General features: G+C 41.3%; 1 protein-coding gene across 9 annotated transcripts; it reads left to right on the forward strand.

The window, feature by feature from the left end:
- The first annotated feature begins 6,770 nt into the window (after positions 1-6,770).
- On the forward strand, positions 6,771-59,651 carry myt1b (myelin transcription factor 1b). Of its 9 annotated transcripts, none has more exons than XM_050064569.1 (23): positions 6,771-6,929; positions 16,883-16,989; positions 24,177-24,231; positions 26,246-26,276; positions 27,374-27,436; positions 29,010-29,434; positions 30,969-32,210; positions 35,411-35,545; positions 37,563-37,653; positions 37,904-38,020; positions 40,814-41,028; positions 42,695-42,882; positions 46,346-46,603; positions 47,249-47,403; positions 48,773-48,835; positions 49,257-49,325; positions 49,810-49,872; positions 50,223-50,303; positions 50,916-51,137; positions 52,289-52,380; positions 52,820-52,923; positions 54,100-54,243; positions 54,408-59,651. In XM_050064569.1, the coding sequence occupies exons 1-23, from the start codon at positions 6,905-6,907 to the stop codon at positions 54,549-54,551; spliced, it is 4,089 nt and encodes a 1,362-aa protein (XP_049920526.1). In that variant the 5' UTR covers positions 6,771-6,904; the 3' UTR covers positions 54,552-59,651. The 9 variants fall into 9 exon arrangements, with proteins under 9 accessions (XP_049920526.1, XP_049920527.1, XP_049920530.1 ...); XM_050064570.1 differs by having other exon boundaries at positions 54,411-59,651; XM_050064574.1 differs by lacking the exon at positions 6,771-6,929 and adding an exon at positions 10,577-10,906.
- Positions 59,652-64,337: the final 4,686 nt, after the last annotated feature.

Genomic DNA, 64,337 nt, shown 5'->3' on the forward strand with positions numbered 1-64,337 from the left:
TCGAGGCGTCACCGTGCACATTTAGAGATTCACGCTTGACGATAACTTAGAGGCAGCATGGGAAAAAAACTCCCACAGTAAGTCTGGATTAAGTGACAGGCAAAGTGACAGAAAGGTACAGTGGACAGACAGAGGAGCAGACGACACAGAGGAGTGGAACGATGTGATGCCTTTTGGCAGAGCTGACCCCATTCCACGTGTTAACCCCCCCGCCTCCCCTTGGGGAGACCCAAGCTGTGGATCAGGGTTGGGTAGAGGGAGGCTGGGGGTCTCTAGAGATGACGGTCATCCAAAGTGGCATCCAGACCAAACTTTGTCTGTCTCTTGGCCTTATCCTTTCACTTAGAGAGTTTGTGTGTGTGTGTGTGTGTGTGTGTACGCCTGTTAAAAATTCATAACTCCCACAAAAGAGAGAGCAAGGAGAAGTGCAATAAGTGAGTAATGAAGAGCCAGAGGCGGTCTGTGTCATGTTAAAAGGCAGCAGTATATTTTTATACACCACCAAAGTTGATTATGTTTAAGGGTAAGTTCAAGTGCCCAAACAGGCTATGTGAAACAATTTTGCTTGCTGCAGCCCGCCTCCTGTTCATGCCATGGATGTGTGAAGAGAACTGGATACAGTGTCGGAGGCGAGGCTCCGTTGAGTCCTATGAAAGTTGCTCAGTGGAGCCAGTGAAGCCAAAAGAGCTTGACTAAAATTACCTGGATCGTCCACATCATGGGGCCCATAAAGCGAGAGCACCAGCGACTTTGCTGGCCAAGCCAGCTACTTATGGTTTAGTCCTTCACTAACTGGAATGGGGATTGATTTACCCATGCAGCTCTTCTATACTGTTATTGGACCGAATGGATCAAACCCCAATAGTAAAACAAGTTATTTCACAGGGGTTGTGACACTTCAACAAATTATCCACTCATTTATAAATGTCTCTGTCACAATTTAAGTCCATGGGAAAAATGTTTTTTGAGCCCAGTGGTCTCATGTGATGGCCCCCGAAGTTGCAGTGACATAGTTTGGCCACAATGTCAAATTGTCCTCAAAGTCTGGCGCACTTCCTGGGGGCCTGATTCATACTGGCCATTAAGGGAGTCCTTCCTGGTGCACTTCCAATGAAAGTAATGGGGGAAAAGTCCTAGTTCAGTGCAAAAATACATTCAAGAGTTTACCCAGAGCTATTATGAGGCCTCACTAGTCTAACCTTGCCAGATTAGGTGGGCATCATCCAAAGATACATTCTTATTCTTCTTTGTGTTGCTATCCTTCCACTGCAAGGAAAATAATCAGAAATAGTCAGGGGAAACAGAAATAGGGGATTTTGGATTAAAAAAATCTAACTTTGTAAGTAGAGCTGAAATGATTTGTCACTTTATCGATCTGTCAAATATTCATTAATCATTTTCCTTAAATGCTTATCCTGTTAGGGGCTGTGAGGGGCTGGAGCCCCTCCAAGCTGACATTGGGCGAGAGGTGGAGTACACCCTGGACAGGTCACCAGAGTTATCACAGGGCTAACATATAGAGACAGACAACCTACCTATTCACACTTGACTGTGGGAGGAAGCCTGAGTATGCAGAGAAAACCCACACTGACACAGGGAATATATGCAAACTCTGCACAGAAGGGCTCCCCCACAATGTGGTTTGAACCCCCCACATGGAGTTTGCTCAAAATACCTGGTTTGGGGGCAAAAACAACCAGTTTTGTTGTTTGTTGGTCTTGAATAGTGGTCTGCAGCTTGATGGCGTCTTGCTTAAGGCTAGTTCACATTACACGATTTTCACCCCACAAAATGCGTCGTGGAAACTATTGTAATCTTTTCAGTGTTCATACCTGGCAACGTGTGTTTCTGTCATCGGGAGTCTTGCCAACTGCGTTACGACCTGTGTGTGCACACCACAAGATTTCTCCACCGAGCCCTCGCCGACAGAGCCCCAGATAACGCGATGACGTCACCAAACTATGTTTTTTAACTTGGAGATGACACATCGTAAAGGCATGGATATTCTTCCCAGTATTGAATCAGATATGCCTCCAGGGCCTGAGTCCAAACACAACGCGCTCCCTGTGATCCTGTAGACGCCGCCATTGTTGTTGCTTGCCGACTTGTCAGTGTTGCCAGATCTTGGGAGAGAAACAAGCAACCAGGGCTATGGAAACAAGCCCAAAAGAAGCGACAGATATATATATGTAGAGAAAGGCGACGTTTAGAGAGCAAGCCCAAATAAGCAACTCCACTTTAGAAACAAGCCCAAAAAAACGCAACTTACGACTGCCAATATTTGTAAGCAACTTTACAAAAAACAAGCCCAAAGTCGCAGCTAATAAGCGGACCTGGCAACCCTGCTGCTTGTCCTCCTCACATTTCTTCCATCCTCCTGCATGCTGATGTGGGCCGTATCCCACCTCTCATAAGCTGATGCTCTTTGTCAGTCGTGTCAGACATCTCCAGTTTTCTAGCATGCCAGATATCCAGTCCCAGTCGCAGACAAGGGGGCGACTTGCTCATAGGCTTGTTCACACATGAGGACTTGTCGTGGCAGACTATCTGCCGACTCACCTCCGACTCAAGGTGGCTCTCAAGATCCTCTGCGATGTCAAAATCGTGGTGAAAATCGTGTAATGTGAACTAGGCTTTAGGTGACATGCTGTCCATCATCTCCTCCACCTAACCATCACTTTAGAAACGTTGCCATGATACAAACATATTTGTGGTTTGCAGAATCGTGCAATGCCAACATTTTTTTCTGGCGACTGGGCTGGTATGTGAGTATTATTTTAAGACGGACTTCAAAGAATATGAACCTTTTCTTTAACAAACATGGTTGGATGGATGTTTAAATGAACTACAGAGATAAGTGTTTAAAAAATACCTTCCCTAAATACTTGTAAGTGTAGTGCTTAGCTGTGTCTAATGGGAGTTGACAGATATGGGTATGATCATGCTGCATGGATGTTAGAGAGAAAGAAAGAGAGATTGGGGGTGTGAAAGTGAGAGTGAGGGAGAGGGAGAGGGAGGGAGGCCAATAAAGCCATCGTGTTATGAACCTGATTGTTATCATGAGACCGGGAGCAGGACTCTGATGTCAAATGCCCATCTGTGCATGAGCCCCGGATGTGTGAGTGTTTGTGTAATACCAAGCTAAGTTACAAAAAAAGGAGAAAAGTTCTTCTGTTTTACACCGCACACATCCCCAGATCAAGAGTGTCTCCCCAAATTATACACAACCTCCACTTTTTTGGTTACTTCAAACACAAATCTGCACATTTATTAAAGGGAAAAACTTTTCCCTTCCAGCGAAGCGGTGACCCTTTTGTCTCTCCACCAGCTCAGACGAAAGTTGTTACTATTTGAGATGCTGAATAATGATAATGAAAGCGTAGGAGTGAACATTTAAGAGGACTTTTGAATAATGATGATGATGAAGACGGAGTGAAATTTCCATTAATTAGCTCACGCGGGTCATTTTCTCAACAAGGTCCTGTTTCCTGCTCTTCAGTGTGTGTATGTGTGTGTATTTGTTTAAACTTTATTGTCACCACCGTCTCCAGGACAGCTGGAGGCTATGTCAGAGTTCAGCTGCTTGTTATACACAGCAAAGAATAAGAGGAGAGGGGGGTTGGGTGTGTGTGTGTGTGTGTGTGCGCACACATTCATTTCTGTGCGCTTTGCGTATGCCTGTGAACGTTCAGTATGTATATGTGTGTGGGTGTTTGGTCCTATCTGAGTAGGGGAACAGAAGGGTGGGGGTGAATAGAGAAGTTAATAGGCTAATGAGAGCACCGTGCTCAGGAAGAATACAAGAGGCTGTCTGGCACCCTCAGATAAAAAACTTGCTGTGGCATTAGTGGAGACCCAGCAGTCCTACTTAACAGCGACACCTTTTTTGTCCATGCACATCGAAAGCCAATTTAATAAGCAGGGAAATTATTATATATGTGTTTCTCTTTCACTGTTTTTGTGCCATGGAAGCAGAGACGAGAGTGGAGATAGGGCGCGAAGGGATGTAGAGAAGATCTGTAGAAACATATTCCGATTTTTAAGAGCACCACAGTCACAGCTTATTGTTTAGATAAGGTCAGCATATTCACTAGTTGATAAGAGTAAATGTGTAAAACTGTCAGGTTTAAATAGTTGGAATACTGTGTTGCAAATTAAAAGATGTGTCATCTGGATTTAGTTAAACTTGGTTTAGTAGCTGATTCAGTTTAGTGTGATTAGATGCATACAAGTCTGCTGGTTTAATTTAGTTTACAAGCAACAATTTAAACTTATGATGGTTAATCAGTTTTATTGGTTTGGTTTGGTTTGGTTTAGTTTAATTCAGCTCAATTTAGTTTAGTTTAGTTTAGTTTAGCTTAGTTAAGTTTAGTTTAGTTTAGCTTAGTTAAGTTTAGTTTAGTTTGGTTTAGTTTACTTTACTTTAATGTACTTTACTTTTGTTTACTTTAGTTTAGTTTACTTTAGTATGGAAGTTACAATTTATTCTTAGAACAGTGGGTCAGGTTTTTATTTTTTTATTTTTAGTCCGGTTTAGTTTAATTCAGCTTGATTTAATTTAGGTTAGTTCAGTCGTAACAATTCAGGCTTTAATAAGTGAATTTTCTTTTCCTTTCCATTTAGTTTAGTTTAGTCAGATTTAGTGACAATTATTTGGGCTTATGATAACTGAGTTCAGTCTGGTTTAATTGTATTTAATTTAGATTAGTTTATTTGTGCACAGTTATTCTGCTATTGGAGCTTATATTAAAGGATCAAGGACGTTGTATCGAGACAACTCAGGTTGAATAAAGTGAATTTAGTTTAGTTCTGACAGTTCAGGCTTTATTAAGTGGGTTAAGTGAATTTAATTTAGATGTCTTTCAGTTTAGTTAATTTCAGTGAAAACAATTTGGACCTGCAATTTTGGGTCAGTCATTTTTTTTCGGTTCAATTTAGTTTAGTTCAGTTAGCAAGTTATGAAAATTTGGGCTTATAAAAGTAATTTGTTTTGTTTTTTCATTTTTTGTTTGTTTGTTTGTCTTTTTTCGTTTTTTTTTTTTGCTTAGCTCGGTAAAAACTATCATTCAGTCTTTTAATGAGAAATAAAGTGAGTTTAGTTAGACACAATTATTCCACCTTTCATTGAAGGGTCACGGAAGTTGAGTTGAGTTGAGTTGTTTAGCAACAGCTCATAATATGAGGTTACTTTAATTCAGTTTAGGTTAGTTAAAGTGTGACAGTTCAGGCTTGATTACGTGGGTTAAGTGAATTTTGTTTTGTTTAATTTAGTTTTGTTTCTTTTACTATAGATTTATTTATTTACTTTACTTTATTAGCACACGATTATTCATTTATCCAAGCTTATCATAAAGGATAGGGAAGTTGCGTTTAGTGAAGTTTCATTCAGTTCAGTTTAGTTTAATAACTCAGTTGTTCAAGCTTGTGAGGAGATTTAGTTTGAGCTAGTTGCACAGATTTATCCAGTCTGAAGACTTATGATAAAGGATCTGTGAAGTTAAGGTGCTTTTAGTTAACAGTGTGTAATATGTCAGTGGGTCAATTTAGTTTAGTTTGGTTTTACAGAAGTGGGTAAAGTGAATGTTGTTTTGTTTCTTTTAGTTTAATTCAGTAACATGTTTAGCCTTTTGGTGAGGGTTAGGTGATTGTAGTTTAGATTTGTATACTTTGGTTTCAGTTAGTTTAGTTTATGGTAATTTAGTTTAGTTCAATAGCGCACAATTAATCTGTTATAATCTTATCCTAAACAGCAGGGGGTTGAATTGATTTAAGTTGAGTTGGTTTTAGTTTAACACCACGCATTTGTAAATATACAAATTATGAATGTGCCTTTGTGTGGTAATATGCAACTCTTTTGAACAGACAGTAGAAAAACAATCATATCATTAATGCACGTGAAAATAAAATAAAATGTAGAGGAAAAGCAGTTGAATGTGTCGAGGTTGCTTTACCCCCCATTACATCTTGGAGAGATGGGGATGGGGGTAATGGGAGCAAGCAATGGGAGAGCTCATTATCTGGCAGACCATCTGCTATTGGGAGGGAGGAACTGTCTGTCTGTCCCAGACACAGACACTCTGAATAGGCCTGGAGTTAGAGTGAAAATGTTCCTCTAACTTACCTAAATTAGCTGTACATCTGGTGTATTTGGTCAGTGGTGATTAAGGAGGGTGCTCGAAAGCTACAGTGTTGACACCATTCAGTCATATGAGGAAATGTTGTTAACATAAGCAGAAATTTTAACTTGTATATAATAGTGTCGGGGCATGGGTAGGTTAGGTAAGACTGGAAGAATAAAACACCCAATAACGAAAAATATTGAAGAAGAGGTATAACTGCTCAGCTCTGTGTCATTATAATATTCTATGTTGGCTTATTTTAAAGGTTTTGTTTTGTTTTCCTCTCTGCACCTCTTGTTGTTCTGTGGTATTTGTGTAGTATCATGCATTATAGGCCTATGGAGTTTGCTGTAGTAGATTTTATCATGCTCAGTTTAATATAAATAGACCAGATCAAAAAATAGTTCACATATGAAATAGCTGGACAGAGTAGGTTGTTTGTATAGTTTAAATGAGATTGCTTGGGGAGCTTAGTGTGAGAAGTTGCTGGGCGCAGCAGATGCTCTTTGTTGCTGCTCGGGCTATTGTTGTTGAAAGCTGACACTGGGAGGCTGGGATTGGCTCCAGCCCCCGGCAGCAGGAGGCAACGGCCGCTTCCTATTGGCTCTTTGCAGTGTCAGTCAGTTGCTCGTCCCGCCCAGCAGCCCTCCTCACCCCTCCCCTCCTCGGCCGGCCGGGGAAGTTGAACTAAAGTTTGAGCAACTTTGTCCGGCAGAAGTAAAGTTGCCAGCAGCTCTTGGCGGTCACTGCGGGACTGAAGAGAGACAGAGAGGAGGACCGCAGACATGAAGCTGTGTCGCACTTTTCTAGGTTCGTATCGCTAACTTGTCTTTGACTTTACAGCTGCAACTTACAGAATTAGCTTTGTGTTTCGGCATCTGCGTCACTGTTTAAACTTAAATACAGTCTGACTGAGCGCGTATCCGTCTTACCCTGCCTCTAATAAATATAGGCTAATTACATTCGTGTAATTTGGATCTATAGCATGTTGTAAAAAGTGCTGCTCGCAGCTCTGTTTGTATTTAAAAAAAGAAAAAGAAAAATGAAAACATTAAAAGTCATTGTAGTCGCAGTTGTGAAGGACTAAAAGAGGCTTTGTCTCAACACACCAGCTGTAACTTTAAAACTTCATCGCGATGGACTCAAGCTGCAGGCTCACTTCATCAAACACAAACATATCGAAATAAACTTGTGAACTTCTCCCCAGCTTCTAACTACAACTAAACTTCGACCCCCGTGGTAAAAACTGGCCAGACAAAGGACAGTTGGTCCCCTAGGGGACCGTGTGGCCCCGGTACCGTGGGGACAATGCCAAGCTGCGGGCTTATTAAAAACTTTTTTGTTGTGTTAGTCTGTCGGCTTGTTCCATCTGTCGAGGGACTATAGGGGCCTCCCCCGGTCCCAACCTCAGCGCTCAGTCAGCTGCTGCCCCATGTAATATTTATACTGACTGCCTGCACGGCCAGGCCCCGCACAATATAGCCACCATACAACTGTTATAGTCCGCAATGACGTGAGCATTTAAAGTGCTGGAGGCCTCTGTGCCATCTGCATCTGCAGACACACTTTGAAACAACAGAGGGAAAAGTTTGGACAGGCTTCTGCGTTTGAGATTTATCCTTCAAAACAGAAATAAAAAATATATTCTGATAATTTGTTTCAGTTACGTTTTATTTAGTTAACTTAGTGAAAACTGGCTTACAGACGTTTTTCTGTTTCTTTCAGCTGAGTTTAGTAATAAATATTTAGTCAAGCTTATAATAATGTTTAGTTTAGATTATTTTAGTTTGGTTTTACTTTGTTAAGTTAAGTCAAGTTGGTAGTAACTGTTTTAGTTTAATAGCACCCACTTAGTTATTAAAACTTAAAACAAAGAGTCAGGGGAGCAGAGTTGGTTTGCTTTGACTTAAGTTTTGCACCTCACAATACACACTTTGTAACAACAAAAGAAAGAAAAAAATCCCAGCTGATGTACCAGCTGCTAGCTTCCTGTAGATTTTTAGTTTATTCCTTCAAAATAAAAGGTAAAAATGCTAAATGAAATTTGGAAATATTCAGTTTAAGTCAGTTCAACTTTATTTAGTTTAGTTGTGACAACCCAGGCTTATAAAAGTGAATTTTGTTTTGCTTATAAAAGTGAAGTTTAGTTGCAAATATTCACCCAAGCTCATAATGAGATTTAGTTTAGATTATTTTACTTTGGTTTTAACTAGTTTAGTTAAGTTGGTGGTAATTGTGTTTGGTTTAAAGGCACCCACTTACTCAGTTATAAAAACTTAGAACAAAGAGAGAGCCGGGTTGATCTGACTTCAGTTTAGCTTTGGTTTACTGCCTCACAGCACAAACTTTGTAACAACAGAAGAAACGAAAATCCCAGCTGATGTACCAGCTGCTGGTGACTACAGTCTGGGTCGTATCCTTCAAAATAAAAAGTTAAAAAGTCAAAATGACCTGAAATTATTAAGAATTCAGTTTAAGTCGTTTAAGTCACTTTAACCTAATTTAGTTTAGTTGTGACAACTCAGGTGTATAAAAGTGCCTGTTGTTTTGTTTATTTCAGTTTAGTTTCATGACAAACAATTATTCAAGCTTACAATGAGGGTAAAGTGGGTTTATTTAAAATGATATGTCCTATCTTTTAAAGTGAATGACACGAAATAAAGTGATAACGTACTCAGATATGTGCAGAATATAGATATATACATAACCTTAATAACTTTCAAAAAGTTCAGACAAGCCTTTGTTACTTCAACAATGTGATGTATTGTGCAGGCCTGAGAGCCCCAGCGGGTTGGAGCTGTCCACAGTCCTGAACACACACACACACACACACACACACACACACACACACACATATATATATACACACACACATACACACGGCCCTTTGGAGCTGTCCGTAGTCCTGAAATCTCACCACAGGAAAAATAACAGCAATTTTACTGAATATTACGGTTTTGTGTCCAAACAATTACTTCCTATCTTCTCTATAATCTTCAGAAATATGTTCCACTCAGGCCTCCGTGTTCCTCTGTGGGGCTCTCAGCTCACACCCCGCACCGACCTGCAGGCCCAACTTTCCACACGGTCCCCTCTGCTGGATCAGGGAACGGGATTTTTCATATTTTCTCTCTTTTGTTTATTCGATTGTTGATGCTGTTGTTGAGTGAATCCTCTCTCCCCGCGCCCACAGTCTGAAATCATACTGATGCGGCGTGCACGGCCGGTGATTGATTTCAGCTCCAATGCATAACAATGGGATTGCACAAAAAGAGCCTGCTGCAAAGAGATAAGAATTTAATAGAATTTCTGAAAGCTGAAGGTTGGGCTTTTTGAATATTCCCTGCGTACGCGGCGTGGAGACAGCAGATAAAGGATGGCATTTGTGGGGACTATTCTCAAATGGCTTGTAATGAATGGTTGTCATTTCCACTAATGGTTTCAAAACAGCAAAGCAAAAAGCACGGTGTGAGCAACATTTGGGAGTGACTCCAAGTTGCACTATTAAGACTGACTGTTTGTTGTTCGCAGCCGCACTGACAGTTGGCATTACTCTCAATGAGCCTAAAAAAACTATCAACAAATCTGTAACTGACAGTGATCACTCTTCTTAAAACTCCGGCACGCGTCAAAACAATTTCTCTGGAGCACATTATTTTTTTCCGTGATAATCCAAATTGATATCCATCCCCTCACCTCCCCAGAGCCTGAATATGTTTTTAGTTAATCTTCCTTGGAGACTTGCCTTCTGCCTATATGTCATTAAAACCCGGAGGAATTATCAGATGCTGTCAGTGCAGCGCACATATACTAACTCCGCATACAACTACTACATCAATTCTCTGTCCCAGAAAAAAAATATCCCTTGAATGAATTATTGGACGGTACCATTTTCCAGCATGTGTGGGGGGTGACGAATTACAGTAGCTATAACCTCCATAATGCATTTGTGAAACATCAAGAACTTGAAGAACGGGCGAAATGTATAAAACATGAGCTCATTCTGGTGCGTAATTGTGTTGGCTGCGTCCCGTAGAGCTCAGAGGCGCAGAGATGCTCTCTGTGCAGACTGTTCGTAGTGTTAGAAATATTTAGGAAGTGAAGCAGCATGAAGAACTTATTTTCAGATTTGGAAAAGCATGTGTGCAATGCATGCAGATACGATGTCAAATTCTAGTTTGAAGTTGTCAGTCTTAGTGGTTCAGAGGATGTATGCGTTTGGGAAAGAGAGAGGGAGAGAGGGAGAAAGTCAGAGAAAAGAGGGAGTGTGTGTGTGTGTGTGTGTGTATACATATGCCCATTGAGTTAGTGTGTAGTAAGGGGGACCTCAAGCCCTGCCCATCTGATGCTGGAGGTTTTACTACAGCTTCCGTGATGTCATGGCAAAGGGCGGAGGGAGGAGATGGGGGGGGGGTGTGGAGAGGGGATGGAGGGGGGTACAATGGCTCATGAGGGAAAGGTAAGTCAATATTACGTTTTTTCTCGCTGACAAAGGCAAATGAAGCCATGTTTTTGCTTACAAACAAGTAACATCTTAACGCCTTGATCCGGAGCCGTGCGCCGGTGCGCTGTGTAGGAGAGGCCGCCCGGGGAAGGAAAAAAAACCCTTCGCTCGCTCTTAATATTTATCACATCTGGACATTTGTAACGGGATAGATGATCGTTTTTTAAGACCTTTACTCGGGATATCTTTTTTTTTTAAAGCAAACTACTTGACAGCGACCTACAACTCTCAAAACAGAGCAAGGACGCAGCGCCAAACCCCAAAGGAAATATTGTTAAATAAGGTAATCAGAAATCATCTTTATGTTTTGATCACAAGCTAGATATATAATTATAAATCTTAATATCTGAGGCCTTATTTTGCACAACTTTGATATTCCTCCTCATCCTTGTTGTGTTTTATAACAGCACCGGCAGCGTGCTTTTGTAGCGCATTGGTGTTGTTTTCACATTTTCATTTTTTATCATTCCTCGAATGTGGTTTAAAACTTACTCACAGCTGCGATCTCCCAACGGATGATTTATTTTTCTTTAAAGTGTATATTTGTTGATTCGATTTATTTATTTATCAAAACGCATCGTTGATGATATAGTGCCGTTAGAAATAGAGAAGATGCTGTTTTTTGCCATCAAATGTTACACTGATGCCTCATAATAAGTGGGAATAAACCAACTATGGCGCTTTGGCGAAGCTCAGTGCTGCGTGTTTACCCACTTCTCTGTCACTCTGGCTCTGTTGGATAGTTCATCAGTGTGTGAGGTTGAGAGAAAAACTCTCTGTTTAAACGTGGATTATATTATTTTCCTCTGAATGCTCTCTCGGCGAACTGAGTCATACCTGAAGTGTATTCTCCACTCTGTCCTCTAGTTTCACCTTCTATATCTCCAGGAATAAATTAGCCCGTTTACTGTACTCGTCACACCGCTGACTACACTACATTACACCGCACATTATTCTGTTCCTGGGTTGTTACAGTAAAGTGTGATATCTATCTTGAGTTCAGCACCAAATTGTGTTATTACGATATTATAGTGGGCGTTGAGCAGGACTCCCGCGTGTGTGTGTGTTTCTGTGTGTTGATGCACGGACAGATGGATGGGTGGAAGGATGGAGTGAGTGTGTGTTTGAGAGAGAGAGAGAGAGAGAGAGAAGGAGGGAGGGGTTTGCCATTTGATCCTCTGCAGCAAAAAAACAGAGATGCTCTCTTCAAATGTCAGCCGCCTTTAGTGGTGCGCAGATAAAAAAAAGTCCTCAGAAGCGCGTTAGAAATAAAACACCGGGCGGCGAGGGAAGGCGGGCTCGAGCTGCACATTTCGCCGGATTTTTCCAAGTCGGATTCGCCCCCGAGACTGTGCTGCGGTGCAGAATGTGAGCCTGTGCGTTGTGTTTTTTCATTACTACCCCCACCCCCAACCCCCCTCTTCTTGCTTTGCTTAGATGGCCACGTAATGTGCTGTGTGTGCGCCTCACGGTCTGTCAAAGCACCTGCGTCCTAAGATGGAGGAAAGAGATGAGGGATGATGATACACAGAGTGTTATGTCACCCGCTCTTTAAGTTGCTCTCCATCCTCTGTTGTAGCAGCCGGTAAGACTGCTCAGTGTCGCTTGATCGCCGTGCAGCGCCGCTCTGATGAGAAACTTCAGCTGTTAGTTTAGATGTTGGAAAATCTTTCAGGGCTTGGAGCAGAGAGGATGTTAAAGCAAAACCATCTCATCTTACTTTACTTCCCTGTGTTACTATATGAAAAGCTCCCATCTGTAGAAACTATATCAAATCATGTAACTTTGTCTTTTGAAGTGATAATTAAATGTGTTTCTGGGCTTTTGTTAATGATAGAATTAGGCCTGGGCGATATGATATGATATGATATACCCTGATATCAAAATTGCTACTATATTGTAGTGTTAACTGTTGGTGCTTTCACAAGATATTTACAAAATTAGATTTTTGATAAATAATCAAAAGTTATGTGGATACAATGACAAAGTGAGCAGCTAGAGCAGCCTGGTAAGTTCAGAAAATTATAGCACTTAATTGTAATGCAGCCTTTACAACCAGAAGACACTTAAGATATTAAGATATCCAAAATCTGAGATGATATCTAGTCTCACATCACAATATTAATATCGTATCATTGTATTGCCCAGCCCTAGGTAAAATATATGATGCTGTTTCACTGACTTTACTTGCTTTTGAAACATGAAGAATCAACCTCTGTGAGGCTGTGGAGCTTCAACATTGAGTTTTTTAGTTTGCAGTTGTAGTTGTGATTAAAGCTTAAAGGTTAACTAGTTCATGAAGCTGGTGAAAAAGCACAGAAGGAGCCTTTCCTCAGAGCAAAGCTGCAAGTCTATTGTCAGGATTAATGTAGAATGAACACTGAGCTCAAGATTGAATGCATCACAGGCAGAAATGATAAAACACCTATTGTTTTTCTTCTGTTTACTTTTCCTGTGAAATGTAGCCTAGTTTCAGGGGATTACAGAATTAGGTTATTGGAGCCTTATACTGTCAGTGGAGGCTATAACAGCAGAGTATGGAGCTGCATGTAGCGCAGGCCCTGATATGAAGTTGCTTTTTGTAGTTACCATGATAGGAGGAAACCTCTCTATTTATGAAGGCTTGAATAGCCCATGGTGAGGACAGCAGGTGCCGGAGGAGGGAGCGCAATAAACATGTTGGAGGAGCAGCTGGGGCCAAATTGCACCCTCGTCATTCAAAGCCTATCAGAAATCTAAGCAATACAAGCAAAGGTCAGGGTTGGCCAGGCTTTCAATGGAGACGAGGCATTTAAAATGAAAGCCTGGAAATAATGAATTTCATGCCCTGCGTTAAAAGAGAAATAAATAAATTAAAAAAGTAAATTAATTAAAAAAGTAAGCCAAATGTGCATAAATTCTCAGATGGGAAGAGAGAAAAGCATGACATGCAAAAACTGTTTAGAACATCACAAACTGCTGCCTTAGACGAAGAGGCGGACTTTCAGGTGCACAGATCCCTACAGTTAGCGTTATATTTTATAAGCCGCAGTGATACGTTTGTGTTGTTTCTCAGATGCTGAGGTCAGGGTGGCCCTCAGGGGAGTGCCTCCAAAGGCTGGTTACCATGGCGCTGCCTTTCCCTCCACACCCCTGCCCCTAAACTCTCATCCCCTAACTGATAACGCCTCACAGACATCCTGTTTCTGACAAAATCCTGGCCTTTTGTAGTTAACTCTGCTCTGTTTATTTCACCTCCAGGCTGGGACCTGACAATTCAAACAAGGGTTTTGACAGAATGACTTATCTGAATTGTATTTTTCTGGTTATTTACACATCACAAAAAACTGTTTTCACATCTGCCAGATAATCTGGTTACTCAGTTATTTTTTTGACATAAAGAAAACAGCTAGTAGTATGAGACGGTCCCGCTCAACAACTTTTGATTTCTCTGTCTCCTCTGCACGGCTCACTGTAATCACACTAAGTTGTCTCTAAATCCTGCTTAACAGGACCAGGGGTGTACAGCTGGCCCCGGCCCTGTATGTACACTAATACTGTTACAGACAGTTCACCCTGGTATTTAATCTAACTATGGATTTAGGCCTCTTTGCTCTATTGTCCCAGTACAGTAAGCTGCCTGCCTATAATGGTATTACTCAAGCCTAAACTTTGTTTTCTGGTAAAGGTTTTTTTTTTAATATCAGTTTATAGACTACACATAGATTTATTGAGATTTTTTATTTTCTAAACTTTGCTTTGCAGAAATGCTAGGTTTGATAAAATACACAAAATCCTGGCAGTAAAATGCGATATTTTAATCAATTGATTTTTTTTCATCTATCTCCCTCTGCCCCCCCCCCCCCCCCACTTCTGATTAACCAAACCTCCCTGGTGAATGGATAATTGTCTCGTACTCCTCCAATTTTCTCTGCAAAATAACGAGCTGCGAGCCTTTTAGGTGGGAATGAGCAGAGTCTGATCAAAGAATAAGAGAGTACATATCCTGAGCAGGCGAGGCTCAAATTAGTTTTTATGTTTTTTCATCTGCGAAGGATCCAGATGTTCAAGTCTTCACATGAAACAACAGATGAAGGTATAGAAAGGTATTTTATAGCCACCTTTTCTGTGATTAATTATCAGCTTTTATAAACCTCAGCGATCAGATGTCTCACGCAGGTTCAAAATGTCCAGATGTATTTTATCTGTCTAGAGGAGGAACAGTGGCTCAGGACTGAGCAAAGTGAGCAGGGGATGCTGACACATGGCCTGAGGCAATGTGTCCTAATACAGCCCTGTTATATATTTGGCATTTAGGAAGGGCTCTCAGCTCCTTGGCTCTAAACTAACAATACAGGACGGATGCTCACTTCACTTCACTTTAAAAGAGGGGGGAAAAAACGAGAGGAAATAAAAAGCGAGTTTTTGTGTGCGTTGAGACAGAGAGAGCTGAGACAGAGAGACGGAGATAGAGATGCAGACAAACAGTATTGCTGTTGTAATCACTTTTTTTCCTGAGGGCGGAGTGAAAGTTGATAAACAAGCATTTTGCAAAGAGTGCTGGCTGGGCTTTGCCGAGGTTTGCACGTAATGGGCAAAGTAGGGATGGGCTTGGAGGGGGGGTAGTGGGGAGTTTGATGGAGGCTGTGGGGTAGTGGTGGTGATGGGGGGGTCTAAGGGGTCTCCGTTGGGTCCCCTTAGATACGGACATGCAGCCTTTTGTTGTCTCACCGACTGTTGCTTTTAGTGTGCACTTTGCACACACCATGGGTTCACGTACAGGACAGTATGTGCAGAGAAATAACTGCCACTGTATCTTTGAAAGCAACAAGACAGATGAAAAGGAAGGGATAATAGATAGGAGAAAATCAGATGGGCAGTTCCTCTTTTTGCACTCTACAAAGGCCAGGGATTAGGGAGACCCAAGTTCACGTATAGAGGTTTATGTTTTGCTGCCTCTCAAGACCCCTGCATGTGATTTGAAAGAGCTATATCACAGCAATCATTTTAAATTTGAAACTTTCATTCAGTTTTAAAATTCTAATTAGAATATTTTGCCTTGAATTTTCACTGCATAAACCGTGATTTGTGAATGATTACTCTCCCACAATATTGCCGCTTTAATTTACATTTTCAATAGAGTGGATTCAGAGTGCGCTGACCCAAACCTTGGTCTGCTTGAGTGTAATTTCCTCCGAGATGTTAAGGACAGACACATACAGTAGTTGGTACATACAGAAAAGGAGTCACTATAAACTCAAGGGCACTCTTTCACAGCATTCTGCTGCCTGCTGCAAAGAAGCGCAATCCATATAAAGGTAAAAGCTAAAGGGTATTGATATTATATATATATATATATATATATATATATAGATAGATAGATAGATAGATAGATACATACATTAGAAAAAGAATCACATTTCACTGTACCAGCTCAGCGGTGCATAAAAAGAGAGCGGAGCGAGGGAGCGACATCCGCTTGTTTTGGAGTCTTGCAGCTGAAGTGTCTTACAGCTACGCTAGTTGAAAAGTTCAGCCTTGGGCATTCATAGAAAAATACTCTGCACTCTCCCTGAACTTCGGGGGGGGGGGTACGACCACCTCGACTGTTAGGAAAAGTCTCTTGTTTTGCGTTTAACACCCTCCAACATCCGCATCTCTTCTCTGAGAGAAGGAAGAATGGGAAAGGGATTTGTGATAGATTTAGTGTGTTTCTCCTGGCCGATCAGGAAGATGAAGTGAAGAGCTATTACCTTGATGAAAAAAAGGGGAGAGAGGGGGAGAAAAAACAGGCTTGATTTATGTATGATTCATTATTTACTGACCATTCTTCACCCCCTCTCCTCTCACAATGCCCATCCCCCATTCGCTTATATATGCACCCTGAAAAGCTCGATAAAAATGCGCAAATTTGATTGATTCTAATAGCAGACTGACAGGGACCCCAGCTGGGGCACTTAACCATGCCTCTGTGTGTGTGTGTGTGTGTGTGTGTGTGTGTGTGTGTACATAAAGCATACACACTGTTCCTTTAGTTAATAAAGGAGTGTCTGCAGCATGCTCAAGTGCCCCGACCTTCCCTCAAAGTAGCACCCCCACCATCCCCCTCCTTTCTTTATCCAAACTGCTGCCCCATCCATTGGTGCTGATGCTGTTGATTTCATATGACAACCCCCCCCCCCCTTTCCTTCTTTTTCCTCCCAAAATCTTACACCCCCCATCCTCCTCCTCGCTCTTCCCTTCCCCTTTGGTCCCACCTCCCTGTTTGTTCTCTTTCTAGAAAATGAGTTTCGGGGCGAGCTGGTGAACCAGCGGTGGACACGAGGCGAGAGGACCAGCAGCCGCTGCCAGGCCTCCCAGAGACTGCAGAGCCGTCGACCAATCATGGTGAGTGACAAGGCCCCTGTGGCCCCTCCCCCCCAACCCCTCACCATCCCTCTTCACCACACCCGCCTTCCAACCTGATTCTGCTTCCTGGGCATTTCCCCAATCCCTAACTCAGCGGGGAAAGTTAAAAAAGGGTGGAAGCAGAGGGAGGGGAGGGGAGGATGGAGAAAGAGGCAGGCTGTGTGTGTGTGTGTGTGTGTGTGTGTTGGGGGGAGGGTGGTTGATGGCCACGCTGGACAGAAAAACATGAATCAAACAGCACATCAAATCTCCCGCTTGGCCCTGCCCATCCTCTGCCTCTGCCCCGCTCAGCTTAGTTCAGTTTAGTAAAGCTCAGCATGGCACAGCTCAGCGTTTTCCCGCTGCTGAGTTCACTTCACAGGATTTTTTTTGTATTGAAACACAATCAAAAAAAGAAACTCAAAAGGATGTCCTTGAGCTGCTCATACTTTTTTGTCCATGATATTCCGCCTTATCAGCAGAGTAGGAAAAACACTCTCTTCTACCACCTCTTTTCCTTTCTTTAACCCTCTCCGCCATCCTAAACCTCTCTTTCTTCAGTCTAAAACTTCTGACCCAAATTGCCACCATTTCAAGGTTAATTCTCCATTCTGAAAACATCTGGTCCTTTTTTCCCTGTGCATCACAACTCAGAGTGTGACACTCAACAAAGAGATGGAGGGATTGAGGAGAGATTGAAAGAGAGAGGAGTGGGGGTGGTGAGGTGGGGGTGGGGTGGGGTTGTTTTCCCCTGGGCCCAGTAAAAGTAGTTTTGCTTCCCTGTGATGGCTCAGGTTCATCTGAAGAGATGACTTTTATTGATTTGGTTTGATTTCTGCTGCTGAGGGAGCCGAAGAGAGGGAGGCGTTGGTTTCAAACACTACATCATGTGAAGCGGCCCCCCGTCTGTTTGGCCTGGCACTTCTGATATCTGTCACACAAGCTTCTTATTATCTTTTTAGACTTGTAGCAAACTGAGATGAATGGAACCAACTTAGGATTAGAGATGAAAAGATGTTTAGTCTTGAACACTGAAATCACATCGGGATGACTCATGCTGTAAATGGCAAACCTCTGTCAGCACACATACTCACATCTGACCCATTATGCAGTCACACATGCTCAGTCTTTTCGCATATGAAGTGAGAAACACGCTGTCTCCCCTCCTCCCGCCTCACTACTCCGCCCTGCCTTGTGTGAATTATTAAAGTGAAACTGTGGAAGGGCTCGGCGTGCGGTGATCCAACATGGAGGCTGCGCAGCGTGGTCTGCCTGTCGAGGGGGGAACTGTGTAGCGCGCCTCTAATTGGCAGCTGCTGTCCGCAGGTAATTTTTGGAGATGTCAGTCTTCGTCGCCAGTTTGCTCCTCTCCAACTCCCCTCTCCGCACCTCCACCCCACCTTAACCCCCTCCTTCCCTCATCTACTCTTGTAAACCTGAAAATGAATAAAAGAGTCATTTATGTGCACCAGGGGACGAAGGGTGACCTTCTCTCTGAAGTCATTGCCCCCAGCCAGCCATTTACATAGAGCTGTCAGAATGCGAGCAGAGCTGGAGCCCTCCTGCACCGACCGTTGCACACAAAGAAGGACATAATTGATAATGTACAACACAGCCTGTAGGGATGAGCCACGTCTTCCTCCTCCTCCTCCTCCTCTTCCTCCTCCCCCTTCTTTTTCTTCTTCCTCCGCTGCTGCTCCACACCACATTTCACACTAGTTAAACCCCAAGACGCACACACATATGCACATGCTACCATGCACGCATATACTGTACAGTGCTTGCATACGCACACTACCTCCTCTCATTTTCTCTTTTTCCTTCCGTCTTCCTCTGTTCTGCATAAGACACTGCTGGTACTGTGCAGGCCCACCTACATACACTGTTCAAGGAGTCTTGTTAACAGACAACAAGGTAAAGGACAAGTTTTGAACATACATTAAAAAAGAACCCTTTGAAAGAGATTATGAAAATCAAGTGAATGCCTGCCTGGCTGCATCTAGATTCACTCGCTGTGACTTTGTGTTCATACAAATTTAATGAGCTGGAATTGAGAAAAGGGACAGGAAAAAGAGGAGAACTCAGATGTGCTTACCTATTTAAATGTGTGTAACTATGGTTACGCAAACATGAAAGCAATAGGGGCCCTTTTCAGTCCAGGTTTTGATTCATCCGATGACTATCAATATAAGGAGGAGGCAAAGGAAGGAGGATGAAAAAGTACAGGCATAACAGTATAGTGTGTAATCTCTTCATGAAGGAGGAATGTGTGCTTTAGTCCCATTCACACACACACAAACACACATAATTCTGTCACACACACACACTTATACTCATAACTCTCTCCCTTTCTCTCCTTCCCTGTCAAGTTACATTCAGTCATGCAAAGTGGTTCACCAGCATATTTTGTATATCTAAAATCCACCTATGTTAGCATTTGATTCATCATCTTTTAGTCTTCACTACCTCTCCAAATCACATTCACAGGTCAGTGTTGAATTCATCAGCATTCAGTGTTGCGACCGAATGCTGAATTTTTGTTTGAAACCCCTGTGGCTTGTGCTTTTACAGAAGGAGGGCTGCAGATGAAAAGACAACAGCAAAACCCCTTTTCTAGTTATATCATAGCCACTTAATTGCCCCTTATTTTTCTCTAGGGGTGTAAGAAAATATCGATACACAAGAGTAACGTGATATTATGTTTTGTGGTACTGTATTGATTATCAAAAACACTATTGATTCGTAATTTGCAGTTTACATTCGAAGATTCATGGCAGTGTGTGTTTAAACCCCCGACCACTAGATAGCAGTGTTGTAATCTATCTTAAGCCATTTTACACCAACATATCACTAGCATAAAGACAAAGTGCATGGATGTTTGGGACATGCAGAGTTGTGAGGGGTGCACCTCTAGTTCCTAAAATTAGATTAGAAAAAAATCGCAATGTATTGCCTTGCTAACAGCATTACAATATATTGAATCGTAACCCCGTATCATGATACCTATTTTATCGCTGGATTCTTGCCCATACACAGCCCTTCTCCACACATTGCTCATCCACACTCCCTACTAGTGGTAAAGGAAGCAACCCGCCAGAAAAAAACATCGCTAGAAAGATGTTGGCATTGTACGTGTCTGGAAACCACAGTTATGGCATATTTGCGTGTAATTATGTTGTGGATACATTGAAACTGTATGTTTAACTATGCTGTGTGGTGGTTGGGTGTAGACACAAAAACACTTGGTTATGATTATGAAAAGATCACATTTTGGCTACAAATACAACATTTTGTAGGCACAATCACGGCTGGAGAAGCAGTGATGTTTGTGTAAAAAACAACTGCTTTTTGTGGCACTATCCCTGCTGGAAAAACAGCGACAGGTTGCTAAAACCACCCATCCTTGGTGACTCGAGCCGCTATAATCACAGCTATGACTTGCTAAATCACATTTTCACTTTAAGAGTTGTCCCTCAGCTTGGAAGATGTCTCACCTAGATATCACGGCACGCACCATCCCCTCCACCTCCTGATGACAAAATCATATACATATAGTTCATATACTACGTCACTTTAGAAATATTGACACGATATGTGTGAAACATGCAAATGTAATGTATTTGTGGTTTGCATTAATGTATCATGCCAATACTTTCTTTTAGCAACTGAGCTGGGAGAAGTAAATTGGTATCTGACTAAAGTAAAAGTGTCGGAGTTAAAATAATAAATCGATTAATCACTTTGAAAATTAACAGAACATTGATCTGCAACTTTTTTTATAATCCATTCATCAGTTACAATCATTTCCTGAAACCAGCTTCTCACAACAGAGTATTTGCTTTGCTTTGTCATATATGATAGTAAACTGGGTTTGGACCTGTTGGTCAGAAGAAAAGAAGCTATTTGAATATGCCAGCTCTGGTCCCCAGCCTTTTTTGTCAGGTGTACCCCCACAGCCCTGTTCATGCTTGGTGATCAGTTTTCATGCATTCTCAATATATGGTATTCAGATGTAATACATGAATATGTGGATTTAAAAGAAAATCTAACCATATTTTCTGCTTTATTTTTTTCAAAGTATATGAGCTACCCCCAATCTTTCCATATATCCCCAAGCAACTGCAGAAGTAGACCCTAAGGTACTCGAGTACTTGTTATGCAGAAACGCTGCCCTTTTGACTGCTGTGTTATCATATATCATATTATTTGATTATTACTGTGCTTACCATAATGCCTGAGCTGCATTTTAATGGAGGCAAGGCAGTTTCTTTACTACTTCACATGTTGGGCAGTATAATCGTCAAATGTGGGGAAAATTAGAATCTGTAATGTAACTAGAAATATAGCTATCAAATAAATGTAGTAAAAACTGATTCCCTCTGAAATGTAGAGGACTGGAAAATGCACACAATTTAGGTACAGGCACCTCAAAATTGAACTTAGGCCTACATATATTTTTGAAAATGGATATTTTCCTCTATGTTTTGGCCTCTCATCCACATGCAAAAACTTCAGTTCAGAACTTCAGTAACTGTTTATCTGTGTGGATGTGTGAAATAGAGCATTTGGGAAACGATGATGTCATCTCCCAATTCACATAAGCCCATTGTTGCTTTGTGTTATGAGCAAATGGCAGAAACATAAAAACAACAATGGATGATTACTGGGTTACATTTTGTTAATACTACTTGGTAAAATGACTACACCCAAAATTTGTGTTGATGTACCACTTTATGGACAAACTGAGCCTTCTGCTGCACCTAATGTTTTTGCTCCACATCAGCATCCATTGTTTTAATTGTGAGCGAAATCCACAGTTTTTGGATCAGGACCGTTTGAGCCATTAGATGGTGGGACACTTTCTAGAGTGAACTTGTTGTTGATGAGGAATGGAAGGAAAACTTAAGCATGTCCAGAGCTTCACTTGTGTCTTTGAGTGAGGTTCTCCATCCTTATATTAAATGTGAATCAACGGTGATGAGTTCTCTAGTCGATGTTTTAGAAAAGACAACATTAGCCTGTACACTTTAATACCTTTGTGACGAGGGGAGACGGCTGATGACAGCTAATGCCAGCGAGCATTAGTGGAATCCTTTTTTTAAACAAAGGGGAAAAATATCTGTTTTCAAAAATATCTGTATACATGTACACAGGTCCTTAATCACAGTGCTTATATTGCACCACTGCTTCTCTTGGACAAGGGCTGGGTAAAAGGGAGAAAATCAAATATCATTATATTTTTGACCAGATATCTCAGTATGGATATTGCAACGATATTTTAGGGTTGGTAATGACTAAGTGGGTAAAGGCAAATAATAGAACAGTGGATCAATCTGGTAAGTTCAGAAATTACATCACTTTACTGTAATGCAACCTTTAAAACCAGGGAAAAAACAACACTTAAAATATCCCAAAAAATACGACAATATCTAGTCTTATATCACAATACCAATGTAATATTGATTTATTGCCCAGCGCTATTTTGGACAGGCATAGTAACAAGTACAGACAGTTAAGTGAAAGGAAATGGACTTTGAACGACACACAGGCAGCTATTCACTTGTGTAAAGCAGAGCACGCACACACACAAACAACATACACACACATACAGAAAACAATTCACTGCACATTCATCTGCTCCTCTTCCCACATCGTACTGTGAGTGGAGCACAGAAGGAGTCAACTACTCCCTTCAGGCAGGGCACAACGCCGCTGCTTGTTGCACGACTTCTACATTAACAGCGCTGGATCAAAAGAGCGGCGAGAGAGAGAGACAGACAGACAGACAGATAGAGAGAGAGAGAGAAACTGAGAGAGAGAGAGAGAGGAGCAGGCCAAGGAAGGGAGGGGCTTGCGTCTGCACCTGTACCTCCGGCCAAACACTAGACGCTAATGAATGAAGCGCAGCCCTTAACAACAACAACAACAGCGTGCTTCATCTTCCTCTCATCCCTCTTTCCCTCCTTCTTTTCACAAGTAGTCTATTAGCAGGAAAGGGGCATTGCCAAATAGAGAGAGGGAGAGGGAAAAAGAAGAAGAAGAGAAACAAGGCCCCCGTGTTTGAATCCCACTGTGGCGGTGCCAACTTTATAGAGAAGCAACAAAGCAGCTAAGTGCCTGGGCAAGGAGAGGGGAGGTGTAGGCAACTGGGGGGATAAAGGGGTTGGTTTGGAGGGGAGGTGGGGATGTACAGGAGGGAGGAAGTGTGAGATAGAAAGAGAGAAAGACGGGAGACCTGCGATATACAAAAAAAAAAAAAAAAAACAGTCCAGTAATCAAAGCTAATGGTTCCATTGTGTTTAAAAAGCATCTGATAGCTTTAGAGTGCACTGAGAGCAGCGCTGAGCGTGGAGAGGTAGTGCTCAGGAGGTGTGGCCGAGGGTCAATACGTGTATGTGTGTGTGTGTGTGTGTGTGTGTGTACGAGGCAGCAGGGTTAACACCTGCTCCTTTGTGGCTTAAAAGCAGAGCCAGGAGTAAGCAGCGGGCACGACACACACACACATGCACACACACACACACACACACACATACACACACACACACTATTCTCATCTTAAAAGGGTTATTACGGTGGCTTTTTAGCAGCCTGTGTGTTTTTGCTTTATTTTTACATTCAGCATAGTTAGGATTGTCAGGGCCGTGGCCCTGTAAACAGAGGGACTGCCTGTTGCCTCTGCACAGTGTACAATCATGTGTGCCATTCAGGTGCAGGAAATTACAGGGAGAGTGAGGGGAGGTGTGTGTGGGGAGGGGATTTAAAAAGTAGCTTGAACAACAGGGTTTGTTTTCCTTTCCATACCGCGTGGCTTTTATTTCTGCCTCTTGTTTGATGAAGCGAGCAGGATGGAAGCCTCAGTATGTTTTTATTTTTTGGTGGGGAGAGATAACGACGGGTGAGGAGGGGATGAGGGAGCGATGTTTTGCGAGAATTAAAGATACGATCGTCTCTTTGTGTCAGTGTTACCTTTGGTGTGTTTCAATGGGAACATTCTGAGTGAGGGTTATTATAGCAGGTCTTTTGAAGCAGAGGAAGGACGATTACCTGTGGATGTGTGGTGGAATATAGTGAGAGCATTGAGAAATTACCACTGGTGGTCTCCTTTGTCTTTTCGGTTTCCTCCTCTACACACTCTCTTCTCCTCTCTCACTTTCTCTTTTTTTTTTGTCCTCTTCTCTCCATCCTAGATGAGTGTAGAGGGTGACGACAAGCGAACTCGTACTCGGTCCAAGGGAATCAGAGGTGAGTGTCATTTCTCTCTGTCATGTCAAGCCCAGTCAACTAAAGGTGCTTCCTTTGCGCGCACACACACACACACACACACACACACACACACACAAAGTCTAATACTCATTCATTCCCCATATGAATAGCAGTTTTTCTCGTTACAGGGTTGATACATTTCGCCATAAACGTCACACCACTAAAACATTGTCAATATACTGACATTCTTAAGTTCATCCGGGATAGTGTTTAATCTGTTTTCATCGGATTCTTTGGTCAGTGCAAGATGAAGCCGCAGCTGTACCAGACACTCGTTTCACCCAAGCATTCAGCTAAACACTAGTAATAATGTTCTCTCAACTGTATTTACATCTGGACCTTCTGCAGTATTATGCAATATGATACAAAGAGTTATAATTACATTATAACTCTTTGTATCAACTTTATTCTCATCTGGGCCTTCTTGCATTACACACACAACCTCCTTAAAGAAAAAACTGTGCAACATGAACCAATGAGCTGCTCTGACTTTTTTTGCATTAACTTTAATTTGTGACTTTTATTATCCCGTTCTGTTTCTACCTCAGAGTTTGTCTTTTTTTTTATTTAGACTTAGTACAAGCCAAGCTTCATTATTTGATGGTTTTATGTACATGGTTTAAGTATGTTGCTTTGCATATTTTGTAAGCAGCTAAACTTATACATATACACACATAATGAGAAAAGTGGTATCAGAAAGACATAGAACACAGACAAGGGAGCACTTTAGATGATTTCTAACTATTTCAGAAACCACCCACTTGTTGTATAATCCATATACAGCTATTTTTGTGACATAAACATAGTGTGCCAGTTTGTGTCTGTGCGTGTTTTTGTCTCTGTACATATGGACATGTGTGTACAGTAAACACAATGTCTATCAGTGTGTGTTTATGTGATTTTTAGTGTGTTGTCCTCATATTTGTGTGTATGTACTGTACATATTGATATGTGTGTGTGTTTCTTCATGTGTTTGTGTGTGTGTGTACAAGTGTGTGTGTGTGTGTTTGGTGTTTAGAAGCGAGACAGCAGAGAAACAGTTCACAGGGCGTTCAGAGCGCAGGAAGGCGTCCAGTCATTCCAACAGCATGATGAAAGACTGAGAAACCGAGATGTTGCACACACACTCGTCAACATTGTGTGTGTGTTAGTGTGTGTATTTTTCTACGCTCTTAGTGTATCTTGATACCCGCGGTCTTTCTGACATGTGATTAATGCATGTGATACCGGAGCTCAAACTGAATTCTCCAGGATGGTATTGTTTTCTCGTTTACTCCAAATGAAAATAGGATATTTCTCCAAACTCATTCTATCGCTCAACTCCCAATCGATGCCTATAGCCAGCTGAGAGCAATGTGTGTGTGTGTGTGTGTGTTGTTTGTGAGCAGAGCTTGATTTATGTTTTGAAGGCAATTACTATAAGTTGTCCCTGAAAGAAGTGCTGTTTTCTACTGATGGAGGCAGTTTTCCTTTTAATTTCATTTTGCCAATTATGATAACTAAAGTGCAACAATTAATCATGTTTTATTGCTGAAGTCTGCATATAATTGTCACTTTTTTCCTGAACAGCACGATGCAATTTGGCTGATTTAGGTTTTCTCCTCTGTGTGAATGCTTTCGCGTTGGCCTTTGTATGTGTGTGTTATTCATACAGCATGTTTGCGCAGGCCAGCGCTTACACTCCTGTTTGTTTTCCGCTCACCTTTGTGAACATGTGTTTGTATGTGTGTATGTTTGCATGTAGATGTGTGTGTGTTTGTATGTGAGCTCATGAGTGTGTAGGTGGTGTTTTTTTTTCTTTCTCTCCTGATCATGCAGTCAGCAGTGTGTAAGCCTCTATGAGGAAGCCTCGTGGGATTCGTATGCATTTGTGATTTATTGATCTGAGTTTCTTTTTAGCAGCAGCGCAGCTTTCTGAGCAGTCGTTCACCTTTGTTCTCCCTCTCTGTGTCTTTCTTCTCCTCCCCCCTTTTTCACTCCCCCTTTCCCTCAGTTCCTATTGAGCTCGTAGGACAAGAGCTGAGGTAAGGAAACACCTTCATCTTTGTGCAAATCCCTTTCATAAAGTTCTTTTATGTGCACCGTAGAGCACCCGCCGGCACTCGTAGACTCACTATCAGTGCCTCTTTAGATGATACAGTATATATATATTTTTTTATTTCTTATCATCAGCACTTCTCAGCTCATGGTCAGTGCCTCCAACAGGCTGCTATTGATTTCTCACAGCCTTTTGCTATTTCCTGCTATGAACACATACAGTAGATGCAATGAAAGGGGCATATGATCTTTTTGCAATCCAATCGAAGGATACAGCATGAGGAGAGGGGATGGTGAGGGGCGGTGTTTTTGTTTTTCTGTTGCTCTACCTTCCTCTTCTCTTCCCCTTTACAACCAAGGCAGCAGCTCTCAGGGCCTCACTTGTCATGAAGCCCATTGTCCTCTCCCCCTTCTAAATTATTTTTTTCATCCTCTCTCATTTTGTCACACTTCACCTCCGAGCATCGATCTGAGCGCAACACTCCAAAAAAAAAAGCCTTTTGGTTTCTGGATTAAGGGGGAAAAAACAGTAGGGAGGGCAGAGTGTGCCTCATTTAAAATGCAAATGCAGCATTTTTTAATAAGTGAAATTAATAATAAGGATAATTGGAGTAATAAAGGGCAATTGCTGGGGGAAGTTAATGAGAATTGAAATGAGCCGTCCTGAGGGGTCATAGCAACCTGAATCAGAGGAGAGGGGGAGAGAGAGCAAGGCCTGATGATGATGACTGGTGAGGAGAGCAGAGCAGGGGAAATTACAGCAGGTCTCGGCTGATCCTTATCGCTCATAGTAACAGGATATAGGCCAGGGTTGATGTACGACATACAATATTATGTTCTCCCCGGCTTGATGCCACCTGCATTCATGCATTATGTGTGTCTGTTGGACGGATGGGGTGGGAGGGATACATATCTTTGTGCATGTGCATTTGTGTGACATGTGTGCTCAGTTTGCATGTCTTTGCTTTGCTTTGTTTATCTTAATTTACTCTGTTTATGGCCCGTGGTTATCATTGCTTCTGCATAGGGACTAAAATGCACCGTGTCTTAAACATAATCTCTAACCTCCATCCATCCCATCCAGCTGCCCCACCCCTGGATGCAATGGCTCTGGCCATATCAGTGGGAGATACTCACGACACAGAAGGTAGGGCAGATTATAAACCCACCCTCTGTCTGTCCTTCTTCTCTGTCTGTCTGTCCTCCTCGTCCTCTCTGCCTCACAGCATCTGCTTTTGTGGCAAATACCACGTGAGAGCTTGATATTTTTAAAGGAATATTTCAACATTATGGGATATACACTTGATTTGCTTTTGTGCCGAGCGTTAGATGATAAGATCAATACCATTCTCAAGTCTGTTTGCTAATTATAAAGGTACACCCAGCAGCCAGTTAGCATAGTTTACTGTAAAAACTGACTCTCTAGCTCTGTCCAGAGGTAACAAAATCCTCCATCTCACATGTTACAGCTCATTTAATCCACACAAAAACCAAAGTGTAAAAATGTGTTTTTATGGGGACTTCTGTACTGGACTATTTCTTGGTCCCTCATCATGTCATGCACAGTTAGGACAAGGCTTCAGGAAGTCACCGCCAGGCTTGCTGTTTCCAGTCTTGATGCTAAGATAAGTTAACCTGCTGCTGGCAATAGCTTCATATTTACCATAACATGAGAATGGCACTGCTTATATCTTTCCCTCAGTGCTGTGCAGTCCAGATTTTTTAGCTTGATTAAAAATGAAATATCACTGCAGTCATGTAAAAAAAAAAAATTTAACGTCAAGGTTGTAGTAAAGAGTAAAGTCAATTCAAGTCAAAAACTTAGACTAAAATAAAGCAGTTAAGAAAAAAAACAGTTTAGATTTTTTGCGGAGCTGCTGCGATTAGATTTGCCTCTTCGCAAAAATAAGTATGGACAGCAGATGTTAAAAACAAGCAGTTCATTCATGTTATATATATATATATATATATATATATGTAGAGAGAGAGAGAGATAATAAAACACCCATAATGTTAAAATGTAAATGTTTAGAGCTTGAGATTAAATAATCAGAGAATAGCTGTTTTTCAGATCGCCCAAAAACCTCGAAATCTAAACCAAAGTAATAAAGTGTTCAATGGACAGCAGTGAAATGTGATTTCTTCAGGTTTTATTCAAGCTTAATTCTCCCTCCCTCCTCGTCCGCGTCACTTGCCCTCAGAGACCTTGTGAGACTCGGGGCAGCTCACTGGCTTGTGACTCCTCTTTATTGAGGGGCAGATATTAGCTATCTGTTTACATGTGTATTCGTTCGGAAGGCAATTTCAGATGCACTTTGTTTATAGATCGTCCCTCAATCTCCCTCGGCATCTCCCAGGTGAGAGTAAGAGGGAGTTTATTGGATTTCACCCTCCACTGCCTCGCCTGCCCGCCTCCCCGTACAAGTTGTTCATTAAACGTTCCAGTCAATTGGCTGAGATTGGTTGTGATTTCTGAGTGAGCCGGCATGGCGCCCCCCTAGGCCATGTGTTGACTTACGCTCTTTGCTGAAAGAACCACTCCATCCTTCTTCATGTCAAAACGCACAAACACCCTCCATCATGCTGCTTAAAGTCACTCATGGACATGATGAGGTGCATGAGGTTTTATTAGGTAAGTGTGTTTGTGACTTGTGATTACAACCCTGTTTGCTATTCATGATCTTTCTTTCTCCATCTCTGTCTTTCTTTTCTTGCATTAGCATTCTGGGATGCCCCATAGCCAGAAAGCGCCGTCTAGAGGAAGCAGAGGCTGAGCAGGAGCAAGAGCAGGAAACAGAGCGACCTGCCTCCAAGAGGAAGTCCCACCCCCTGAAACTGGCCCTGGATGAGGGCTTCAGTGCAGAGAGCGATGCCAGCAGTGAGGCTGAGGGTGACGTAGAGAAAGACGGAGAGAAAGCAGGAGAGACCAAGGAGGTGGAGGAGGAGGAGGCGGAGGATGAAGCGAGGGAGGCAGCTGTAGAGGAGGAGACAGAGGAGGTGACAGAGGAGGTGACAGAGTACCTGACGCAGGATGGACAGACAAATGGACAGGAGGAGATAATACAGATGGAGGAGGAAGAGGGAAGGGAAGAAGAAGAAGAAGAGACATATCAGAAGGAGGAGAACACACTTGTAGCTGATGAAGGTAAGCTTCCCCTGCTTTAGACAAGCAGTCATCTTTGCCTCTTCTTCACTGGTGAAAAAAGGTCTATTACAACTAAATTCACACAAGATAGATACAAAAAATAAGAAAGAGATAAGAAGATATACTTTATAAATCCCTGTGAGGAAATACTTTTTTTCCCACTTGCTGTTATTTTTACACATTACACACTAACACACACACACACATTCACACACACACACACACGCACACAGATCCGAACACAAACAGTATGCATGCATCAATGGAGAGATGTCAGAGCGAAGGGACTGCCCATAAAAAGGCGCCCAGAGCAGTTGGGGGTCAGTACTTTGCTCAAGGGCACCTTTGTAGTGCTAGGAAGCGAACTGGCACCCCTCCAGCTACCAGTCCACACTCCGCACTTGGTATGTACGTGGACCTGAGCGAGCGACCCCTTCAGTTCCCAAGCCAAGTCTGGGCGGACTAAATTACTTCTGTCAAAGACTGGTCAAATATTGAAGCAGCAGGGACAGAAACATCCTGATTATAAGTCTCTTGTATGGTTCAAGCTCCAAAAATACTAAATTCTACATTTCCCATAATGCAACTTAATACTGTCTCTCATTACATCCCTGCTTCTGAAATGCCCAGTTAACTCGATAACGTAACTATGACATCATCAGGGTATTCTTTCGCTTTCTCTTTCTTTTCTTCTTTTTCTGTTTTTTTTTTTTTTTTCAAATGTTTTTGGAAAGCTCCTCCTGAGAAAAACAACTGTTTTTAAGTGGTAAATTCAAAACGCATTATTTACAGTTCTTTGTTTAAAGAGGACCTGTTGTGCTTTTCCTTATTTTATGTCATATATACATATAATGCCAACTCCGATGTTGTTCGGATCATATTCCTGCTGGAACATGTCCTGTTACAGTCATACAGTCATGTTTTTCAGGCATTCAGCATATGAGCATGTTTCAGTAGAAACCCAAATTACAACTCTGAACATAATAGGTCCCCTTTAAGGTTTCCTTCGATCAACAGTTAGGATTAATTTTAATCTTAACCTTTATTGTGTATGTCTTAACTTGTGAAACTCTTTGTTGGTGGTATACAATTTATAAATGAGAGTCTCTTTATAAATTATTTATAAATGAGTGTGACATCATTTACAGTTAGCATTTAGAGAGTGTTCACTAACATAGCCAAGTGTTTGCTGGATGTTGTAGTAAAGAAAATAATTGAAATCATTGAGAAGTGCCACTACAAAAGATGCAAAAAAGTCCCTACACTGGTCTCCAATATTACAGGAGATAAGTTGCCATTCCTCCTAATGAGCAGTAGGGGACTTTGTGAGTGAGTTTTTTTCTGCCTGTACAGGCTGCTTTACATGGACACACTCTGTCACGGCAGGTGCTTTTACTTCACAGTGAATGACTTAGCAGGCAGAAAGGTGACGCCAGTGATGATAAAGACATTGCTGACAATAGCTTTCGCTCACTGCATGACTCACTTTTTCCTCTGTGTCACAGCTCTGACCTCTTCATCTCTGTTTCCACAGAAGAGGAGTGTGTAATCATCGAGCCTGAGCTTGGAGCAGCGCCACCTGCAACCGAGGAGTGTCAGTCTCCCTCCCAGAGTGCAGAAGAGGTGGCCAACTCTCTCCTCCACCTCGGCCGAGTCTCCAACAGCACTGCTCCAACTGTGGCCCCTCAGCTGCCCGTTGCTGTGGAGACTCAGGAGGATGTCACTGTGGCGGCGGAACAGGGTGAAGAAGTAAAGGACGAGCAGAAGGAGGACATGAATGAGGGGGAGGAGGAACAGGAGGAGGTGGCACACAGAGTTCAAACACCGGAAGAGTCATCTGTCCTGCCGAAGGAGGCAGCTGAAGTGGAGGAGGAGGAGTTGGAGGAGTTGGAGGAGAAGGTAGAAGATGAGAAAGGAGAGTGCCCAGATGGGAGCAACAACGTGAGCCAGGAGAACCACCAATATCTGACCGAAGATGTCCACCACGAACAGATCAAAGATGATGATGAGGAGGAGGAGGAGGAGGAGGAGGAGGAGGAAGAGATGGCAGCGCCAGCGCAGCAGGGGCAGGGCACTCTAGCAGAAGAAGAGGAGGATGAGGAGAAAGATGAAGAGGACCACAGGGAGGCAAACCACATTCTGCCCATATCTGATGTGCCAACTGCCATCCGCACCATCACCAGCACCGCAGCAGCTCAGGGAACACATAATAAGGCTGAAGACCACAGGGCCAGTCCTCTGGAGGACTACAACTCACACAGGGCCAGTCCCCTCGAAAACTACAACACCAACAGAGCCAGTCCACTCCACAAATATGATTCTCATAAACCTAGCTCACTTCAAAACTACAAGGCCAGCCCTCCTTTAAGCTACAGCTCCCACAGGGCCAGTCCGCTGGAGGACTACATTTCCAGCCTTAGAGGTGAGAACTATAAAATCCACAAAGCCGTGTCCTCTGCCTCTCCCGACATCATCGAGGTACGATCAGATAGGTCGGAGGAGAGAGACTTTGATGATGTGGATGGGGACGACGAGCGCGATGATGACGACAGCCTGTCACAGCGTTCCACGGTGACGGACGAGTCGGAGATGTTCGACATAACCCGAGGGAACCTGGGCCTGCTGGAGCAAGCCATTGCCCTGAAGGCAGAGCAGGTGAAGCCAGCCGGGCCCAGAGAGCTGCTTCGCGCCCCAGATATCCACCACCAGCGATACTTCACCATGGATGACAGGCCCAAGCACCTGGACGTCATCCGCAAGAGCTACTTCAGCAAAGGTAGGGCAGAGGGAAGGAACAAACAGGGGAGGGCAGAGATACAACATGTACTGAGACATGAAGGTTGCTTGAGGTAGGCAATACATCTGGAACATTTAGTCCGCTTTGTTTATGTATTCTTTTAAAGCTGCGTTAGCATCATATGGCATTGCTGCTACAAGCAGGGTCATCACCTTGATGGTAAATTCAAGGACACTCCAACATCTGAGACTTGATATTTACCTTGTGGAAAATCATATTCAGAGAACATATCAATATGCATTTAGTCACACGTAGACAGCCCGCAAAAATATTTCATAGAGGTGCAGATGGGGACACTAAAAATCTTGGGGTGACATACCAAAACCTAAAGCCATAAGAGAATTTCAGGAATTCACTTATACTGTTCAAGCATATAGGGTAGTTGAAAACTGTGTCAATGTGAGAGTTATGAAATCATATCCTTATATACCTTGGTTTCTTGTTTTACAGTTTATGTTCCTAATTATCTGATGTGCACAGACTAGGCACAGTTAACATTTTAAGTTACACAACAATCCTGTTTTAATATGTTATGTATATGTATATACATGTATTAGAAGATTTATTGTTCATCATATAGGCAGGTTTTCCTTTTTTTCTTAAAAAGACAAAAAATACAGCTTTAATTTAAAGGAGTACATTGATTGTAAATAACAAAACACTTATGGTGAACAGGCTTTCTCATGTTTAAGGGAGACTCGTGTGTGCCCATATGACCCATTTTCATTCTGATGTTTTGAGGTGAGAGTTCAAAGGACCCTTTGAAAAATGGCCACGCCAGTTGTTCCCTTGCCAAAATTTAACCTTACCATAGAGCGTTATTGAGCTCCCTTCCCAACAAGCTGTGTTGACGTGTTTGATACCAATGGATGCCTTAGGTTGTCAGGTTTCACAATATACCATAGATTCACGATAGCTTAAAAAATGTGCCACAGCCTCTTAAACACAGTAATGTCAGCCTCCAGGTATTTTTTGCCAAGGGGGGCCAGTGGAGAGGGCAGCAATTGTACCACCCTTTGGGGCGCCACAGCACGTACATGAGGGTCCAGAAATGTGAAATTCTGGGCTAATACTGATGTTTAAAATAACAATTTGGCAGATACTGATGTCCTTATTTCATTTTTGTTGTTGTTTATGTTGTTTTCTACTCTTTTGTGCCTGGAAAATGAATCTCCATTATAACAAAAATAATGTGAGCTGTTTTAATTCAGCCTTTCTTTACACTATATTTGAATGAGCACAAAGTCAATCATACAAATTTATGAAAGCCATATAACCTTCTTTCACATGAAAAATTTCTAAAACTAAAACTGCTTCAGATCCTTTTTACTAAATAAAATATAAATCATTCAAGTTTCTAAAACTAAGTTTTACAAGATTAAAATTTACCTTCAGGGGAGCACCCAGTAGCCCAGTAAGTACGGAGAGCGCCCCATGTGCAAAGGCAGTGTCCCAGCCACAGTGACTACATCAATTCCAGTCTGCAGCCCTTTCCTGCATGTCGTCCCCCATCTCTCCACCTTTCACGCTTCAAAACAGTACTGTCATTAAAGGCTAACCCCACCCCCAAAATACCTTCATGCAATACTCACTTTCACTGAATACAGCATGAATGCATCATAATGTAACCCAGTGCAATCTGTGTCCGCTGTTAGTTGCAGTCACAGGCTGCTAACAGCTAATGTAAACTAGCTTCCCTCCAGCAGATTTCAACATGGATGTGTTCTTCACAGTTTAGCATTATCAGGAAAACAATAGGCTGCGTCCTCAGATGCGTCAAGAGTGAGTTTACTGTGTCTTTATGTCCCAAAGGCATCCTGTAGAAATTCTCTGGTCATCCCAAACACGTTTTTTATTGTCCTGGGGAAGACAGGAAGTTGTTAGTCTGGAGCCCTGCTTTTTAGCCTGCGCAAAATCGATGTGACACAACAGAAAAACATCGGCTGCTGCCGTTGGTGAATATCTTCCTATGCTAATAGGTCGATGGTAGTCAACAAGGACAAAAGCCGAAACCAATGTGCGGCCAATACATCAGTGCATCCCTACAGAGAACGATGTTGTAAACCAGCACATGTGCTGAATATAATGTTGGGAGCAGAGCATATAAATAAACACAGTGTACCAAATAAACAGCGATGAGTCACCGTTTAGTTCCTCCCTTCTCCACTGTGTTGTGGATGAAGTGGTTCCAGCTGAATAGACTTCCATGAAGAGTGAAGAGGAAGTGCTTACAGAGAGAGGGTGAGAAGGGACAACAGCAAGAGAGGGAGCGTGAGAGAGATGACAACACGCTAGAGAGAGAAAGATGAGAGAGAAAGGAAGAGCGCAGGTTGTTCCACAGTCAGCGCTGGAGTGTTTGTTTACATGCGGCATGTGTTCAGGCCTTGTATTTCACAGTTGGCATGTTGCCCACTTGTCATGCTCCTCGCAGTATAGCAGTAGTGTGATTACATGCCTGGTAGTGCTGCCCTCTCCTTGGCCTCAACTCCCTCCTGTGGTGACATTCCTGTTCTGCTCAACGCTAATTAGGAGATGCATGTCTCGTTAACATTCAATTTGAAGGCCAGTAGAGCATCGCACCATCGTCTTGCTCCTTTTCCCTGTCTCCAGTGCCACCAATAGTGGCTTGCCATACCTCCAGTAGCAGTAGGGAGGAGTAGGCATCTTTAATTATGTGTAAATTAGAGTTGGGTCATTTGTTCCTGTTTTTTTGTTTTGTCCAAGATCTGAACAAGATCCTTGAAAATCAGACAATGTAGCAAAGAGGGGAGAAAATCATCAAAGCGCACAGTAGAAGTAGGTCAACATTGTTCGGGTTAACTTTGAAAAGCTGTAATGTTTCTTTTATTTGTCAGTATTTCATTTCGAAAATCACACAAAACACATTTATACTAATGCATAAAACACCTTTTACGTTTACAGAGATACATAAGACACAAGGAGCGGATACAGATGGTGTCGCTTTTGTACAGCTGTCTGAAATACGTCTAGATTTCATGCTCTGCCAAGCAGACTGTCTGATGGCATTAACCACTTGCTTTTGTCCTCCTTATTCATCCCACCTTCCCCTCTCCTCATATCTCTCCTTCCTTCTCTGTCCCTCTCACCACCCTGCTTCTCCTCTCCTCTCTCCTTTCCTCCTCCTTTCTCCCTCCATCCTCTTCTCTGCCTCTATCCAGAGAGCAGCAGGCCAGAGAAGAGGGAGATCAAGTGTCCCACCCCGGGGTGTGATGGGACAGGTCACGTGACCGGTCTTTACCCCCACCACCGCAGCCTGTCAGGCTGTCCGCACAAGGACAGGATCCCCCCGGAGAGTGAGTGTTCTTCAGCTGCTTAGAGGATGAAAATAAGCACAGAGAAAGGAAAAAGTGACAACAGAGGGCAGTTTGACACTGACAGAAACACACTACCTCTCCTCACAGACAGTGGAGTTAGACATGGAGTATTGTGATATCAAGTTAATCTTGATTTTTAATCTGATCTGATCCGATCTCAGCAGCTGCTAAATATCTCACTTTGATGCTTTTAGTATTACCGGGCTTTTCACTCTTTTCAAACTGCTGCTGGACGATACAGACAACCACATAAAAGCTAAAAGGTAAAAAAAAAAAAAAAGGTTAACAGGCTACCAACATTTTAAATAGATGTTTGGATTTGGTTCACTGACTTGGTTCTCGAAACATATGCAGATAGGAATCTACAGTGTGTTTTTCCTGCCTAGCCCCATCTTTCCATGTGATTGGAAAGATACTTGGTACATACTTATTAGAGGCCATCTTACTGTAGCCATGACTACAGGTCCATTAAATGTCCAGCTCCCTGCTATTCCCTGATTAAGGTTCACCTCATATTCCTGCTGGTATTTATACGAAACTTATTAGGAGGGACAGAGGAGGTCAGAAAAGAAGGAGAGTTTTTCTTGTTGCTGTTAGTGTAGGTGTAGTTTTTGGGAGAGCAGAGAATATTTTTTCTCATTCCAGATTTATTTTTTATTTCAAAATGTATTGCAAAAGAAGAAAAGGTGATTGCTAACTGCATAGAGTTGTCTTCCTTTGCCTTGTGGATTAGCAAGCTGTGGACTTTAACTATTTACAGATGGGGATTCATGCTGTGTACCATGTACCCCGAAAGTCGAAAATCAGAGCTGTGATTGACATCGCACCCAAGCTGACTGCGTTCTAGTACAACAAGTCAGAAAACCAAGATGTTGTTAGCAATACCAGTTCTAGCTAGATGAGATATTGTTAGCATTACCAGTTGATAAATATGCATTAAGTTGTTTTTTTTGTGCATATGAACATTGTAGCAATGTGTCCACAGTTTAGACGGGCCTACTTGGCACAGGCCCAGGGGCCCAAAGTGTCAGGGGGACCTCCTGGCCTTCACCTGCAAAATGTCACTCAGATAAACACATAACACCCAAGAAGGAAGTCAAAAAGACCTCAAAGAGATGCAAAGGAACTGCAAAGAAACACCAAATAACTACAAAAATGGGCAAAACATCCACATAGAGAAACAAAACCATCACAAAGAGACACAGAACCACAAAAAGATACATAATGACTACAAAGAAGCACAAAACCATCACAAAGTCTGTGTGACTTGAATCTGTGTAGGAGAGGTGGTGGGGCCCTTTGCATATCTGTGCCAAGACAGAGGTGCTAATAAACAATAAATCACTATAGCCTTCACCACTGTTAATGCCATCTTGGATTCTGAGATCAGGGTTAGTGAGGTTCCTCCGACTTTCTGAGTTGAAAATCTGACTTCAGGGGGCATTCCAGCTAAAAACGTGCAAAGTTTGACTTTCCAGTGCAAATGGAACGCACCATAACTTTTAACATTTTGCTGTTTGACACACCTTTTTGCAAGGAAATGCGGCCCTTTGATTAGTTGAGTTTGGACAGAAAGCCAGACACGTGACCTCAAACATGAATGGCTATAACATCATCTGATCTAATTCAACTTTATTTGTATCATTTATAATCTTTGGGTGGGGTTAAATATATTCAAGCAGGAGCCACAGAGTTGTTACTTTTTAGTAACGCTTTGTTAAAAAACAAAGTAGCTGGAATATTCAACATTTTGTTATGTTCGCCATAGTCGAGACGAGGAGAAAATATTTATAATTCTGGGGTGTGTCTTTTCTTCTAATAACAGAAAATAAAAAGATTCAACCCTTCTCCCAACCCAAACAATTCGCATACATTCCCTTACACGAAAAGAGTATTTCAAATAGTTTAAATTAGATTGTGGATTTTCTCTGATGCTATGATTGTGTGTGTGTGTGTGTGTGTGTGTGTGTGTGTGTGTGTGTGGTCTTCTCCTCAGTTCTGGCCATGCATGAGAATGTGCTGAAGTGTCCAACACCTGGCTGCACCGGTCAGGGCCATGTTAACAGCAACCGTAACACACATCGCAGGTATTCATACTTACATTACAGTAAAGTCTCTGTGTATAGATCTCTATTTGTGTTTGACTGTGTGTATTTCAGCTGATAAGAGTGTTATGTGCAGGGCATGCATTTCCCTTTGTGTATTTGCAAGCTCATATATTCATATATGCAGGACAGCGAATGTGTCAGTCCACATCAGTGTGATGCAGATTTTACACGGTCAGCAACATGCTCTCCTTTTGATATTCCACTTTTGTCTTCTCCTCGATCCCTGCAGTCTCTCTGGATGCCCCATCGCTGCTGCAGAGAAGCTGTCCAAGAGCCACGACAAGCAGCATCTCTCTCAGCCAGGCAGCGAGCACCTCAAAGGAAGTCCCAACGACAGAGTGTTAAGGTCAGGGATCAAAAAAGTATCCAAATATTTACTTTGGGCATTTGAAGTAGTGCTTTTTGACCTTCTTTTTAAGGCAGAGTATGGAGCCCCAATGCTGACAAGTCAAACAATACAATATTTAATTGTTAATAAATAATTAAAATGGAGTGTAAAAAGAAATATGAAGCTTTTAACTTTAACATTACCTCCAGTAGGTAGATGAAAAAGAGACAGGCTGATCAGTTTTGATGAAACTGATTGGTACTATTGGTACAACAGAAGATACTACTTTTTAATGGCTTCCCCTCAGCAACAACCACAATGGAAATAAGTTTGGGCCCATTCCAATACACCCCTTACACTTACACCTCTGTTTTTGCGCATTTGCATCTAGGGGTAGGTTGTCCCACTTCTTGTTTGGATACAGGTAGGGCAAAGTGTCAGGGCTACAGAGGCATACTCCAAACCGAGAAATTACCTGCAAGATTACTACACAGGCACAGAAAGAAACCCACAAATGTAATTCCTTTGTTAATAAAGATTTAAAAAATTAGGATATTCATCATATTCTTTGAGTTTAATGTTGTTTTAATGTAATATGATCCTTTTCATTATAACAGCATAACAAAAGAAATCACCAGTAACCTTTGCCAAAGCTAACTAGCTAGCAAGCTAACGTTTGTACATGACAGTCCAACATTTTGATTTAATTCCATGTCCAGTCTCCTCATTTGATGGCATATGGCACCCATGATCTAAATGAAGTCCAGCAGCAAAGTTGCTACACTTGTTACTGCTCCTCTAGTATCAGTCAGACTGGCAGGGTAGGAGCTTGGGTTGCTAACATTAGCCTGCAGCCTTCGATCCCGGGTGTGGGAGTCCTTCTGTGCGGAGTCTGCATGTTCTCCCCGTGTCAGCGTGGGTTCTCTCCGGGCACTCCGGCTTCCTCCCACAGTCCAAAGACATGCACATTGGGGATAGGTTAATTAATAACTCTAAATTGTCCGTAGGTGTGAATGTGAGTGTGAATGGTTGTCTGTCTATGTGTCAGCCCTGCCATAGTCTGGCGACCTGTCCAGGGTGTACCTTGCCTCTCGCCCTATGTCAGCTGGGATAGGCTCCAGTCCCCCCGCGACCCTCAAGAGGATGAAGCGGTTAGAAGATGGATGGATGGATGGATGGACATATAAAGAGTTTTTTTTCTTATTTATTAATTGATTTGAGGTTATAGAAAAGTGTAAAGCTTTTTTGAATTTCTTTTTAAACTCAATTTAAATTATTCGATCAATAATATTTCTAATTGATGCATTCAGTCATATTTTGGACTTGTGATAACCCTTAAACGTCTTTTGTTGATTAGTCGGGGCTCCATGGATAAGATGGTGAGTGACAGAACCACTGCACTGTATTCATGCCCACACTGGCCAAAGTGAACCTTTCACCTCCATTAAAGCTCTCTCCTCCAGTCCAAGCCCCGCACAGTTGAGTCTCTCTCAAGGTTAGCTACTTTCCTACTGAGCCACAGAGACAACGCTGACCTTGGTTAATGTGCCCCTCACCAGAGGTAAAGCTGGCCTGTGAATGGCTGAATATAGTGAGAGAGTCTTGAAGCATTCAGTATGGCGGTCCAATCATTACTGTCACCTCAAACACTGAGATCTCTTTATCTTCATTCATCTCCCCAACTGGTCAGGCACCGTGATCACGGCCAGAAGAATGATAATTAACACAAACCAGACACTGGTATTATGCTAAGTCCACGCTCTTCCTCATTGGTATTTTAATTAATAATGCTGCTGATAAGCTAATTATGCAAGTTACAGGGGCATTGCGGGAGGATAGGAAAAATAATTGCTTTCCTTGAGGAAAACCTCATCAGTGGTTGGACAAAGCATAGAGGATTAAAACATAATAAGGCTTGCTTTGTTTTTCCTTCTTAGATTGTTATTAAAATTAGCTTGGTTGTTCTGTTATGTATGGGGCTGAAGAATTCCTCATGCAATCCATGTTCTGATGGAATCCATGTTAAATAAATAAAAAGGGAAAAATCTCCTGTGATCAGTGGTAGAAAGTTTTTAACTGTGCAGAAAATCCTCCTTTTCGACTGCCTCAGATGTGAGCATGTGTTATTGGTGTGCCAGCAGTGTGACTGCAGGCCAGGTCATGTAATGTAGCTTATTAATGGGCATATGGTTGGAGACCAGAAACTGAGATATGGGCTTAAGGAGGAAAAGAAGGGCTGGGCCAAAGGGGGTGGAGGGCTCTGAGCCTCCCTCTTTCACCACTCCTCCTCCTTTCTTCCCTACTCTTCTCTCCTCCTCCTCCTCCTCCACTCTTCTTTCTCTCTTCCCCCGCCCTTCTGCCTCTCCCTGGTCTATCAGTGGATTTACGCCAACAGGTCTGACAAAAGCCCAGGCTCTCCAGGAAAACGAGAGGGCTTAAAGCTCATAAATTCCATGCTGTACAACATGCAAATGTGCCCTCTGCTGATAAGAGAGCTTTTAATCCTGCTGCACTCCTGCTAAGTACACCGTTGCCCCTATCTTTACTCTCTCTATGTCACTCTACCTCCCTCTCTCATTCTCCAGTTCTCTTATTCTTTTTCTTCTCTCTTTATTTGTTTTTTGTGTCAATTGTGTGAGTCTTTATTGCGTCGATGCTTTTTTATATCCCATCTCTCCGTGTCCATTCTATTCTATTCTACTGTCTGCTTTATTTTGTTTTAATCCCCCTCCTGCCTCCCTCGTTACACCCCCTCCACCCAGTCCACCCCCACCTCCAAACCTCCTCACACTCTCCCTTTCCTCCTCACAGGCCCATGTGCTTCGTGAAGCAGCTGGAGGTGCCCCAGTACGGCAGCTACAGGCCCAACATGGCCCCCGCCACGCCTCGCGCCAACCTGGCCAAGGAGCTGGAGAAGTACTCCAAGGTGTCCTTCGATTATGCAAGCTTCGATGCTCAAGTGTTCGGGAAGCGCATGCTTGCTCCAAAGATGCCCACCAGCGAAACCTCACCCAAAGCCTTCAAAAGTAAGAAAGGTTGTATTTATACAAATGACAGAGGCCGGCAAACTGTTTCCTGCTGTTTCCAAAGTTTATAATAAGGCTAATTAGCTGCTGGCTCTTGCTTCATATTTAGCGTACAGACATGATGATGAGTGATTCAAATCTTCGGGTAACTTCAGCATTTCTCAACCTGGACCCTATTTTTCCATGGGTTTGTGTCTAAGTGACTAATGGGAACAACATTTTTTGAAACTGGTCTAGTTTTGAGAGTGAGGGCTGCAGCTGGCAGCCATGCTACAATCGCAATGTAACCAGAAGGGACATTTGTGCATCTGAAATATTTCTCTGCCTTTCACTTGATATGGTCTGTTTGTTATTGTGTCCAAGTCTCACTCAAGGAGGAGTCTTGTTCTGAAATCTTATGAGACATATATTTCGGCTCAAATTATACAATGAGCCATCGAATTCAAAGGCCTCGTCCACATTGAAATCAGGTAAATAATCACCCATGACAATCTTTAAGATAACACTGAGCTACGCTCTCTGTAACGTATCACACTATTCCCTCATTCATGTTACCAGTGTTGTCATCCAATTACATGTGAACAGCGCTAAATAAAAGTATAAATGACCACCAAGACACATTGTGATCCATCACTTGAATCACTTGCCAAGGTGGTCTCAGAAGCATTTTACCATGTTTCTTGTAGTGAAAACACGAATGTGTCCTGATGCGTCTACTACGTCATCAGTGTGGGAAGTGGTGGGTTTTTTGGTGACAGTGTGCTAATGCTCTGTAATTTGGCTTTTATACAACAAGTTGGACAAAGTGTTGAGTGACCATCCAATGTTTTGCTGAATTCTGCTGACACCGATATCTCCAGCTCTACTAGCAAGCATACAAGCGAGTAGCTAGGGAGAGTTTGGACATAATAACTGTGAGCAGGGCCTTTTGACCTTCAAGTGTAGTCGATGTAAGCAGGAATGAAATCCAAACACAAGTGGTCAACTGGAGAGGTAGGACAGACACAGGTGTGAACAGCACTGTGTCCTAGCCATCACTTGTGTTCGGATCACTGAATGTTAATACCAGGTGTAAACAGGTCCATAGACACAAAAAAACAACAGACCTGATCAAGCAAAAGGTAGAGAGACACTTCTAACTCTTAAAATAACAATCTGAGCCTGTCTGTGGCAAAATTAACCTTTTTAATGGACGTACAGTAACTTTGCACAATTGCCCCATTTGGTTACATTGTGGGCATTGCACAGCTGCCCCCTCTCTCTCAGTAGTGGACCATTCTCAAAAATTGTTGTTTACTTTAGTCACTTAGATGCAAAAATATGAGAATACAGGGTTCAGGTTGAAAAATGAATAAGTTACCCTTTAACAGGCATATTTGCTAAAATGTCAAACTGACCCTGTTAAGTCATGTAAAGGCTCTCTCCCAACAAACCTTACTTCCCTCACACTTGTTTTTGTTCTGATTCTCTCCCCCCTTTCCTTACTTATATTCACTTTTTATTTTTTCCTTTATCTTATAGCATTAGTTTTAATTACTTTACTTGGCCAAGCATTAAGTTTGTGCTCCTAGCAAGAAAATATATAGTCTACCCTTTTTTTCTATCTATCTGTTGTGTCCATCTTTTATCATCACCTAAAGAAAACATATTTTTTGTCCTCCCACAGCTAAGCCCTCATTCCCCAAGTCACCGTCACCCAGCCTCAGTCTCCACGGTTACGGGAAGAGCTCCTCTTTGGCCTATGACTACTCCCATGATGCTGAGGCTGCTCACATGGCCGCCACTGCCATCCTGAACCTGTCCACACGCTGCTGGGAGAAGCCTGAGAACCTCAGCACCAAACCCCAAAACAAGGTAAAGCAGACCACAATTATCCATACATGTTTTTTCATGTTATTTAGCACTTATTTGGGATTTTAATTAAAGCCCAACGGAATGGGAAATAAGTTCTTCATTGCCTAGTTATTAGGCGATCCAAAAATAACCTGCAATTGTGAGATGAATCTGTAGTTTATAGGTGATGTCATTATTATGAAGTGTTACCCTGCTCTTCTCGTCTTAGCAGTGGGTAGCAGTGGGTGTGCCTCTCCTCCCTTCTCCTGTCTTTCGCTCATTTTTTTTCTCTCTCCCCATCAACTCTGCATGAATATATCATCAGGAGGCATTGGCTTACAGGATGGTGTTGAGATGCAGTTGCATCACCTCTCCCGTCCTCTTCCATCCTTTCATCCCTCCATCCCACACACTTTTCATGTTGTTATTGAATTTGGCTGGCTGCCAGTTCCCTGGATTACTTTGCCACCAGGTAGCCTTTTTTCATTATCTGCCGGACGGATCTTCCGCTCTCTTTCTCCACCCCCGCCACTCTTTCTTTCATTTTCTTTTCACATCTCTTTTTACTCTCTTTTATCTCCCTCCTTTCCTCCCTACACAAGTCTCTGTGTTTCTCTCTCTGTCTTTCTCTATCTCTCACTCACTCCCTCTTTTCCCCTCTCTGTGCACAGGAGGTGTAATTGGAGCACCACTTCCCCCATATTGTGATTTTTAAAAGCCTTTTTGCCTCACAGAGGAGAGAAAGTGACTGCTTCATCATTTTTCGATTTCCTGACATGGTTTTAGAAAGATAAAAAGTGAAGATTAATGTCTCTGGCAGCACAGCAGAGCAAGGTGTTGTTCAGCAAGGCACCGATCCAAGAGCAGGCCTTAGCAGCGCAGTATTACAGCACAGATCAACCAGGGACTGATCTGGAATCAGAGTCAGAGCCAGTTGAAATCCAATATTGAAACATTGGAACACTGAGCTCATCAACCAGGGACATTTCTGGGAACTGTTCCCGTTTTCTCTCCTCTTCTCCTAACCCTTTGATTTTCCTGGCCCTTGACCAGCCCATATGAGCGCCATTTTAGATGAATACTGAAAACATGGCTCATCTCACCCCTCTGTTTCTGTTCACCTGCCAGCACCATAATAGAGCACGGAGAGAGGAACTGTAGTGTTGGTGCTGTTGGCAAAGTATTACTGAAGTGCATTAGATATCATTACTAACATGCTTAAGTGATGAAGGTGGTGTTCTGAACCTTGAAAACGTAGCGCTTTGAAAAGTGCGTCACACTGCTGTGTGGATGTAGAAATGCTTGTCTGGTGCAAGGTAGAGGGCAATATTTATTACAAGCATATCAAGGTAGATGGGCAGAAATAATTTCACCACATGGAAGTTTGTTTAATCTGAGTCTAAATCCCTCCCTGAATGCAACTGTGCATCCTGATTCATGAAAATGTAGGTATGTTAATGTATGTTTAGTGCTGCAACTGAATCTACTCAAGAGGGTAATTAAATTAATCACAATCATCATCATCATGCAGGACTGCCTCTCATATACACTGAAGTGCACCAGAGGAGACTGCATTACTAATTTATAAATGAGAATACTTAATTAGTGTATTAGTTAGCTAAGTTTCTCTATTAATCTCTTTCTAGTTACAAACTACATATGGAGCCCTAACGTTTTCAGTATTAAAGAAAAGAAAAAAGTACAATGTACAGGCACGATAACTAACCTCTGCTTTTATTTAGCTTAACAAGGCAGGCGGCATTAAAGTGTTAACAGCAGTAGTGATTCAGAGTTACTTTGGCAATGCTGCGGTTCTAATGATCTTCTTAATAGAACGACACACAACTCTGTGAAGAAAAGAAAGACAGTCTTTATCTTTGGTTGCCCTTGCCAATAGGAACTAGCTACTGAATGAGCAGTGGTTGAGCCTGCTTAGATAGGGGGAAGGATGCCATTAAACAATCAAAAAACTGATTTAATCTCCATATTGACATTGAAAAGGAACTAAAGTCATGAAAATGTGTTGAATTTTTATTTTTATTTATTTTTTTAATTATTATTATAATGTATAGGTTCATAAGTATATTTTACTTTATGTATCGATATGATTATTTATTTCATAGTGTCTTATTTGCTAAAAGAGGCTCTATAGACCATTTCATTGTGACTGCGATTGGCCCATTACTTCCTGTCAGGTGTTGTCATTACACACAAAGGGACCCGTTTAGTTTTTTTTTTTTTGTGTCAAGCTTGAAACAGTGCAATATAATGTAATTAAAGATAATTAAAGATAGAATCACAATGTTTATTTACAGTAACTGTCGAGTAGAGAATCAAACGGTGCTGTTATTTTTTAGCTACCTGAAAAAGTCACACTAAAAAGTCAATATCACTTTAGGTGTACACTGTATTTAGAATATTTTCATTGTTTTACCTTGCTGTTAGACAGCCAGGGAATTGAAGCCGTTGTATCAAAGCTATCAGAATCTTTTAACAAAAACAGTAATTTAACTTAGCAGGACACTGAGTTGCAGGTCTACCGCAGCATTGATTGGTCAGTGTGAAGAGTGAAATAGAGCAAATATTTAAAAAAAAAAAAGCATAAACTTACACTGCCATTGATTTTTTGGGTGGCTAAAATTTTTAGAAGTTTTTCAGCGGCCCCGTCCATAGCAGTACATTTTTTAGCTTCTGTGTTGGTATATTTGGTTTATCAAAGATGATAGCAAAGCAACAAAGAACATTAAATAAGCACAGCAGAAACATCAGATAGGTCAGACTACCATGTTTAACTATATAACCATAAACGTTACAATTACAGCTGAAAATGACGACAGAAATCAACGAGTTTTCCAATGTCAAGGCGGAAACGTAACGTCCACCCTCCAGTTTCCCCAGGTTAACACTGCCAGCATTATTCAAGCCGCTAACCACCGGTTCGGGCACCTCCATGTTAAGAGCCATGTGCAGACAACCTCTAAATCATAGATGCACTATGAGTATCGTATAGAGCAGTGGTTTCCAACTGGTCCAGCCATGGGGTCCAGATTTCTTAGTCATTTGTTCAAGGTCCACATAGTTTAATAAAATCAGCGTCACATTTGTGTTTGGCCATGTCGTTGAGCTAGTTTGCTGTCTTTGTCGAGTAGCTGTCCGTTAGTCTTTCACTCTACAGCAGGAAATGGTACTTTAAAATAAAAGCTCTGTGCAGGAAATTTACTGTACTTCAAAATAAAGTGTTTTTTTTTTTTTTTTTTACAAAGTTGACACATTTGCGAGTCACTTGCAGTTCGTTAAGAAAGGACCTGGGACCCACTTTTGAATTGGGACCCACCAGTTGGGAACTACTGATATAGAGCTCCTTTCATGAACATTTTAGGACTCCAAAACTATCGAGTTGAAAAAATCATTTAGTAGTAACATTTCAATGAAAAGTTGATGATGTGATGTGGCCTCAGTGCTGAGTATCGTATGTGTTTTCCAGGAAATGGACATTGAGGTGGATGAGAATGGCACCCTGGACCTGAGCATGAAGAAGCCCATTAAACGAGAGGGCAGTCTGTCTGGCACCAGCCCTGGGGTTCGGTCCCCAGACCCTTCTTCCTCCTCATCTTCCTCCCTCCATCACGGTGGAAGCAGTGGCATGACATCACCAAACCTACACACCTACAAGCAGGAGGAGTGGGAGGGACCTCTGGATTACACCAAACCCAATCGCCAAAGGGAGGAGGAAATGGACGAGGTCAGTACAATTAGACTAAGCAAAAGTACAAGCTCCAAACACGCAGTATTTCCTGTGATATTAGTCACAGGGGAAGTGTTGCAACATAAATAACAACAGACAAAATTCCCCCTAAGCTTTTTGAATAAGTAACTCTTACTTGTTTACATCACTTTGTCTTTCTCTAATCCCTTTGCCTTATTTCCTGTCCCCTTTTCCTCTTTCTATTATTCATTTATTTCACTGAAATGCGAGAGTTACTGTACAGTTAAAACATTGCACTGTGTAACAGAGGTGGTGTGTCAGGTGCATTGCACCATCCTGACTTTGGCATATGCTAATTTTTACTCCTTTGAACTTTTTCAAAAGAAATATAAAGGGCTTTGAGTGTAAATTTTTTATGAGGACACTGCATTTGGAAACATCATTTGTCTACAAAAAAAATGGAAAGGGGATCAGAGTAGAGACTTGTGTGCACATGGTGGTTTGCAAAGTTTCGTGCTTGTATACAAATACAAACTACTGCAAGAAAGCCATCACTCAAACATGTTCTAAAAAACTCAATACAATCCACACAACAACACATTAGTACAATTTAAATATTAAAAGGATCACAGAGGAATTATCAACACATTTGCGCTCATCTTTGTTTTACTCATTTTTCAGATGGAGCACACAGGCCAGTCCTTCGTCTCGTCTGACCCAGAGGACTGTGACATGATGCAGGACTCTCTGGAGGAGAGGAAGTACCCAGGAGAGGTTACGACCCCGAGCTTCAAGGTCAAGTTCCAGCCTAAGGATAGCAAGAAAGAGCTGCTCTCGTAAGTAACAAGACAAAGTCTACACCCACACTAGTTATTCTGTGAGGCTGTTGCGCATTTAGCTAACGTGCTCAAAGTTACAATGCTAACATGCTGATGTTTGTGGGTATAATGTTAAACATTTACTCCATTTTAATTTAGGGTGTTAGCATGCTAGCATTTTCTCATTAAAGGATAACTTTGGTATTTTTCAACTTGGACCCTGTTTTCCCAAGTCACTAATGGGAACAACATTTTTAAAACTGGCCCAGTAATGAGCGAGAGAGTTGCAGCCACAAACCAGGCTGCAGTGTAACCACTTGGGGCAGTTAGGCACTGTCACATAACGTCCACTGACGGGCTCTGATTGTATTCTACTGTCTGACAATATTATGGAAAGGATCCCTACAGATATAGTCTTTTTTGTTAAAGAGTAAGGTCCTTATTGTTTAAACAGAAACAGCCCTGAACTTAATATCACCAAACTTACCAGACTCCATTTAAATAAACTGTAATTTTATCATTGCAACCCCCCCCCCCCGCTAACTCTAATTTTGTTGAAATAAACCCTTAATTCACTCAGTTGGATGTAAAAAAAAATATGCTAGCTTTATACACGCTTAAATTGCTGTTATTTAAAGGGAGTCTGGTGAGTTTGATGATAGTGATTTTGGGCTGTTTCTGCTTAAACAAAAAGGATTTTACTCTTGAACAAAAAGTTTTATCTCTGTAGGGATCCCTTCTATAATAATGTCAGACTCTCATTAATATCAACCTGAGCCTGTCATTGGCAAAAACAAGCACTTTTATTGGATGTAAACCGACGGTGCAAACATGCTCTGAGTGTTTACACAACAGCCTGTTTCGTGGCTGCCGACTGCAACGATTTCACTTGATACTAAACCAATTGAAAAAATTTATCCCATTAGTCACTTAGACATAAAAATAGGAAAATAGGTACAGTACAGCTGAGGATGATGGGAATGTCATTAGTTTTTTTTTATATATCTTTGTTCATGCTCTGCATTATTGAAAATGAGTTAGGGCTTAGTGACACTTTCAGAACTGATCCTAAGGGGGCCATGAGTGTTTCATGGCAGGCCATCCAATAGTTGTTTAGAAATTTCCCTTAGAACCACTGATGTCAACCTCTTGTTAGTGCTACAGGAAAAGTTAGGGGACCATCAAAGTCATTAGAATTCGTCCTCTGGGGAGCATGTATCTCTACACGGTTTCATAGCAATCCATCTAACTAACTGCGATATTATTGTCTACATCAAAGTGGTGGACCGATCGACATTGCCATCCATATAGCCACACTGCTATTATGTCTGAAGACCCTTTCCGTCCTTTCTAACTCTGCATCTCTGTTTCTCCTTTCTCCCTTCAGGTGCCCTACACCTGGTTGTGATGGCAGCGGTCACATCACAGGAAACTATGCGTCCCATCGCAGGTATGCACCATTGCAGACTTATTTGGGTGGATACAGTATCCTGGTGCTGTCTATATAAAGTCTTATGTGAAATGTTAGCTCTACTGAGACTCTTCTGCCGCCCACTCTGCACCTGAGTCCAAAGTGGGCACACCACGACTAATTCAAATATTTTATTTGATCCTGACATGCCAGAGGCAATAATGTAGCGTGAGCCTGGGAAGCAAAGGCGGTCATTGACTTTGATATGCATCAGTAATTTACTTCTTGCCGTCTGTCCTCTTCTTCCTAAATGACCTTGGTATGCCTTGCATTCTTGATTTCCCTTCACTCATGTCTTTTCTCCTCTCTCCTTTCAATCCCCTCACACTTGCTTTCCTCCTTCCCCTTCTCCGTCCTTCTCTCCTTCTGCCTGTCCTTCGCTCTTTCTCCTTTCTCTCAGTCTGTCTGGGTGTCCTCTCGCTGATAAGAGCCTTCGGTCCCTCATGGCGGCCCACACCCCTGAACTCAAGTATGTCTGCTCTACACCTTCACTGCCTTTTCACTGCCACTTCAATGCACTGCTACTGACACTGTCCAATGCCACAATGCTTTATTCTGCTGACGTTAACTTATCTTTTGTTGCTGGCTGCTGCCTCTGCTGCTGCTGCATCTGTCATGGTGTTTTTTTCCTGACTTGAACTAGGCTTGCTTTCACTTCAATCAGTTCATGTAAATGTGAAACGAAATTGTAATTCTGTAGTATACATAGCTCTTCACTAGAAAGAAGGTTTTTCACAGCCCACTATAGACAGATACAAGAAGTATTTAAATGGTGAAAAGCCTGGAAAGAATAAATTTAAATCAGACATTGCTCACAAGAAAATGAGTAAGCAGACCATTTCCCTCATCTGCATAATGCCATTTTCTTGAAGACACTTCACTCTGAAACATCTATGGTATTGTTTTTCTGCTAACCTTGTATTAAATGTTAAACACTTTTTGCCCTTTCCCAGATGCCCCACTCCAGGATGTGACGGCTCAGGCCACATCACAGGAAACTACGCATCCCACAGAAGGTAACAAACAAAAAACACAAATGCACCCACTAAAAAAAGCACACACACACACACACAGACACACACACACACCCACATGGACACATACATACACACAGTCAGTCAGAGAGGTCTAGTGACAGTTCATGGTAGAATTAGACAGCGATCACATACTCACACATTTCTACACCTTTCCATTGTCCTATTTTCGACCATATTAGGCGCTTTGAGTTGATTTGGTTTGTAATTTGGTTGAACAGCCTCTGTAAAATTATTCTTCCTTATATTGTGCTCTCCCTTTTAACAAGCAATCACTTCACCAGACCTTTTTTTCAACCCTATGTTATCAACTCCATACTTTCTGTTTTCAGTATCTCTGGGTGCCCGCGTGCCAAGAAAAGTGGAATTAAAACTCCTACCAAGGACAACCAGGAGGACTCCGAGCTTTTAAAGTTCGTACCGCTCAGAAAGCCATAATGTCTGCTTTTAGCGAGACTGACGGTAAAAGTAAAATGCAATAAAAAAGAAAGAGAGAGAGACAGAGAGACAGAGAGAAAAGTCACTGTGAATCATATGCAGAGGTAGTGACCTGCCCCCTAAATTGAATCAAACAATCAGGTCCTTACTGATGGGAAAATACACTTACTGCAGATACTGATTCTGAATGTAGTTCATGGTAGACTATCGCAGGGTAGATTGTCAATACATAAGAAATACATGGGCTTCATATTGCATTTGCACACAAAACAGTTAATTTAACAGAGTGCTGATAACAGCATGTGCTGAACCTTAATAAATCTTACTTAATGCATAGATAATATGTCAAACATAGATGTAAGAAAATGAATTTGGCCCAGTAGAGAAAGTATATAACTTAAATCTTAATTATAATATTCTCAACTTTCTCTACAGTTTAAATATTTGGATTCTCCTTGTCTAACCCTTGTGCCTTCTCTCTCTCTTTTCCTGCTGCCTACCTACACTCCTTCTTCTCCCTTTCCTACTGCACAACACTCCTCGTTTTTTGTTTTCCTTGTTTCCCTTCTTTCCTCTGCTCCCTGCAGATGCCCCGTGCCAGGCTGCGACAGTTTGGGTCACATCAGTGGGAAGTACGCCACACACCGTAGCGCCTACGGGTGTCCACTAGCAGCCCGCAGACAGAAGGAGGGTCTCCTGAATGGCACACCCTTCAACTGGAAGGCCTTTAAGACAGAGGGGCCTACTTGTCCCACCCCAGGTTGTGACGGCTCTGGTCATGCTAACGGAAGCTTCCTCACACACCGCAGGTAAGATGAGTGCAGACAGGTTTTTTTCTTTTAAAGGAATACTTCATCCTCCAAATGACCATTTGTATATCAGTTACTCAGCCCATGCTGTTTTGAATTTGTGAAGAAGACTTGTTTTCCTCACATGCCTCCACAATGAAAAGAGAATCCAAAACCGGAGAAAATATTTGATGAATTGAAGTCATAGGGTCCACATTTACCAACAGCAAAACTACGTATATCAAAACATCAGCTCGCAAACTGTCGCACAACGTGTGCATTTAATCTCATTTATCCAGTTCTGAAACACATGCATTGTTGCTAAAACCTTACTAGTTAAAACTTAACTAGAAGTGAAACTTATCTGTGCGCTCTTTAAAACCAGAGTCCACTGACAAAAACAGTAATTTTACCTCAGAACATGGGAGCTGCTGGTTTACCACTGCCTCCATCAGTTAGTTTGGTTTTGTTATTGTGTGACTTTGGTGTTTTAATGGGTTAGTTCAGATTCATCAAAGTCAGACAGTAACACTAACAAACTAACTCATCAAGGCAGTGGTATACTAGCAGTTCCCTTGTTCAGCGAGGTAAAATAACTGTTTTGTCAATGGAGTCTTGCAGAGAATAGAGCATAGATAAGTTTCACCTTCAGTTTAGTTACATGTCAGAGAGGCCCTGTATTTTGGTCTCCAAATGTGAAGGCAGTAGTGTAAGTTTAGACTTGGTTTGACAGTGAAACAACTTTATGCAACTAAGGAGTCATTAAATATGAGGAACTGTCACTGTTCATTTAAAGAAGTAGTTCAAAATTTTGGGAATTCGTATTCACTTTGTTGCTGAGAATAGATGAGAAGATGCATATTGCTCTCATGTCCATACATTAGGTGCAGAAAACAGCTAACCCGGCTCTGTCCAAAGTTGAGAAGCGTCCCAGCACCTCTCAATCTCACTAATTAACATGTTGCATCTAGTGTTTCCTTTGACAGCAATGTAAATGTAAAAGTGAAAAGCTGTGGTTTTACATTATGACAAGACTCCAGGAAGTCACTGTATCCATCCAAGAAATAGTCACAGCACGGAGCGCCCTGTAAAAGCACAACTTACTGTTTTTAGATTTCTGTTTGTGTACTGAAAAAAGCATCTTTGCATCTGTGTGTCCCTTGTGTCTTCAGCCTCTCAGGGTGCCCCAGAGCCTTGTATGCCAAGAAGAAGGCCAAGTTCCCCTCAGAGGACTACCTAAGCACCAAGTTCAGAGCCAGTGATGGTAAGATGTTGTAAAAATAATAAATCTATAAATCAATTTGTATACAGGCCTGTGTGAGGGTGTATACTTGTATGTAAAAACCATTGCCATAGTTTTCTCAAGCTCCTAGAAGGGGTGCATTTTCAATTGTTCTGACAAAAAAGAACAATGATGTGAAATGTCACACGAAAGAAGTAAACTAACATGTGACCAGTCAATACAGGAACACATTTTTTTGTTTGTTTGTTTGTTTTTTTGTTATTTATGGAACCAAGTCCAAGCACATGGAGGGATAGGATTCAGAATGTGTTTATAACTCAATTATTTTAACAAAACTGATATACACTTTATTCCAAAATAGCAAAGACAGATATTAAAAGGAAAATGCCCCGGGCAACTTAAACATTTACAGGCCAGACTCTGCTCTTATCTATTGTAATGTGTCTGGCTTCTCCTTTAGTTTTGGACAACGATGAGGACATCAAGCAGCTCAACAAAGAGATTAATGACCTCAATGAATCCAACAATGAAATGGAGGCTGACATGGTCAACCTGCAGACACAGGTATGTGTTTTTATTTATTTTTATTTTAACCTATAAATCACTGAACATGTGATGAGTCTTTACAGAAGTGCTGATATGTTTGTCAAATTTATGAGACTTACAGTTCTCAGTTCAGTCACTTGAGCCTGTTAAAGAAGATTTGTATTGTTGACATATTACAAAGACAAAACAGTAAAACTTTAACATTTGTTTTGTTCCTGAAAGATCCCAGATGGAAAAGTCATTTGACTCAGTTTCATATGGATAGAGTAAAGGTCTACTAGCAGCTAAGCTAATTTATGCAACGGGAAATGTCTGAGGCTTATCCTAATAAAGTTAGCATGTTGTAGGCGATATGTGCAGAAAGTGATTGTTTTGTTGGGCAACCTTGTGAGTAATAAATTGAGCCAGATTGCTAACGCTGCCTTTGTTAAATGTTGCTGTTGTTACTGGATTTATATAAGGAGAGGAAAAATCTGCTGGCTGCTAGGCTAATTTATGCAATGTAAAATCACATGACCTTATGCTAATAACGTTAGCATGTTGTATTTGTGGGGAAAATGTGTCTTACAAAAGACAAGTGTTTTGTCTGTGAAGCTTGGGAATTATAGTAGAGTAGAATGTTGTACTTCTGTTTGTCTGTTTGTTATTCTATATTTGTTAATGTCAAGAAATTGAATGAAAAAAGCAAAACCAACAGTGACTGCATCCTCAATGTGTTTTCATATATTCATACCTCAGCTTGTCTGTGGCTCCTAGCCTCAAGCCCTGAAGATGTCAGTCTTTAAAAACAGCTCATAAATGTATGATTTCATTTATTAAAAAAAAGTCAAAAATATTTCCTAAAACAGCTGGCTACTGTAGGTTATAACAAATGTTATTTAAACAGGTGGAAATTATTGGTGCTTATGCTGGGGACTACTTTTATCTGTGGATTAATCCACATTTGGTCCTCACGTGAGTGTTTTGAGCAGCAGGACAGTGTATGTGGGATTGAGTTATTTCTGGTTGTTTCTGGACAACAGTGGAGCTCTGGGACTCGGTCTGTGGAATTGACAACAGGAAAGATACGATCATCACCAGACTTACTCTTTAAGTTTAGTCAGATATTATTTTTTAAGGGTGCAGATTAAACAGCCTTACAACCTTATTCCTGAAGTGGTACCATTGTGAAAATTGTCTTGCTGTGTGTTGTAGATCTCCTCCATGGAGATGAACCTGAAGAGCATCGAGCATGAGAACAAGATGATTGAGGAGCAGAATGAGGCTCTGTTCATGGAGCTATCTGGTCTCAGCCGCGCCCTGATCCGCAGCCTGGCTAATATACGCCTGCCACACATGGTGAGTTGTTGTCCGCACAAACATACAGGGCTGGTCATGCTCGCGCACACCTCTTTCATTGATTCAGTGTGTTTATTTCGAGGTGAGTCTGGCGTGTTGACCAGCACATAGCTGTCCATTTCCCTGCTGTTCTTGGCTAAGATTGGTTGTCGTTTGTACCACAGCAGGAGCCAATCACCGAGCAGAACTTCGACAGCTACGTGAGCACCCTGACCGACATGTACACCAACAAGGACTGCTTCCAGAGCCCTGAGAACAAAGCTCTGCTGGAGAGCATCAACAAAGCTGTGAAGGGCATCAAAGTCTGAGGCTCGGCACACACACATACACACAAAATGTAAACTGTCCTGAAGCGCAGGAGCGTGACGGAGGTGGAGATGGAGGGACGGGAAGATGAAGGAGAGATGTTGAAATACTCTACAATATATTGAAATATGATTCAAAAACAAAAAGGGAATTCAGGTTATTTAAATAAACGGCAACTTAAAAAAATCAACCCAGGGAGCACTCTGTAAGAAGAAAAGTGACGCGGACCAAAATCCACACCATGCTGCTGCTGGGATTAGGAGCAGGAAACAGATCCTTCAGTCAGAATGGATGGAAAAGAAGAATAATGTTACTAGAAACTGTATCTGGGGGTTTTAATATGCTGTATGTTTACCTGTTGTCTCTTTTGTGTCCTTAACTGTTTTTGGAGAGGGTTTCACTGTTGAGTGGCTGATCAGTTTTTTGCGCTTCGCACCAATTGAAACATGGAGGAACGTGGAACACGGGATTGCTTACAGGAGCTTGGTGACACGAAGACGAGGACGCAGATGAGTTGCTGTCCTGTAGTGTACACTGTGGCGAGCGTGTGTGACTCCAGAAGCTCTCTGATTCATGACCACACACACACCCCGGCAATATGAAGCATGCACTACACTGAATTTGTGTTTGCTTTGTGGTATTACTGCGGCAAAGATGTCAACAGCGCAATGTTGACTCAGTTTAGCAGGAGGGGAAAAAAAACTTCAAGCAAGGTCATGAGACAGATCCAGGAACAGTGGAGGTTGTTTATTTTTCATGGGACAGTGGATATCATGATTTAAAAAGCAGCAGATAAATCCTTTTTCTTTTGTTTTTTTTAAACTGAAATGATAATAGTAATAGTGTGCACACATTTCAAATTCAGTTAGTCATATCAATAGTATTTATCAATATAGGAATTGCACTTCATTTCAATGAATAGTTTTGTGGTACAATAATTATTGTTATATATGAATTATTTAAACTTGTGAACTTTTAAATTGTAACTTATTGCCATTTATGTTATTGAGGTTTATTTATTTGAAGCAATCTATTTATTGTTTTGTAACACACACACACACACACACACAAAAAAAATACCATCCTGACTGATGATCATGGTCAAAGCGATTTGCAGATGTCTTACGTCAATATTTTAAGAAACTATATAGATAACTGACGAGGCATATTTTGTTTTGAGTACTTTTTAAAAACCTTTTTAAGTGCAGATGTTTTATAACTGACAAAATCTTTTGATAATTTTACAAAAAAAGTTATCTTTTGGGGTTGTTTTTCTTTTTTTTTCTGTTTTTTTCTGTTACTGCTACATTCAGAAAACCACTGCTGAGAAAAAAGAAAGTATGTATTTATTATTTATTTAATATGAAAGAAATTGACTGATATGGCTGTATATTTATTTTGTTATTTATTTGCGTGATGTGACGGTTAAGTCTGAGTAGTCTTAAAGATCCACTACTGATATTTAAATAAAGAAAAATCAATACAAATACTGTTTGATTACTTAGGCTTATACCTAGACATACCAGCAGCTGATTGTAAAGACAAAAAAAGTAACCCAACAAAAGCAATCACTGTTCTGTTGCTATCTGGTCTCTCTGTGTTTGCTTTTGTCAGGTCAAAGAAAACCAGGAGAAAAAAAAACAGTCGAGTTCAAAAATGTTACCTCTCCCAAGCGCTTTGTAGCGGCCAGCACTGGCTCACCCAAAACCTCTGTAATGTACCACAGATGCTAAAGTTATGCTTTTAATTCTTTTTGTCTTATTTATTATTTTCATCAGCACAATGGTACATTTATAGAGCTGTGTTCCAGCAGTGCTTCAGGCTGGATGTATGGGTCTAAAACACACACGCACACACACACACACACACACACACACAGTGACATATCCAACCGTCGAAGATACTGTAGGATGGCCTCCTTTGACAAACTTCTATCAGATAAACATACGCACCCTTGTAGCCTTACTCTAGATTTTAATTTTTTGATGCACAAAGTGCCACTACTTAAAAAAAAGAGAAAAAAAGAACTCACTTTCTTTCCTGATTCTTCGCATTTTCTGCAATGTAACAATGTCTGGTCCCAGGACGACCACGGCATCAAGAGAGTGGTGATTGTTTCAGATGCCTTTATTTCTCTGCCAAGATGGCCATTAGTACACTATATATACATTCTGTATAAATAGATTTTAAAGATGCTATATATATGAATATAAACATACATATATTTTTCCAGTGTAATTGTTAACTTGCTCTTCTTCTTCTCTTGTATTACCTTAACAAAAGGATCACTAGCTGTCTAGAAGAGATGCGAGGGGCGTTTTCAATAGGAGGCAGTTACACCTTATCACTAAGACCTGCTCAACTGTGGCTTTAAACATACCATTCACTCCAACTCAAGGCAAAGTAGGCATTGTTGATGATACAGTACTTTGGAAGTGTTTTCATAGGTTTCCTTTCTTTCCCCATTTCCTGTATTTGTCTGTCCTTGATCCAAAATGTCAAAAACATCTACTGTATGTTGTACTACTGAATCTGAGAAATAACTGTCAATTTGAAACTAGATGGTTGACTCTTTGTTCCTAAGTGTCATGTGAGTTCATGTATAGTTAAAAAAAAAAAAAAAAAAGACGATGCCTCTGAATAATGTTCTGCACATAGTGTTTGGCAACATTGTGCAGTTATTGTATTGTTACTAGTAAGGCCTGCTCACTATGAGCCCATTCTCTCTGATGTTGAAACAAGCAAGTAGGGGACTTTAGTTTTAACCTGCCTTTGAGTGAGTTGTTGCAGCTACTGTGGTGTACAATATGATACCCTTGTGTAACTCTGATGTCAAAGGCATGTTGTAAATGTGCTCTTAGCCAATGTAGAATGAAACTCCTTTGTGCACTTTCTGAATAACTGTCGAAAATGCCAGCATTTGAGTCTCGACTTGTAAGAACCCCAATAGATCATGAGCAATAGCAAGTACTCGCCTTCACCGGAGGGCGCACTACGAAGCGTTGTCACACTTGTTTGTTTCCGTAGAAAACAACCTGTATGTTATGTCAGATAGGGAGGTCTGTTTGATTTAGGGGGTTCAGCCCGTGCAGTCAAAGCTCGAAAATGTATAAAAAGGAACTTTCTTTTCCGAACAAAAACCAAAAGAGATTGACAGGAAGCAGAGTTTGGTTCTCAGGTGACCGGGGAGAGCTGCTAAAGCAAAACAGAGCAATGCCATAGGTCAGCCAGTCAGCTGAGGCTAGAGGCGATGGCAGCGGCTGGATCAAGGCCTCCTGTGGAATGAGATGAGTGTGTGGGAGTGGGAAATTGATTTGCCAGGCTACACAATCTCCCCCTTGTTTTAGGAGGAGGCGTTTTGTTGCATAAATATGTGTCCATCACTCAAAAGAATGTCTAAGCTTTTTATGACTTTTAAACCCACCCCACCCCGCCCCCTTTCCTCATGTCTTGTGTAACCTTTCCTCAGGAAAGATCATTTTTGATGCATTTGGTTAACAAAGTAGTATATTCTTCCTCTCTTGAAAATGCACGAAAAATACTACCCGAGAGTGTTAAGACTGTGAATATTCTCCTAACTTATTTGATATGGCATGACCCCTTTTAAACTGCTTGATGAAATTGTCTACTGAGGTATGTAAATGAATAACACTGAGGCCATGAAAGCAGAGCGTTTTCAAAAAATGTCAGCTGAGAAAGCAAACGCAGCCTACGGTTGGTTCTGCGCCCACGCACTGTATGTTTTCTTATTTACAGAAAAGTACTGAGTGATGGAGTTTTATTATTCTAAATAGCTAAGAAATTGAAAAAAAAAACCAACTGGTAAGGGCCCAGTTTCCCTAAAGCACCTGGAATGAAAATGAATTTAACATGATGACACTTTCAGGGAAACCAGCCCAGACCAAAATCTAGCTGTGTGTTTTAAGAGTCGGGGAGGGGGAGGGCGGGCACACCTTTGCATCCTGGTTTCATGTTAGGCACAGAGGTGTGCTTGTCAAGGTTGCACACGCTACACAGAAAATGACTGATAATAAGATAGAGATGTCTGGTTGAGTGGCACTTTTCATCAAGCTGAGCAAAACCAAAAGTCCCGCCCCTCCCCCCCAGCCCCCCCCCACCCCCTACTGTAGTTACAAGCCGTGTGGTCTTATCATGTGTGCCTTTCTCACCCCACTCATTTCAAGATATGGTATGTTTACACTCGGCAAACCTGGTTCAAATAGTATTGAAAACATTTGGTCTGGATCTCTTACCCAGTGCTTTCAGTGGGGGTGGGGGGTTACAATGTATAGGGAAATAAAAGAAATGTGTCTTTTACATGCAGGTAGAGGCCATTTTGTGACAGAGATACAAAAACAGCAAGCTTTTGTTAGGCTAAAGAAACTGTGATCTCATTCTGTCGATTCAGGTATCCGACTGCATGGACAGTTTCTGTGAAGAAATCTGAAGATCATCATCATCATCCCTAGATAATGCATCAGTGTGCAGGGCGTTATTTTAAAAACAAGTGGAAGTCTCTGTACATATTTGTATTAAGAAGAAACTGTGTAATTGTTGTTGTATTGAAGACAAGTTAAAAATGGCGGAAAAAAAGAAAAAAAAAAGAAAAAGTTTGTGACAAAGAAAAAAAAACCTCCACAGCCAAGGGTTGTCCTGCTAGCACATTTTTACAGAGATGAGCTATTTTTACTGGTGATTTTCTAGGCATTGATATTGATATCCTTTTAAAAAAGTACAAAACTTCCAAAATGACAAGCACTTCCACAACGATAGATTGTATGGTCATTTTTGTTACTTTTGTAGATGTGGTCGTTCCTTTACTACTGCACCATTTTGTAAAGTGGGACAGGCCTTGGCTGTGTGTCCTCGGGGTCTCATGATGTTTTTGCTTTGATTTTATTTATTTATTTATTTTTTTTCCTTTTTGGGAAGTAAAACACTGTAGATGGGCCGAATTTGTGACTGTGTGTTTGTGTACTTGTGTACATGTTCCCCTGTTCCTGTGTCAGTGTTATAAACCAGAGAAGTGATGTCAGTTATTGTGGGGGTATGAACCATTTTAAATGTTCTCTATGAAAAACACAAATAAAGAATCATAGACATGTATGACTCTGTTCAATCTCTCTGTATGCTGAGGTTATTATAGTTAACTAAAACGAAACTAAAAACTAAAAGTGGGAATAAAAAAAGAAAACATTTTAGTTAACTGACATAAAAATAAAAACCACACTTCAGAAGAAAACAAAAAGTAACTGAAATTGATCACTAAAATAAAACAAAAACAAATAAGAAATGTCTTTAGTTTCAGTCTTTATCAATTTGGTCAAATTTGTCAACACAACAAACATGAGGACGCATTGGTGCTTATGTTTATTGAGACCAAGGCCTTCACAAAGTGTTTGTAATACAATTCAGTACTTAAATCTTGCCCCTGACAACTAACCCCCGTACTATTATTTAAAAAAAGAAACTAAAATGAATACTGAAACTAATAAAATCTGATCTAAAACAAAGCATTTTTAAACTGTAAAAACTAAACTGAAATGAGCAAACTAACTGAAACCAAACTGAATTGTAAACAAAAATTTAAAACTGAATAAAAATAAAAACTAATGTAAAATACCAAACCATAATAACTCTGCTGTGTGTTTGTGTCCTCTTATTCATCTATCTTTGTGAGGACCCATGTGACTTTAAGGCACTGGGAGGACATTTTTGCAAATGAGGACATTTTAGCGGTCCTCACTTTGGGAAGCACTGTTTTAGGATTAAGACTTGGTTTCAGGTTATATTTGAATTATGTTTAGATTAGGGTTAGGTTAAAGGAGCAGTGTGTAAGATTTAGGTGGATTTAGTGGCATATAGTGGTCAAGATTGCAGATTGCAACCAGTTGAAACTTCACCCATGTGCCAAGCATGAACTCCTTGTTATGATTTCCTTCAGTGTCCATTGTTCAGGAGGGTTTTACCAGGAGCCAAGTTATCTGCAGGGGTCTCTTCCTCTCCAAAACAAACAAACTCTTGGATTAAAACTGGTAAAATAAACTGAATAAAGCAGTTTAATGTTACAAATCAGTTTTTCTCCTACACTAACCCATTACCTTTTTTCTAAACTGACATTCAGGAGGTTTTTAGTGGGAGCCAAATTATCTGCAGAGGTCTTTTCTTCTCAAAAACAAACACACCAGGTGATTTAAACTGTTTAAAACACTGAATAAAGCAGTGTTTTTAGGACAAAAATAAATCAGTGTTTTTCCGGCACTGCCCGTCATGGAGGGGCTGCCAACTATGGTGGCCTGACACAAAACTGCAAAAACACGAATGGCCCGATGTAGAGCCAGTGTTTGGTTTGTCCATTCTGGGCTACTGTAGAAAAATGGTGGTGCAACATGGTGGACTCCATGGACGTGTAGATATAAATGGATTATTCTGACAGTAACAAAAACACAAAGATTATTCTAATTAAGTGATTAAACATTAAATGACACAAACTTATTATATTCAGTTTGTGCCAATATATGAAGGTCCTCACAAGTATAACACATTGTGTGTGTGTGTGTGTGTGTGTGTGTGTGTGTGTGTGTGTGTGTGTATTGTGATTAAGATTCTATTAATCTTGCAATGCAATAATATCATGGCTTGTGAATTAGTCAACTGAAGTGCACTGTGTGTATTGACACAGCCAAGCACTCACATAACACATTGCCTCTGTGGCTGGTGAACAAAATGGGGGACTTCAGTATGCTGTTAATATGCAGTTACATGTACTTTGTATGTTGAACAGCACTGACATCTGGTGGACAATTAGTGACCCAACATGTGTGGACATGATAATCACTTTTATCGAAACACTGCATGAACTCTCAAATTCTGTTCCAAGTCTCACAACAGTAAATGCAATTCTTGTTGCTGTCACATAGAATCCAAATGTTTAAGTATCTTCTACTGACCCAATCACATGTTCATCAACATGCTCATTGAGTAAATTAATCAGGAATTTTCAAACAGAAATGTCACATACTTATTTTAGTGCAACTGATCACATGTTGTCTAATTTAGTGTGCAGATGTATGCCATGTCACTGTGAGGACATCATGTGTGTTGAGACATTTGTTTTTAACTACACTTTAATTTTATGCAGTTTGTAGCAGAAAGACGAGTTTGTTTGAAAACAGTACAAATGTTAGAGACAGTGCGAGCAACAGGGTTTAAAAGGGGCCCAGGAGCTCAGGTTAATCCGGCCCTGGCTTTAGTACAGATTTTCACAAACATTATGACACAATGTTTGTAGAAATATATCTTATATGTGCAACAATGTGGGGACAGGAATGCTTGTGCTACATTTACGAGTGCACAGAAGAACATGTACATTGTAATACAGAACCTAATGTGCACCTCATCTACATACCATATGGGGGAGCAGTGTTGGGGATTAGTAAACAACATAGCCTAAACTAAATTTTGCAGTAGCTTACTGGTAGTTCAACTGCGTTCATATCTGCACAGTGATGTAAGTAGTTCAGTTACTTTTTTGCCATTTTTTGTGTACTTAACTACTGAAGCTACAAACAATTATGGGCCTTAACAGGAAAGGATTTTTTTCAATTTTATTTTACCATTGTTTCTCTCTTGAGAAAGGTCTGGTGAGTGAGACTACTCTCATATAACTGTACCCTCTTTGACCAGCCCAACACAAACAGCATCCAGTTACCATAAAGCTGATTTAACGCCTTATTTATTACATGTGTTTAGTAGTAACCTGGGCCTTTTTCACTACATTTCCACTTGCCACAGCGGCTAACAGCACATGTGCTACTAGTAAAACTTACAATTGCTCTGTTCTGTTCAAGTGTCCCAGTAAAATATGAGTAAGACAATGAACACCACAAGAAGTCATTCCTGCCTGTGGCCATCAAACTTTTCAATTCCTCCCCCAGAGTGTCAGACACCCTGAGTAAATAGACTCAGATTGATTTGATTTATTTTACCTGTTTCCGACAACCCGTAATGCATTTATTATTTATTATTCATATATTCTTAATTGTGTAATTCTCTCCTGTTTCACTGCAAAACTGTACAATATGCAATACTGACTTGAGGACCTCTATATTTTTGAGCAATAGTGATTTAAATGTGCAATGTACTATGCAATATTTCATTTTTATATTTTACACGCTTGTAGTACAATGCACATATTTGTACATATTTTATATCCTTCTATTTCTTATACATCTCTGTTCTTTTAACTTTCTATTTTCTTAAAGGTCCAGTGTGTAGGATCTAGGGGCATCTATTGGCAGATATGGAATATAATATTCATTGTTTTCATTAGTGTATAATCACCTGAAACTAAGAATTGTTGTGTTTTCATTACCTTAGAATGAGCCATTTATTTCAAGTAGGTATATAACTGCATCTGGAGCAGTTATGTGACTTGCCCACCATACCTACATGTCAGTCCCAATCAGCTCCCTTCGTTCCTTGGCCCAGAAGCGGAAGACCCGACGAAATTGCTAAGTTAGTGATTAGCGAGCTATGAAGAGAGGCGGTTAAGGTTAGAGTAAGGGTAATGGGAAGGCTATATCCTGTTACTTGTGAAGTGAATCACGTCTTGAATTACAAAGTGGATTATTGCTACATTTGGTCTTATTTATTCAATATAGTGTAGCATTGTAGCAGGGTTGAGATATTTTACTGTTGGTGGGCTTGTCTTGCACTAGTGGTGAGTATGGTTTCTAGGGCGTGTCATGTTCACTGCAAATGAAATTTGTCTGCAGCTACATGTCTTGTTTATATCTTCATATGGAGTCCACTATGTTGTTTCTGCAGTAGCCTTAATTTGACAAATCAAACACTGGCTCTGGATAGGGCCATTCACGTTTTTGTGTTGGCCACCATTATTCTACGTGCTTGGCACACAGGAGAAGTTTCAGTTGCAATCCTCCACACTACACACTAGCCCTATAAATTCTTCTTATATTTTTATATTTATAGGTATATATTGTGTTATATATTGTAGTCTAATGCACATTTTTTCTCTCATACTTCTTACTCTATTTCTATTTTCTTATAATTAATTTCTGCTCAAAAAAGTTAATGTTCTTAATTTTCTATTGATGTGCCCTTATGCTGTTGGGAAACTTCCTATCAAACTCTCCAGCTCTCATAAGCAAGCTCTGTTATGTTGGTCACTTCTTTATAAGCACAATTATTCTCCTCACAAATGCTTCTATGGAACAAAGCCAATATTACATACAGAAATAAGTCCATGTTCTTTTAACATTGGTTCAACATTCTTCTTGTGAAATAACTATTTGACAATGATGGACTTTTGTATTCATATAATGATTTTAAAGAGAGGTATAGTATTCCTGTCTCCCTATTTGAGTGTAACACTGTGGTAAATGCACTGCCAACTGGCATCATATCCTTATCACGCTGCAACTCAAATATATATGATGAAGAATTGACCGCTGTGATTTCTTCATCTAAATCATCAACGTGTCTCTTAGACCCCATCCCAACTAGGCTACTTAAGGAGGTCTTTCCTTTAGTTAACACTCATATATTAGATATGATCAATATATCCTTATTAACAGGCTATGTACCACAGTCTTTTAAGGTAGCTGTAATTAAACCTCTACTAAAAAAGCCCACCCTGGATCCAGAGGTGTTAGCCAACTATAGACCAATATCTAATCTTCCCTTTATGTCAAAGATCCTTGAGAAAGTAGTCGCAGACCAGCTGTGTGATTTTCTCCATGATAATAATTTATTTGAGGAATTTC

The sequence above is a fragment of the Epinephelus moara genome, chromosome 16 (assembly GCF_006386435.1).
Source record: "Epinephelus moara isolate mb chromosome 16, YSFRI_EMoa_1.0, whole genome shotgun sequence".
NCBI classification, from domain to species: Eukaryota; Metazoa; Chordata; class Actinopteri; order Perciformes; family Serranidae; genus Epinephelus; species Epinephelus moara.

What these genes read in the sequence shown, in the direction of transcription:
- myt1b (XM_050064569.1), top strand. Translation starts at nt 6,905, where the DNA reads ATGAAGCTGTGTCGCACTTTTCTAG. An exon ending in CTCACCCAAAGCCTTCAAAA is followed by an intron (nt 41,029 to 42,694) that starts GTAAGAAAGGTT and finishes GTCCTCCCACAG; the next exon opens with CTAAGCCCTCATTCCCCAAG. An exon ending in AGCAAGAAAGAGCTGCTCTC is followed by an intron (nt 47,404 to 48,772) that starts GTAAGTAACAAG and finishes TTCTCCCTTCAG; the next exon opens with GTGCCCTACACCTGGTTGTG.